This window comes from Seriola dumerili, unplaced genomic scaffold, assembly GCF_002260705.1.
Source record: "Seriola dumerili isolate Sdu_G_001 unplaced genomic scaffold, Sdu_1.0 BDQW01000025.1, whole genome shotgun sequence".
NCBI lineage: Eukaryota > Metazoa > Chordata > Actinopteri > Carangiformes > Carangidae > Seriola > Seriola dumerili.
The window spans coordinates 12752614-12815073 of record NW_019174280.1 but is presented as its reverse complement, the minus strand read 5'-3'; the positions used below and the strand labels follow the sequence as shown (position 1 = coordinate 12815073).

Here is a 62460-nt window from a genome sequence, read left to right as displayed (position 1 = left end):
CACACACGCACACACACACACACACACCAAACACATGTTGCCAACGCTTAATGAGAATCATTTACATGTCAGGATGGTACTCCCAGGGGTGGGGGAGGGGCCACAGTGTTGAGAATTGTGTCACTCACTGGTTCACAGGTTCTCATAATCGGTCTTTTCTCTCACACAGACACACACTCATATACATCCACACACACACACACACACACACACACACACACAATGCAAAGCGTACAGAAATTCCACAAAAGTCCAGACTTTTCCCAACTGAACCCAGTAAAAAAAGGGTATAAATCACTTTTTTCTGTCTGTAGTCTCTCTCTCTCTTTTTTAAACTGTTACTGTACAACATGTGCCCCCTCCATGACACTAGTCTTCTGATGACAATGAGTTCCTGTCTCTCTCCCGGGTCAAATCTAGAGCTACGTCGGTGGCAGTCTGCCCTTGTTTTTGGACGAGACCGGGTCCGCGGACTGCCAACGGGGCGCTCCGTGACATCATCATTACCCGACTGCTGCTAGCCTAATGCATTGTTCTGTCAGCAAAAATTAAAGAAACGGATGCTGGTGCAACTTCAAGGGCACTGCCGACGGGAAACAGACCCCCGTTAAAGGCATGGCAGGGAAAAAAAAAAAAAAAAAACAAAATAAAAAAACTCTCCTCTGTGTTTTTGGAAGAGTGGTTATGAGTCCAGTTGGAGAGAACGGGTCATCTCTCTTTTTTTCAGCCTTCTTTTTTTAACCACTCTCACCCTTCTCTAGCACTCTGAGTGATAATAGAAAAAAACTGTACAGCTATTCTTTGTTTCATCCTGACAGTATTTACAGCAGCAACAACAATATTTCATACTCTGAAAATGGATTCCAAGTTTATTTTTCTGATCTCAAGAAGACAGCCATTCAGCACAATACAAAAAGTTAAAGAAACCAAAAGGAAAACTGGTCACAAAACCTGCAAAAAACCTACAACTATTGCTCCTAATCTACCAACAACTCACTTATTCAGAATACAGATTTAAACAAAGCCGTCACTAAAAATACCCTCAAGATTTCTTTTATGAAACAATTGCTAACAGTGCCTTTCAAAGAACTTCCACTACAGTATATATTTTTTTCATAGATTTATATTTTACATTTCTTAAAAAAGGCTATATATGTATTTCAATAATGTTATCCTAAAAATCAAATGACGCCAGTAAAGGAAAACTTGACAAAAATATTTTCGACGTGGTATTAAGGTCTTGCTAATCCTTTTTATTTTTGCACATAAGTCTTCATTATCCTGAAGTAATCTTTTTAGGCGCAGGAACTCTTTAACTTTAGGGTGGGGTTGCAGGAAGGGGGAGGATGGGGAGCGATAATAATCTGTGCATCAGATAAAAGTGTCCTTTCCCTTCTCCTTTGTTTGTGGCGCTTTAGAGCCCTTGGCTGGTGCTTTGAGACTCTGAGACATGAAGGGCCTAGCCCATCCTTCAGTGAGAAAAGTGTCCGGCTCGCTCTCTCAGGGCTCCGGATCTTAAGAAGAACACTGTCTGGGGAGGAGGAGAGGGGATGATATAATGGAGGGAGTAGCTCTCTGTCTTTCTCTGCCTCCTTTTGTCAGGCGCTTTGTCTCCCTCAGACAAGTCAGCAGGTTAAGCAACCTGCCCCTTTTGATCTTTTGATCACACACACAGACACACTATAAGCTAATGTCGCCAAGGTGAGATCAACAGCTAGCTCGCACGCACTTTAGAAAGTATTCAAGTCCTCTCATTGCTTCAAACTTACCTCATCAAAAGGCCAGCTAACACTAACTGCTTCTTAAAAAATCTTAAAAGCCTGAGAGGGTGGATGAAAGTAATAAAACACTAGATTTACATGTACAAGTCAAGTGGAAAATCTGGGATTAGTATCTCAGGTAAAAGTGAAAGGAATGGTGTTTAACAAACTGGGCACAGTGGCTTCAACAGAATCATACTTTGGGTCTTAAAAGCTGCCAGCATAGGACGGCGGGACAGAGCGGAGGGTTTCAGGTGCGTGTCGCTCCTCGCTCTGTGCCTTTGTCCGCACTCTTTGTAGTGCTGAGAGCTTCTCCATCTACCCCTGGGGTGAGTGCTCACCTTCGACCTAGCATTGTTGCATTGAGAGAAGAGCTAGATCACTCAAAGGCAGGTGAACACGGAGGGAAGGAGCAGTGTGTGTGTGTGTGTGTGTGTGTGTGTGTGTGTGTGTGTGTGTGCGCGTGTGCATGTGTTTTGTGTGTGGGTAAGTTCCACTTGAAGCAGAATTAATGAACGTCTGTGTTTCAGCTTATATTCACCTCTCTCTGCTCTCCTTGAATTATCCTCCTTGTCTATGATGCTCCTATTTGTATATATTCAATAATTTATTGTTTCAGCAACACTGTACTTTAGATTGCCACAGTATTGTGATATATTCAAGTATCAACGGCTATTCAAATAACTTCATAATGTAATTTACACCTTGTATAGGCTAATCACATTAAAAGCCTGCCATATAAACAGGCTGACTTCATCTCGCACATGAGCTAATTAATGAACTGTTATATAAAAAGGCAAAAAACTACACAGTCATTACTGTGAATGTTCACCGATATTGAACAGATAATTAGATGAATAAGATTTATTTCATAGCGGAACAAATGGCTCATTTAGTGGGAGCAGTGTAGTTATCAAAGCTGGAGTGGCTATGGAAATTTAGCCTTTTCAAAGACACCAAAAGGCCACTTCTGCACTGTTAACTTCATGCATTTCTGCAGCGTAACGCCTTCACCGGCATCGTTGGCAGACTGGTCCTGTGCAGGATAGGCTAGTGGCTACAGACATATAGAGAAGCCCACTCTTATGGCCTTCCATTAAAGCCCAAATTGAAACACTTTCCAAGCAAGTCGCCCCCAGACCCCCGACCACCAAATATGAAATAAAAAAATTTTAAAAAAAAAGTCCACCTCCGAGATGGACAAACTGAAACAAGAGTAAAGAGAAGGATAGGAAATGGGGGCAAAATATTTCAGAATCTAAACTCTTGTGGAATAATATTAATAGCAATAATTTATTTTTTTCTGCAATGGCATCAAGGGACAAACAAATCTCGAAGTGCCAATCTTCAGCAAGCAGTGGTGACAAATAATAATAATCATAAACATCAACAACAATAATAATAATCAAAAATAATAATGTACACCCAATAAACACAATGCCCTACTTGCGGGGAAAACACACTTCAAAACATGGTAGAGCTCAGTAGCTATTTGAAACCAGTCCAAGTCCCACAGACCAGTACAGACCAGTACCACGAGTCCAGTCTTAGTCCAGTCAATAACCTCACTAGGCCTTGTTTTTGTGTGTGTGTGTGTGTGTGTGTGTGTGTGGGTGTGTGTGTGTGTGTGTGGGTGTGTGTGTGTGTGTGTGAGTGACTGTCCTGTTAGGGACATCTTCAGTAGCACAGTCTGTTGGGCACCCACTTTGCTCTTTGCAGGGACAGTTCGTGTGGACACCCACAGGATTGGAGGGACACCCTTGGGTGCAGTTGAATAAAGTCTTTAAGGAACCCAGCCTATGTTCTTAGTAGTGTAAATGGGAACTCAGGAAATCCTTCCACACACTGAGGACTTAGTTAGTGTTGATCAGGCCAAAACAGATGAGGGATCACACAGTCCAGAAAACACCCAGTAAGATTAGAGTCTCTTCAGTTAATCAGAATCTTAGAAAAACAAAACAAATAATAACCATCATGATAATTATCATATAAGAACAACAACACAATAGCTAGGTCATTTAGGAACTGCCACAGAGGCTTCAGATTGGGAATGCTACTTCATAACTTTCATACATTCAAAAAATAAAAAAATAAAAAACAGGAAATCAAACGTAGAGTTGGGGAAAATAAAAACAAAAGAGAATATCATCCTGAAATTCTATGAAATCAGAGAGAAAAAAAAAAGAAAAAGCGCAAAGCATCGTGCGAGGAGGAGGAGGAGGAGAAATTTACTCATGTAGAAGCTCTTGCAGACAGTTGGGGGACTTGAAGATCTCGGGGACCTCGCTGTCCAGTTTGCAGATGACCTTGTAGATGGCCTTCTTCCAGGACGGGTCCACGTCTTTGCCGGCCACAATGGCATTGAAAAACTCTCTCAGTGTGATTTCGGCCACCTCCAGGAAGCGATCGGGGACCTTTATAGACACAGGGAGAAAGGAATTGGTTAATCATCCGGACAAGTTAAGATCACTGATCGATCATTTTTACAGGAATTGTCCAGATAATTCTTCTAGATAATTTAACAATACTAAAGGCTGACGGTCTCGATTATATTAACTACATTTCCAAATTTTTATCGGTCAGTTTGGTTTAGTGGATGGCCCAAAATGCTGCAGTACCCATGTGCTTTAGTTATAGCTGCCAGTCAAAGGAACAACTCAGATTCAGAAAGCTTTGTTGTTGTAGATATGAACAAAACACTGTTTTAAATGACAGAACATTTTATTAGGTTTCTGCAAAATGTAACTTTAGCTTCCACTGGCCATTAGCAATGCACGCAACAGAATTTTTAGCTCAGTGATTTTATATTTCCAAATGAAATGCTCCTTGGGAGTTGTAGTTGACTTATTCACCTGTGGTTTTATGCACACGGTCATGTGCCTTTGAGTTTTCATCAAACAAGCAGGCATTTTTTTATCACAGTTTCTCATCTTTTACCAATGACAGTTTCCAACTCCAACTGCCGATCACCCAACACTGTGACTTCTACTTCCTGCTACTCCACAGCTCTATTGCATTTTGCTGTCTGTGGTAGTTTCTTTGCATCATCCTCAACACTGTCAACTCCTCAGTTGTGGAATATGTTCTTGTTTTCACAGTGGATGTAAAACCATAAATCTCCCATCTCTTGAGTATCTACTTCCTTAAAAGCCAATTGAGGCGTCGGCCTGAGAAAAGCCACTTCTTGTGAATTCTCAGGTTTCTCACACCCCACACTTCCCTCCCTACAACACGGCGAGCGTGACATCTTTATGGGTCCCACTGTAAATCTGTGACCAAACAAGACAGCGGAGCTGAGTGAAGAGCGACAGAGAGGTGCTGGCGAAAGAGGAAGTACTAAATGCTTTGGGAACGGGGAGACACGCCGCCTCTTTAGTGTCCCTGACAGCAGCGCTCACCGACACCATGGAGATGATTAGTCTGGCAAAGATCTGTGACACCTTCCCCCAAGCCAACACTCTGTCACACACACATACACACACGTTCATGCAGGCGTGAGCACACACACCAGCGCACACACCTCCTTGTGCCAAGGAGATGACACATCCTGTACTGTGACAGAGCTCTACATAACGCTCGCTGTACACACACACTGGCTACCCTAGTGTGTTTGGCTGAGTCTCTTTCCTCGACTCGAAGCTCCAGGGCGATGCAGCCTTCAGGGGTCACCTGCTTGGATAATGCTGACTGTCTCCCTGCCCACCTCCCTTGATGCTCGCACACACACACACACAGTCACACACACACACATATACAGCAGCAGCAGCTTGCCCAAATGCCTGACAGTGCGCACTCCACGCCGCTCCTCTCCTCCAGTGTCCTGCAGATACTCATCAGGAGTGTCAGGACACAGCAAGGTTAGTGGCCATTGGAACACACACATACATACACACACACACACACACACACACGCAGAGACGGACATGTACACACACAGTCAAACACACACACAGGCAGGCGTCTTTACATGCACACATACACACATGGGACAGCCACACGCCCCCCCCACCCTAACCCCCCCCTCGGGGTGATGAATGGAGGCTAAGATGCCCGTGTGTGTGAGTGTGTGTGTGAGTGTGTGTGCATATCTCTGTCCACTGCTTGAGTGAAAAGGTGAGTCGTGAATAAGGAGCTTGTGCGCTCTGTGTGTGTGTGTTTGACAGAGAGAGAGAGAGAGAAAACACAAGCTAACCTGATTCCCCAAATATTGAATTCCCCTCTGGTGGGATAGAAGTGGATATAATTCACTGTTTGGGCTCCTGCTGTCTCTGAAATACTGGCACAATGACCCCAGTTTGAGGGCAACTCTGTGTATGCGTTGTACAGTAAGAGTGCATGTGGGCATGTGCACGCTTTTCCCAAAAGACCTCACTAACGGGCCAGTGCAGCGTAGCGCCCAAGCCGTTAGACGCAGGGAGTGCCGCATTACTAAGAATATTCCTGCATGGAATTTCTCCTGACGTTTTGACTATAAAAGGACAGCAAAACGCTGACTGCAAGGAGAAAGCAATGTCAAGGAGAAAAGGGTATTGGTATTTCAGATCCTCTTGACTGAGAGAGTGAGAATGGGAGGGAGGGAGAGAGATGGCGAGAGAAGGAGGGGCTGAGAAGAGTCTAAGGAGAGAGAGCCGAGCTGGAGAACAGAGGGAGTTATTCCTGTCCCACAAGCCTTTGTTTTGTGAGTACGTGTGAGTTGTGTATGTGAGCGAGCTGCCTCCTGACCAGCAGTGAGCCTTAACTGTTTGCAACCCCTCCCTTGTCCCAATCTATCCCCTCTCACTCCCCCCCTTCCCCTCTTCATCTCTCTCTCTCTCTCTCTTTCTCTCTCTCTCTCTCTCTCTAGGGTCAGCTGTTGGGCCTTTGTTCCAGAAGCATTGTGGGGGATTATCCAGTGTGGCCGTTCATTCGCTGGGCTGTCCGGTAAATGGGGCCAATCGCGTGGCTCACAATCCTTCATACATATTTCATAGGGCTTTTTAACAACTTTTCAGCAGAGCCCAAAATTAAAGGACAGATGTACAAAGAGGGGAGGGAGGGAGGGAGGGAGGGAGGGAGAGGCAGGAAAAAAAAAAAAGTATAGAGCGAGGGATGTGTGTGCGTGTGTGTGAGAGAGAGAGGGAGGAATGACACCTGGAAAAGGCAAATGAGACAACTGAGATTACATCCACAGTACGCCGGCTAAATTTGAAAATACCTTTTTCCCTTTGGCTTTTTTCTCACTTTTCTTTCTAACTTTTCCAAAACAATTTCCTGAGTTTTTCGTTATGTTTTTAGTGTGAACAAGGAAAATGGAGTCTTTGGAAAATGATGATATAAGTCTGCTTAGTCCTAAATTCCAGAAGACAACTTTCTGACGCCCTTTTATCTCTCTATCACTAATTTTAGATGTCAATATAGATGTTCACACTGTCTCCAACCTGACTTTGTTTATTTTCGTCAGACGACTTCACAATCATATTTTGTGATTGTTTCACAGCAGCGCAGCAGGAAAGACTGTTCACCTGGACAACAGCGTGCATTTCTAAGCCACAATCAAATTATCCTTTTCTGCTTGAGCGGTTAATGAAAATGGACAAATATGAAAGTAATGAATAAATCACGAGTTTGACTCTATGATGTGATGATGAAGAAGAAGCAGGGGTTGGACTGTCTCTCCTGCTCCTTAGCAGAGTTTTGTAGTTCACCGACTGATAGAGGAGGGAGGAGAGAGGAAGAGAGACTGCTGCTCTACACCTGTGTAACACAATATGAAAGGAGGAAGATAAGGAGGGAAAAAGGGAGAAAAGCATCAGCAAAGGGGATAATGCTGGTCTCGAATACAGACACACTTTTTGCCCTAAACTTTGCCTCGTGCTCTGTGTTGGGTAAATACCAATCTGGAAGAAAGAAAGAAAGAAAAGAAGGAAGAAAGAATGAGGGACTTCTGACAGCATTGAGGCAGTTAATCACTCTCATTCACTGACTCCCCCCTCTCCCCCATTCTCTCCACCTCTCTCCATCTCCCTCTCTCGTGACAGGTTGCTTTGAGACAGAAGGATAAGCTCTTTTTCAGAGAGAGGGAATCGGATTTCCTGCTTTTTGATGAGATAATAAAATATGACAGAGGACAATAGGAGCCTGTGGACGGCTTGCTGGGAGCTATTCACTCCAGCAGCGGCCCCTGTCTTAAGACTGCTTAGACAAACGTTTAAAAAGGTAGCCAGAGGCCCAAGCCCTTAAATAAAAGCTACTGTTACACACACTGCATGCAAGTGTGTGTGTGTGTGTGTGTTTCGGTGAAGCCTGAGAAATCTCTTCTCTCTCGGTGACTCAGGGTTGGCTGTTTGTTTGGCCAACGTGTTTCTCCCCCTTGCTTTTGGGAACTGTCAGGAGATGTATTGCACCTTCTATTTGCACAGCGTTGGCCAAACAAGATGAGACCCTGGAAGATAAGGCTGTGTGTGTAAGTGAGTGTGTGCGCTAGTGAGCTTTAGCCTTGAAGGATGAAATGCAGGGACACAACATTTAGCCCCCGCTGCCAGCCAGGTTAATTCCTAACCGCAACTCAGCCTGGGAATACCAGCACTTCCCATGGTTTTCGGCCACTGTATCGTTGTGTGAAAGGGGTCATTTATAGATTTCTGTAATGCACTACATTCCAGATGGGGTCATCTGACAGTGAAGTGACTGCATCTTAAGAACACTCTCACTTCTGCTGACAGTGAAACACCAGTTTAAAAACAGGAGTTGAAACAGGCCTGTGACATTTCAGTGAGTCAAGCCAGAGCTTCCCGAACCTCGGACACACACTCGCACATAGGCCCCTGTGCCTCACATATCTGCTCCGATCGATAATCTACAAAGGCCTTGATAAGCCCTTGGCCCACACTGTCACTTTGGGCAAACACAACCCATGTCCCCTGTCTTCCTACCCCTCACTGCGCTTGTCCCCAACCCCCTCTGCCACTGATAAGACTGTGCCATGGCTGAAGAGTCCAACCAACTCGGAAAAGATTTGGGCAGAGTCGCAGTGGATTCTTCGTTCAGCCGTTTTTTTAATTTTTTTTTTAAGTGCTTGATTTTCTTCATTTTCGCAACCGTGTCAGTTCCTCATGTCCGTCATTTGTGAAGTGTGGATCAGAGCTTAGGAGACCAGTGGGACAGGAAGCAGGCCTCAAAGCTGAGCAAACACCAGCCACCCTCACTCCACTGATAGCCTTGAGAACATGGAGCCTTGAGGGACTGTTGTGTATACATGCGTGTGTGTGTGTGTGTACATATGTGAGCATGAGCACTAGCGTCACATGGGCTCTTCTCAAGGTGCACCTCCGCTGGGGAGTCAAGGACAGGACAGGGTCAAAGACACTGATGAAGTCGCTCTCCTATTCCCATCTTCCTCGCTCCTCCCCCCTCCTTTAGACGGCTGAGAATTCATATCATATCGCGGCCTCTCTTGACATCTCTTTCCTCTCCTCTTGCGCTTCCCTCTCTTTCCCCTCAGAAAAAAATTCTGTACTCAGAAGAATTGCAAACTGCAGAGGAAGCCAGAAATCACAGTTCAGCCCTTGTTTAGAGACTTAAAAATTCATTGTCTGAGCTTCTATGGCAGACACAGGCTGAGTGAAAGCAATCTAAACAAGGGGGGGGTCATGCAGCGCTGTAACGGGGGCCTCTGGAGGTCAGGAAGTCAGCCCGGCTCAGAGAGACCGAGAGAGCAGGAGGCAGAAGGGAAAGAAAGGAGCAAGGGAGTCTGGAAGATAGGAACAGGACATCTGGAGAGGAGGAGAACAGAGGGAGGGAGGGAGAGGAAGAATAGAGGGGTAAGAGGAAGGAGGGTGTGGGTGGGCGGGCGAACAATAAAGGATGGAGGGCAAGGAGCTGCAGCGAAGGAGGGAGGATGGAAGATGGATGGGTGGATAGAAGGAGATAGGATGGAAGTGAGGGAACAAGATGGCAGGAGAAGAAAGAAAAATAACAAACTGCAGATTGGATTGAAGGAGGCAGAGTTTGGCATCAGCAGGGTGTGTGTGTTTTTGTGTGTGTATGTGTGTGTGTTTGTGTGTGTGAGTGTGAATGGGGGAGTTGCTTTGACACATCTGCAGCTCTGATGCACGCCCTGGTCATTTTGGCATGAGTCCCTTTGCCACGCTTCATTAGTCTCACATACACACACACACACACACACACGGAGGGAGACCAAAATGGTCCAGAAATAATGACATAATCAGCAGCTGTGCCACAGAGCAGGCTGCCCCTCACAAGGTGACCAGGGACAGAAGGAGGAGGGGAAGAAGGAGGGAGGAGAGGGGAGAAGAAGCGAGGAGGAGGAGGAGGAGGAGGAGGGGGGATAGCGGACTGGTGGAAAAGCAGGGAGGAGGGAGAATCAAGTGTTGGGAGAGCGCAGCGAGAGGATATGTTTGTGTGTGTGAGAGCAGGTGAGAAAAGGAGGGAGGGGATCATGTAGTTCTTTATGTTTAAGTGATTCCTTGCTACCCCTGGCGCCCCAGGCTTTAAACACAGCTCTGGTCATTTAATCAGTACACAGAATAAAGTGGCTTTAAACACACACACACACACACACACACACACACACACACACACACACACACACATACACACACATACACACACACACCACAGTGAAGAAAAGACCTGTCAGGCTATGTCAAACGGGGGCCCTCAATAGCCCCCGGCTATTCACCGAGAAGCAGATGATCCTGTTCTCTATTCTTTTCTTTCCCTAACTCTTCTCACTAAGAGAATTAAAAAGCCATAATACAAGTTGGAAATGACGCTTGTGACACAGTGAGGGTCCGGGGTAATATCTGAAGATTTGTTTAAATCTTTTGTAGATACATTTGCTACTGTCAGCAGATACACTGGGCAGATATACTGGGGTACCAGCCTCTCGTCCAAGGGCTTGTTGCCCCAAAAGAAGCAGATTTTCTCACCTATCTTGCAGATTGTTGTGGGTTTATTTCCCCTGGTTTTGCTCTAAGATAGTTTTCATAGGGACCACTGCTTCAGTAGAAAGTAGCTCCACTGAAAACTGTTGGTAGTGTGTATTGTGGATTATCCACATCGACAGATGTTGCTTTTGAGTTTTTAATGCTCTATTGAGATGGGATGGCAGCCGAAATCTAAGAGTCAGATATCCCCAAACCTGAGCAAATAAAGCTGACACCCAATAATAAAAAAAGTTTTTTATTTTTTTAGGCCAATTACTATCGCAAATATATACAGTATATTCTCACAGCCTCTATGCCTTAGTCTGTATCGACGATCATCCATCTAACCTGTGAATCGCTTCACGGTGAGAAAACATTTTTTAAAAAGCAGGTGGGAATAGCAGGTGCAAGCACACACACACACACACACACACACACACACACACACACACACACACACACACACACACACACACACACACACACACACACTGCCTCTATACAAGGACAGCAAGTATTCTCCTCATTATTATTTTCTGTATGTGACAGCATACAGCTGTAAGTGATAAATGATAAAGTGATAAATGCACATGTAGCCTATAGTAGGGATGTTGTTGACTGTTGGTGAGATGAGATCTTTTCTCAATGGGAGTGAATGAGATTGGAATGACAGCAGATACTGTAGATTTTAGGGGGGTGGTGAGAGGAGGTGTGTGTGTGTGTGTGTGTGTGAGTGTGTGTGTGTGTGAGTGTGTGTGTGTGTGTGGTGGTGTTGTTGACATAAACCCACTGGCAAACTGTATCGGTTGTATTTTTGGCAGCTCTGAACCTAAATCTATACAGCCAGCTTTTCATCTCTCTCCTTCTATCTTCTACCTCTTTTTTCCTTCAATCGCTCTTCAAAGAAAACCCTAGAGCCTTTCAGAGAAAACACCAGACCTGTGTGTGTTTTTAGGTACTTATGTATGTTCAAACATGTTTGAATCTGTGTCTGTGTCTTGGCCTGTGCATCCAGTGCAACAGCCGTGACCTTTTCACCTCAAATTCCCTGAGGTCGAACCCCGGTCAAAGACATAACCCACCCACACACACACTCACACACACACAGACACACCATGCCCTATCTGGCGTTGGAAAAAAAACTAAAAAAAAAAAAAAAGAAAAACACCAGGGATGAAGGAGCGCAAGACACGAAGGGGAAAAGCAGCAGGAGGAGGAGGAGAAAACAGACATTAGCCTCTCTGGGTGGAGAACAAATGGAGCCCCGAGAGGGACTGAAGAGGAGGAACGAGGGAGAGAGGGGGGAAGGAGAGGTGAAGCACACAATGCTATGGGGCACGGCGGTTGGACAGACAGCATCTGCTCTCAGCTCTCTGTGGCTCTGGTAATGGATGGAGAGTTGGGAGAGACACTGAGAGAGCGGGAAGGAGGGAGACAGAGAGAGAGAGACAGTGGGATGAAAAGCAGGAAAGAAAAGAGGGAGGAAGAGAGCATGATGAGGGGAAAAGGCAAAGGGAGGAAGAAGGGAGGACTTTGAGCGGAAAAGTTGAACTTTGGAAAGTTTTCTGTCAGTATTTGGTCACTTTTGGTGAAAAAAAACGAATAAAAGCACAGTGGGTAAGTGCGTGTCTGGGGCAGGGTGTTATCATTTCAAATAGAGGGATGACAGACAGATGGATAGACAAAAGAGGAAGAGGGACAAAAGGGGTGACACATCTTTCCAAATGGAGACAGAGCAGCTGATAAGAGAGGACACACGATACCTGCGTTGTGTGTGTGTGCGGACGAAGGCTTCTCACTGTTTTCGCTGGTACCACCCTCTCACATAGAGATCATAGGGACTTCCTCTTTTTAAATGCCGAGATGTGTGCATGTATGCATGTATGCGTGAGTGTGTGTCCTCTGTGGGAGGAGTGGCCACTGACAGAGGAAACTTGGCCTAGTCTGTCCTATGGAAATCTGAGAGTTTCCCAGAGCCATCATAAAACTGCCTCTTTATCAGAGCCCAGCTCTCGCTCCCTCTCTCCCTCGCTGTCTCTAACCCATTACCAGGTCACACACATTCCTGTCTTATGAAAGATGATGTGTGTTGTCATTGGGGGTTCAAAGACAGACAGAGGCGGCTGCGGAGTAAAAAGAAAAGGACACTAAGCGAGAATTTTCACTTGAGTCCTCACATGAAAGCGCTGCTTGCTCAAAGTCAAGGCTTTGGGAGGCCGGGTGTGTTTCGGAAGACTTTGATGGTGATGGACAGAGCGAATGAGAAGCGGAGAAGAAAGAGAAGAAGAGAGGGGATCAGGAGGGGGGCTGAGAAAAGAGGAAAGTAGAGCCAGGGTCTAGGTAATTAACGGCAAGCTCTTTAATTACCGCTGGTGTTCATTGTGCCAGAAGGAATGTGACAATTATGCCATTAAAACTTCCTAATGGGGGGGAAAAAGCGAGGGAGAGGAGGAGGAGTAGGAGGAGGGGGGATAGCGGAAGACATGCAAAAGAGGAGGATGAAAGAATGAAAGGAGAGAGGCAACAGAAGGAAGAGAGAACGACGAGAGGGAGTGAGGGAGGAGGGATATGAAAGGAAAAGGGGAAACAATCGCGACAAAAGAGGAGCTGGGAGGGAGATGGGGAGCGTATTAGGCCAGCACAGTGACAGAGCAGATTAGCATCAAACAAGAAAGGCCACAGACGTGTGTGTGTGTCTATGTATGTGTGTGTATGTGTGTGTGTGTGTGATCACTGAAACAGAGGACATATTCATTCCAAAGACGCCACCAAGGTGGATGGAACTTTGATGATGCAGAAGCTGGCAAAGGGAAAACTCAGAGTGTGTGTGTGTGTGTGTGTGTGTGTATGCGCGCTTGCTGAATCTGCGTAGGCTCCTGTTTCAAGTGGTGGTGCAGGCAGGTAGGGGAGGAAGAGGAGGAGGAGGAGGAGGAGGAGGTGGTGGAGGAGAAAGGGGAGAGATCCACAGAAAAGGGCCTTGGGGGCATCCTGATACACATCCAGTACATTTCCATCTCCACATTACCTCTATGACTCACACACACACACACACACACACACACACACACACACACACACACACACACACACACACACACACACACACACACTTATAAGACGGAAAAACATAACAAATGTGTCCGCGCACATATGTAATACACACAAACACATCATTCCCACACAAACATCAAACAGCAAAAAAACACACAACCCACGCACCCGCACTCACAAACACACACGGTCATACACACAAATAACACTCCCACACACACACACACACACCGAAAAGCCACACACAAACACTTAGGCGCAGAGTCTTCGTGCTCACCAAGGCGGTTGGTTTGTCAGGGGGGTTAGAATTTGCATGGCTGGGCAAATTTTCCTTGTGTTAAACTCTAATCAGCTCCTGTATCTCTCAGACACCTGCCCGGCAAAAAAAAAAAAAAACCTTAATATGCAAAACACCTTCCCTCCCTCCTCCACCCTCGCTCCCCCAACTACTGCAGCTCCTCGGCCAATAGAAGACTTATTCACCTGGCCTCTCTCACTCTTTTCCTCTCTGTCTGTCTTCTTGCAAATTTTCACATTTATGTATGCAAATAGGCTGTTCCCCTTAAGCCTTTTTCAACAGTAGCTTCCTGGTGCCAGGAGAAGAATGATAGTCTTGTCTGAGGTGTGACAGGAAGTGCATGCAAGAAGGGGGTTTGTCAGGGGGAAAAGATGTTGCATGTTACCACAGCTTGGGCAGTAATGGCATATTTGTTGGGTGCTGCATACAAACTTTTTGTGGGGGGGGTGGGGGTGCAATAATATAGTTTCTTGTGGCTGGTTCATTGCAAACCTGTCTACCAATCATTCAGAAATATATATTTTTAAGTTATGTACACATCCAGTTTACATTTGGCCCAACTGTTCTGCAATACAAGCTTCCGATAGTTAGATTTTTATCATTTACTTATTTTTAGGGCATGTTTTAGCTCCACTGTGCAGAATGAGGAAAGTTTCTCTGTGCTCACCTTAAGATTCACAAATAGTTCGGAGGCCAGTCATGGTCCAATATTCAACTTACACATGTGTGATGTGGAAACTTAAAGTAGGAGACGACTTGTGTCCAGGTGTTAAACTTTTGAAATGAAAAATATCTGTAGATTCACAGGTTGTGGATTTCCCAGTGAAAGAAAAAAATTGTAACTCTTTGTAAGAAAAAAAAAACAGACACAAATTATTATTCTAAGTAGAGAATTTTACAGTACATGTCTTAAAACATGTCTGATGTAAATCTTAAAATTTTGCTCTGACTAAAAACATTGTCTCCAAAACAAGGACATTGATATCACAGTCAAGTTTGTGAAGCTGTGTGTTTTTGGGAGATTATTTCCCAACAGGGACTTCCATTTCCTGTCGTGGGTGTCAGGTGATTTACCATAAGCAGAGCATAATTTGATATGAAAAAAGAAAACAAGCCTCAGGAGAAAAAAAAACAAAAAAAAAAACACTGATTCCAGGACCAGGAAAAATGAAACCTAAATGATTAGAACAGACTCAAAGAAAAAAATACTGTTATTATTCTTTAGCAATCCAATTTGCTTTTACTGTTAGTCATGTAAAAATCAAAAGTGTTACACCCGTTTAAGGTTTAAGGCTGCTCTAAATGAGCGTAAAATGTCAGTGCGAGGCTGTAGGTGAAGGGTCAATGTCCTCTTGAGTTAAAGCTATTTTCCTGTCATTAAACAAATAATTTCTGCTCTAGTCATGATGAGCAGCTGAACAGAGGGAATGGTGTCATTTTTACTTTGCGCTTTGCTCTGATGGACTTTGGGCTTATTGAGACCTCATATATACAAATGCTTCTGCCTGCCAGAGTCTTTCAAAGCCTCCCTTAAGAGGGCTGAAGATGGATGTGGGGAAGTGTGTGTGTGTGTGTGTGTGTGTGTGTGTGTGTGTGTGTGTGTGTGTGTGTGTGTGTGTGTGTGTGTGTGTGTGTGTGTGTGTGTGTTGTGTGTGTGTGTTTGGGTGCACACAGAGGAGCCCCAGTGGACAAATAACGGACAGAGAGAGATAGACGGAAACAGAGAGAAAGAGAGTGAAGCACTTTAAATGTGAGCGCTTGCAAAACTCCCACCGCTCGCAAGGGCACTTCTCTCCTGCACGTCATCTCTCTTTCCCCCCTCTCTCCTTCTACCCTTCTTTCTCCCCTTTCCATTCCCCCTTGATTCCCTTTCTCCCTCCCTTCATCGCTTTCTCCTTTGTCTCTGAGCTCTCACCTTCTATCCCCTATCTATCCATCTCCCTCTTCCCCCTCTCCCCCTCTTTCTCTCCCCTTCCTCTCACTAAAACAGTAGGACGCTTAACCTTGATAACAGTGAGATTTTTTCCCCCCTCAAAGTGACACACACACACACACACACACACACACACACACACACACACACACGCACACACTGGAGAAGTGCTTTGCCAGCATGCCAGGCCGGTCCAAGGGACGGCTGTACCCTTCGAGGTGAACAGGACACTGGGAAATGCAGCAACAACAAAACACTCACACACATACACGAACGCACATAGACTCGATCTCTCTGACAAATACACACACACACAGACATGCGCGCGCACACACACACACAGCAGCCCAGATCACTCCAGGTCCTTCTTAATACAAGCCTTTTAAAGGTCTATTGTCAGCTGACATTGAGAGAGCACTGGCGATCCTGAAACGTTTCCCTCCCTCACACACACACACACACACACGCGCGCGCGCGATAAGGTGGCAAAAGGAGAAGTAAGACAAATTAAACATATTAAAGGTGAAGTTGCCTGATGAGAAATTACGATTACAATGCACTGGAAGATATGTACACAATGCACACATAAACATCTCACCGCAGATGATAGGTAAATGAGGACAGGGAAGTGAAATGTGGTTTCTCACACACACACACACACACACACACACACACACACACACACACACACACACACACACACACACACACAGAATCACCAAGGGGAAATTAACAGTGAGGAAGAGGCAAAACGAGCGAGCTGTCAGTAAGGTTTCTTCCTCATTGGATGAGAGTTCCTCACATCCCTGTGATGTACCCTTTAGAAAACAACACTTTCTTATTATTATGTGATGATTTAGATTTTTTCCGATACACACAAAACTCTTTTACCTCTTTAAAAATCCGTAGGTGTTTCTGAGAAAACACATTGTCGCAAAGCTGAAACCTTGCGCTGTTCAGGAGATGGTTTTCACGGCAAAGCGACCGTGTACATTATAGTATAGTGCGCAGAGTGCGGCAGGATGTAGAAGAGACTTGAACTCAGCACTGAGAGCAGTTACAGCAAGGCAGTGTCAGAGAGGAAACAGTGAGACGGTGTCACACTACCCGTCTGCATCACGAGGTATCAGGTGAATTTCAACGTTTTTTTTTTTTTTTTTTTTTTTATACGATTAAGCTCTCATCACCTCTCATCCGTCTCCTTTACAATTTGGTCTGCATTCGTTCACTGAAGGTGCGGGTGTTTACCTCGAAGTCGTTGGCCTTGTTGTAGTGCATGTTTAGTGCCCGGAAGAGCTCGCAGTCGCGGCTGACGCTCAACTCCTCGGCTCCGGTGACTCCGTCGTTGATGGCCTGGCGGGCAAACTTCTCCATCTGGATGTAGTAGAACTCCCTGAAGTTGCTGAACCATTTGATCAGCTGGGAGGTTATGCAGCGGTTAAACTGGAACGAGAGACGAGGGGGGGTTAGCACTGTTTGGTGTCAGTCTGTTTGCGTTTATTCTCAATTATCACTTAAAAATCTCAGACATTCTGAGTGGAAGTACAGGGGATCTGTAAATACACTTGAGGAGGGAAGACTATCGTGTGTTAACCTTATTAAGCAACTGGATTTGAGCATGAGAGGAAGGGAAGAAGTGGAAGGGTGACAGCAAGTCAGTTCGCATCAGGAAGCTGGGACATGAGGGGTTGACTTAAAAGAGTGTGAAGAAACAGAAAGAGAAAGATGAAAGAGTAGAATAAGAAAGAACACAGGTCGCGGAGTGAGGGAAGATAATAGAGACATTAAGTAAGACAGTGAGCAAGAAGGGGGGAAGGGGGAGCAGGAGAGAGAGTGTGTGTGTGTGGTTCATCTTTCCCACTGGGAGCAAACCCCCCCCCCCCCTATCATAACCCTGAGAGTGGAGGGAGAGGTGGAAGGCGGGTGGGGGGTAAGACCGCAAACACATAATTGACCAGAAAAACGATTAAGTCATCATCTGAAGCGCCCTGGCCCGCAGGGGGCTCAAACATGTACTTAACCCCGTTCACCAATTACACCCTGATTCTCCTCCCCTGTCCGCACCTCCCAGGCAGGAAGAAAGGAGAAGAAAAAGCAAAAAAAGAACAACAAAAAAAAAAAGACAAGAAAGAGAGAGCGAGAGAGAGAGCGAGAGAAAGACAGAGACGATAAGCGCCGCAGAGAAGGCTGTGGCTATCTGATCTGTGCCGCTCGGCTGGATTCAATAGGGCGAGGTAAACCTATTAAGACCCTCGGCTGGTCCCGGCTCTTTTTTTCCGCCTGGTCTCAGCAGTGAAAACACACTGTCTAAACATCCAAACCACTAGATAAGGACCTCAGGGGCTCAGGATCCTTCCTAGCCAAGTCAGCTCAGATCAAACCCCTAAACGCATTAATATAACAACTTTACTTCACTTCAGCGACTCCTCGTAATTCCATCTCACAATTTCAAAATTCTGGCCTCCGAAAAGTTGATACCCCTAACCATCACCCACGCCCTTCGTTCAAACACACACACACACACACAAAAAAAACACACACACACACACACACACACACACACACACACACACACACACACACACACACACACAGGCCTTCACTCCTCCCTCCCCTCTGCTCTTTTTGTGGTGCTGGAAGAATGGGGGGACAAAACGCTACTAAACGCTGAGCGGACTGCTCGCTGGGGAGGCAGAGCGGTTTTGACATGGAGATTAGGCTCTGGCTATTGTTCGACAACACACAGACACACACACAAACATGCACGCACACTCTTCGCGATCTGGGATGGCAGTCAAACGCACGCAAGCACATGAGGATGGGAGGGCGAGGCAACAGAACAGAAAAGACAGGCAGAAGCGTTGGCGAATCAGAAGAGGCGAGATAGTTGGACCAAGGTGGGACGGGGCTAAAGGAGAGGGCCGTGCCTTTCTGGAATGATGACATAATGGCGGAGTGGAAAAGAATAAGTCCGCTTGACATTGTTTGGCAGGGGTTTGGGAGGGTGTGTGCAGGGGGAGAGGAGGGGGTAGCATGGTGGCTGTCCTAAAGTGCAGGGTGAGCATAAATGGGGAAATGAGGGAGGGAGGAGAGGAGGACGGGTGCAGGTCAGCGCTGTCGGACAATGGCGTTTTGCTTGTGTGTGGGGGGGGGGCAGAGGGTCGGAACGTGAGCAGTCAGCAAGCTGGGGTCGTGACATCGGAGTGTCAAACAAACAAACTACTGACACTTACAAATACATCGGCTGCACGGGGCTATTCTTAAACACACACAATGTAGCAGACAGTCGGAGGGTGACAGAGCACAAACACACTGTTACACTCAAGCCGCCAGCGTGGTATCAACCTTTCCTCGCGCGTAAGATCGGAACAAGTCTTACTGGGGAGACACAAGTGAATTGGTGTTGATCTGTGCAAGCATGTGTGCATACATGCATCTGAGCGCAAGTGAGACTGAGTGCTACATACCGAGATTAAAGTCAGTGAAAGAGTTACCATCGCTCATGCAGGGGACCTTTGGTGTCACTGCAGCCGAGTGATGGATAGATTTGTCACTTTGGACAAGGATTACTTTATTATACCGACAGCTCAGGAGAAGACGTATTAGGGCCCGTGCAACTGAAGTGAACTGTGGCTCAATCACAGCACAGCGCGCACAAAAGATACAATATTTACAGTACATGCAGGTAAATACACCAAATTACATTATATCCCCATCTACTGCACTCAACACATTCAGGGACTCAATTTTGGCAAGTCACCCTACAGCTTCCAGCAGTCTTGGTTCATTAAGTTGCTGGTGGGGGGACAGAGACCCCCTGATAGCAGCTAAGGACGAGTGTGTTCAGTGTAAAAGGAGGGAATCGGTTCAAAGAAGCACATCACTGCAGCTCCTTAATCAGAGCTGGCAGGGGTCAGCCAGCACAGACATGAGATGCAGTGAGGAAAATGTGTGTCTGTGTGTGTGTGTTTGAGTCAACGCACTGCATTTGAGCATAGTGTGTAAGGGAGCGTGTGTGTGTGTGTGTGTGTGTGTGTGTGTGTGTGCGCCTGGCTGAGAGGCAGATGAGAGAGAGACAGCGAGAGCGTGTTTCTCACACTCACACTCAAGAGCCTGTGAAAGGTCAGCGCTTAGTGCTAACAGCACAAGATAGAAAGTGGCGCACGCACACACACACACACACACACACACACACACACACACACACACGCACACATATGTCCTGCTCATGCACAGACACATACTTAAGTCCAGAATAGGAAAACACTCAAGTATCCTTGGTCTAAACTATATCAGTCACCTGCCAGAAACATTCAGGCGCTGTGCCAAACTTCCACACACATATCAGCTAATGTATTAATATGTATAGTAAAACTGATTTTACAGTTTTGTATTTTGGTTTGTTTAGGATAAAAAATGTTTAGCCGAGAAGCATTTGGTTAAAAAGCCAAAGTGTGTCTCTAGCTAATACTTTCTGTGACACAGTGGTCAACAATGGAGCAGAAAGCACACAGATGACCTCAGAATGCTAAGCTACATCCAGAACAACCGGAGAGGAGAGCAGAAAGACAGAGAAGCCTGTACGGGCCTCCCTCTCTCCCTCTCTCTCTCTCTCTTTCTCTTTCTCCCTCTCTCTCTCGTAAGCCCCTTCACAGTCATCAGGGCTTTCCAACGTTTCCTGTTTTCGCAGGGGTGAATTGTGGGAGATAATCTCCGGCTGCCTATTGGCTGACTGCACACAAAAAGCGGCCCTGGAAAGCGGGCTTTTGTTACTGCGGCGACTCAAAATCCAGCCGCTGGCTTTTCTTTCTCCCCGGCACCGCCGAGGCACACATACCATGCCACACCATCAGCAAAAAAAAAAGAAAAGAAAAGAGAAGGAATGACATATAGAAAAGGGAAAACCCTCCTGACCCCCGCTACTCCACAGCACATGACTGGCCCATATACTGAGGCTTGTTGCGAAAAGAGCCACAGAGAGATGAATGCAGGATGGGGTGGGTGTGTGTGTGTGTGTGTGTGTGTGTGTGTGTGTGTGTGTGTGTGTGTGTGTGTGTGTGTGAGTGTGTGTGTTTACTTAAAAATGAAAGACATTTGTGCATCAAGGTGCAAACATGCTATAATGATATGCAGCACATCTATAAACATCCCTGTTTACAAAGGCAATAACTTCAGTTGACTTTATCAACTGACCGAATATATTTATTTAATCCGTTCATTAATGTGTTATAATTATTCATCCTTCATCAAAACACTATCTGCAATAATAATGAGACGTCTTAAAGCTGCTGGGATGATACCGTAGGCCGTCATCGGCATCACCAACAATGGTATTATGACACATCTGTCAAAACATTTCAAAAACACCAAAAGTCAGAAAAAAGTCACAATTGTCTTGAAAGGAGCTTAATCAAGGGGAAAAACGGCTACAGCATCCCCCAGTCGTTAGGGCAACCTACTTCCCACGTTCATTAGGTTCTCGACACTCAAAACCTGATTAGTCGAGACCTGATTAGCCTTCAAGACTTTTGTCTGAAGACAGCCACTCGCTAAGAGGCTGCGCCGGCTGAATCTAATTAGATAGTCAGTCTCATTCCCATACATGTCTACTAACTTACAGCTTGACTCCATTGTTCTCTACTGAAAACAAAAACCCTTAACTAGCTTGACCTTGTTTAAGTATCTGTTGAAGCCATTCATCAGGAGGCCACCTCCTTGGGACAATGGTAAGTCAGTGAAATAAAGTGGGTGAGGCCTTTAATAGTAATTGCTGCTGCAAGTTTTAACAACAAAAAAATGTCAAATCGGTGGGTTGCTGGGGGGTGGTGGGGGCTTTGTAATGAATCAACATTTACAGGTGCCTTCCAGCTTTGCTCACACGTGTCCCGTTTTCAACCAGACCAATGAAAAATCTCAGAAAGCCATGTGTGTCGCGAGTCACGATTGGCGGTGATGGCATCCAAGAGGGGGCAGCTGGGAGAAAAGGGAACCTTTATCTTCTGATTTGAATAAGATGGCCTGGATCTGTCACCGTGTTTACCCCTCCGTATGGTCCGAGAGGGGCACACACACAAAACAACAACAACACCAACAACCACGGTCATGCACACTACAACGGCCATTGTGTTGTTGTTCTTGTTTTTTTTTGTGTGCACAGCTTACATATTGTGCTTTGTTTTCCAAATTTCCTTCATTAAACTCCCAGTGGAGCTAACGCTCATCCTTGCCATGTTCCCTAAACCGACTCTTTCTCCTCTCCCTCCCTCTATAAAACCATCCTCCCTACACCTGCTCAGATAACCACTCCTCCGTCTCTAGGCTCCATCCTCCTCCCTGCCCTCTCCACCCCTCCATTACTCATGCCGCTCTTTATCTTTAGAATACTCATAGGCTCTCCAGCTCCCTCATATAAACCCATTCAACTTCCTCTTCTTTCATCTTTTGCATAAAACCATAACTTACTGAGGGAAAGGGCCTCATTTTGAGACAGACAAGCACACACTGTTCACGGCAACTGAAGCCGGCAAATCACAATTAATAAATCAAACTTCCTCTTTTAAAGCCGGGGCTTTCACAAATGTACAAGGAAGAAATGGGACAAAAGACAGGAAAGAGCGCTATCTGTCTTCACACTTAAACAAATTGCAAAAGCAGTCACCATTTCAGGAAAATAACCGGTACCACTAATAAGTTTGAAAATAGAAAACCAGAGAGAGCCACAGAAAGGTCTTCCCAATTTAGAAAGGGGAGCATCGCAGGAGATTTGGCAAAATGTTTGGCAAAGTTTGTAAAGTAAAAGAAACACTAAAGTGCAAGACCATGTTCAGACTCACCTTGACATCAGAGAAGAACATCTTGAGCATGTTAGAGCTCGGGTAGCGGGTGTAGAAAAACATGAGCTTGGCCTTCTTCAGATGATTTGGGGAGAGACCCTCCTGGATCTGCAAACAGCTGCCATTAAGGACATTAACGATTGTTTGGAGGGAAAACAACTGATGGTAGATGAGGCAAATGTGGCGACTGATGTTATCAGAAATACAATATGTACTTGCTAATAATTGGCAGTAAGTTTGGCAAGAAATCATTTGGATGATGGTTAAACCAAATTTCCTTTCAGGCATGGATGCAGGGTTGCTGGGAGAGAGAGGGAGGGAGGCTGTGTGTGTGTGTGTGTGTGTGTGTGTGTGTGTGTGTGTGTGTGTGTGTGTGTGTGTGTGTGTGTGTGTGTGTGTGTGTGTGGGGGGGCTGTTGAAGACGGTGCACGAAAGCAAAACCATTTGCTTGCAATTAGCATCGTCCGTATCAGGTGTGAGAGCGTCACGGTAAATAAAACGCTGGCCAGCATTACAGCCGATGCTTTTACATAAGGAGACTCATTTCACAGTCAAAGTAAGCAAACGCCTTTGCCTACACCCTGCTCTAACCTCCACCCAAAAAAAGGAAGAAGAAAAAAGGAGACATTTGCATATCACAGACAAAGACAGCAGTTAACGCCAGTGACGGGCAAGAAGGCCTAATGGCTTGGCGACAACACATGCCAAGCCTGAATATGACTGTCTGATGCTGGCTTCATATCAGTGACAAAACAAGGTCTAGGAGATAGTCCCAAACACTGGCCCAAGCAACATGAAAAACCTTCTCACACTCGCCTAGGCCATATTCAAATACATGTCAGAGGCCTTGTCCTCCTAATGGATCGCCTGGATTGAACAGCAGAGAGGATGGAGATGGGCTGGTGGGGGCACCTTGAGGGATAGCATGGTTCCAACCTTCAATTACATCCCCCTCCTCCTCCCTCTGCTCCACCCCTGCCCCCCAGCCTCTCTGCCGCTGCCAAACCCTTGGAGGAGCAAAAGAAGGAGGAGGAGAAGGAGAAGAGGGGCTCTGAGGCTTTGGACTCAGCCAGTGATGGGGGGACTGAAACACATCTGCGCCACCGAACGGCCCAAGCCATTTCCATGGTGAATTAACGGCCGTATAATGCATCTGATAATATCAATCTGGAGGATAAGACATTGAAAAGGGAACGGGGATGGGGATGGGGGTGGGCCGCATGTTAAAACCTCAGGCTGTTTCAACAAGGGTTTTTCATCAAGCACAAGCAAGACAGGGCTTTCAATTACAAAGAAGACACAGCCCCAAGTTTTCATGAAGACTATTTACACTTGAGTGGACAAAATACATTGCTTGACATTATTTATGATCTACAGGGGTGGCTGTGATCGTTAAAATCAGTCAAGTGTCCAGATGTAGCTGTAACTATAGAGTGGGAAGAAGGCATCAGCTGCTAGATTGGATTGCCCTTGGCCTCAGGGTTAAACAGCAAAGCCAGCAAATGCTGAACCACGCTGGGTTGGCTCCTTAAAGACCCTGTCTACTTTGTCTGATTCAGTGAGGGAGAGGGAGAGGGAGAGAGTTAGTTGTATACGCAGCGAGGGTCTTGTGGGGGAAACCCTGGCAGACTGGTGTTACTCTGTCAGGCCTGGCCAAAAGAGCAGCACTTCACTCTCCACACCAGACCATCTGCTCCAAGTGGAGGGGATACAATGGATCCTCAGACAGAGAGAAGGAGAGACAGAGAAAAAGAAAGCTCTTTTTCAGTAGGGCAAGGTGGGATTTGTTTGCTGTGAAAGCTGCGCACTTACACTTAGATTAATTTGTTTTTGCTTTTTCAATTAGGATTAACATCGCTTTCCTCTTATCATTGAAATTAAAAATAATTTTAAAACAAAGACGCCGAGGTTTTACCTCTCCAGCCATAAACGCAATATCACCTCCCTTCAGATGACAATTAAGAAGCTTCATATCTCCTGATGAGGCATTTTCATCTCCAATTCACTCACAGCTTGCAAATGTAATTGTGATTGGACTTAGGGGTGGCGTGCAAGGCTATTATTTTGTCATGATGGTGCACTCATACCAGCTGGCCCACTGTTTGCCTGCCACATCTGACAAGACATCATCATTCTCACAACACTTCCCCAAAGCCCAAAGTCATGAGAGGGAAATAGCTGCTGCACTCCCTAATTCCAGGTGTAAGGACAAGAAAATTTGGAGTCGGACTGAGAACAAATGAGGAAATTGATAGCAGCCATCTGCTCCGCAACGCTGCCGAGAGCTGGTGAACTTGAACACACCTCGCAAAATGTCTGACAAGCTGTTTCTGACTTCAGAAGCTCGAGAGAAAAAAAAAAAAAAAAGCGACAGAAATATCAAAAATATCTACATCAATAAAAACAGCTATGAACAGAGAGAGAACAAATACAAATAAACTGATTCATAAATGTCATAGTAATTACAAGAGCAAATGTACAAAACAATATCTTGTAAATGCCAAACTTTGTTCCTAAACCTGTGGAATAAACTCTGAGAATCAAAAATAAAAGATGGAAAAAAAAGAAAAGAAAAACAACACATGTGGACATGTTGTTCTTCCTATTCTTTCCATTTAGGGGTGTACATCTGTTAATGCCCTGAATTTATAAATGTTACAATGAAAGCCACAGCATCTGGCATATGTGGTTATTGTTTGATTGTTTTCTACTTTCTCTCAGTCTCTGTATGTCTCTCTCTCCCTTTTCTCTTTTCATCCCTCCATCGGGAGCCCACAGAAGCAAAGGATTATGGATCTCTGGAAAGCGTTCACCCTTGGGTCAGAAGACAAGACAAGGCGAGGTAATGAAAGATAAACAGCTCGCTGCAAACACCTGTTAACGTCCGCTTCAAAGAAAAGACAGGGAGGAGGGGGGTTTGCAGGGAGGGAAAACAAAAAAAGAAGTATTTGGCTGCCAAGCAACAGCCGAAGGGCCCCCCGGGCTGTTGACAGATCTTTATGAAATGAAAAAAAGAGAAAAGAAACGACAATGATTGTGGGCTTTTTACAACAGCGATGGATGATAAGAGGAACACAAGAGAAAACACAAGCAATCATAAATATACATCTTTACTGAGTCCTCAGGCGAACCTTTTGTGACACGCACACACAAAAAGACACACACACACATGAAAAAGCCTAGGCTCTCAGGTGCACACAATAGTAAAAACAAGGGGATCCAAAGTGTTAAATATACATAGTCTCTTAACTAATGTGTCCACCACAGGTAAAAAGCTCTAGGATTATTTTCTTAAGCATGTAATGAATGTTAATGACTTGAAGACAAGGTTTTCTAAGGACAGCCGGTGTGACACGAATCAAACTTTCATAAGGGTTAAGGGTGTTGAATACTTAGGAACTAAAGAGGTATAGTGGAAACAGAGAAGGGACTGAATGTATCTGTTTAAGCTATTAGTCCGGAGCCCCCCGGGGATTCAATTGAGCCTCCCATAGGGGATAGGCTCTTTATCTGCAGGGCATGATTGGGGCACACTGGGGTTAAACTATAAGGGAGGCTATATAACACCATTGTATGCCAAGTTTCAGGATGCTATCGGCCTCCTTGGCCTTTCCAGCCATTTTTTTTATTAAAGGAACTGGGGCAGTAAATGTCGTGGGGACCTAATCTTCCTGAGTAAGTGATGTGTGACAAGAGAGCTTTTAAAGCACTCAGGATTGAAGATGGAAGAAAAGGTGGTATAGTGCTGTGAGAAGGAAGAGGTATGAGTATAAAAATAAATACAACAATGCAGTAAATGGAGAAGAGAACAGCAGTGGGAGGAAAAGTGATTCATCAACAATTTCTCACTTTCTTAGGCTAGTTTCAAACAGGCTCAAAAAGATTTGATTTTTAACTCTATGTAGTTCAGATGAACCGGTCTCTGCAGGGAACTACCACCTGAAATCAGATTTTTTTCTGGCTTACACAGGCATGAGCTGGTCTGAACTGGACCATGTAGGGTTAAAACATCTGCCACACACACACATTCACTTATTATTGCCTGTCAACCCCCTCAAAACGCACACTCTCTCCTACACATGCACACACACACGCACACACACGCACACCCCACTGCCATTCAGGTTATTTTAAAGGATACATTGCTGCCTGAGTAAGGTGAGATGTCAGCCATGTCCTGGAGATCACTGCACTCAGACTTGATGAGGGACAGGGAGAGACCCTCGGCTGTGCTGCCAGGGTGCGCTGGTGAACAAGAGCGATGGTGGTGCCCCAGGTGGTGACCTGATGCCATCTTGGTCCTCAGGCTGGTGGTCTCCCGGGACAGGTCCATGGAGTCTGGAGAGGAACGGTCCTTGCCCGTGTAGCTACCTGTGGGTGCACCGAGGGGACTCTGGAAAGGGTAGCCCATGAGAGGCAGCGGGAAGGGGTGTCTAAAGGATGGGGGGCTGAAGCCCATGGAGGCAGAGAGCGAGGAGGGGTGAAGAGCAGGGTGGTGGTGCCCGCCATGGGCTCCCACAGCTGAGGACTGGTGGTGGTGCTCGCTGGGTGTCTTCCTCACGACTAAGGGCAGGGCCTCGGTTTGGTCATTGGTGGCGCCTGGCATCCCGGGCATGCTGGCGAAGGAGTCTAGTGGATTGGGAATGATGACATCACCGAAGCACTGCAGCCTCTGGTTGGCAGTGTGGAAATTAGGGTTATCTCCATTGACAGCAGTGGGAAATCTTTCAGGAGGTATGGAAAGCGGGGGGAAGGCCTGTTGAGGTGTAGGGCGTGGAGGTTTGGCAAACACCTTAACCACTGTGTCCACCACCTGGGTCATGGCTGAATTGAGCTCCTGCTTCAGTGTTTCTGCCAGCTGTTTACCTTCAGCATGCATTGAGGAGCCTGGACCTCCCTGTCCTTTGCTCCGGCCGAGCCCCTCTCTTCTTGGCTTCTCTCCGTCAGCCAGCAGGGCCTGCTCCTGAAGCAATGCCCGCGCCCTGTCCAGGAAATGGCCCGGGTCCAGGTCAGACATCTCATTGTCAGAGCGCAAGTCATCTCCACCTCGGTCATCGCCACCTGTGTCAGACCTGGCTGGGCTGTCCTCTGACATGTTTCCTATGTCATTGTGGAGGTCATTGTGGAGGTCGTTGTGTTCTGAGTCGTCAGTTGAGTCATAGATCTGAAAGAACTTCTCCTGCAGCTGGCGGAGCTGTTTCTGCATGTCCTCCAGCTGCAGCTTCAGTTGCCGTCGCTCCTCCTGCTTCTGCTCCTTCCTCTGGCACACCAGCTGGGTGAAGCTCTGCTGTTGCTGCTGAGGCAGACGCTGCTTACGCTTGTTCTCTCGGCTGCTGCTACTACTGCTGCACACCTCGCCTCCCCGTGGGCTGCTGGGGGCCTGCTGCTGAGACTGAGGAGGTGGGCAGTCTAGCTCCATGTCCCGATCTCCATCCATCTCGTGGTCACGTTCGTGACGGGAAGCAGCAGGTACCACCACACTGGGTGAGTGGCTCATACCACGTATAATGTTCTCTACACGGGCTCGCTTGGCACGCAGGTGTTCATCATTGAGACGTTCGATGTCAAAGGTAGCCAGGCCAGGAGGACGGCCAAATGGTGACAAGCACTCTTGAGGCGTGCTGTCCTGGGAGGAGTTACTGCAGGCATCCTCCTGGGGAGCATCTGAGCTTGCATTGGAGAGCCCTGATCCAGGGAAGCCTGATTCCCCTCTATCACCCCTGTCTCCTCTTTCTCCCCTCTCGGGTCCTCCTCCATTTTTAGCCATGTTATTCTTGAGAAGCTGAGAGATAATGGTGGTGCCAGGAAAGGGCATCATGGTGTCCTCGTATGAGTTGGCCCTCTTCAGAAGCTTTCGGAGTACATTGGACTTGGACTCACTGTCGCTGGCTGTAACAACGCCAGGCCCGCCATGTGGCTGCACAACAGAGCACTCCATGGAGTCGGTGTCTGATCCGTGGTGAGAGTGGGAGCTCAGAGAGTTCATGGCACTGAAAATGGCTGCTTTGGCCCGGGCAATGTTATCAGTGGTTGCTGTTGTGGCTGCTGCTGTGGAGGAGGCTGTGCTGCCTACGGTCCTCTTAACACCAATGTCCACACGTCTTCGTTTGGTCTGTCTGTTCAGGAGGGAGTCGCTGTCATGGTCCGGCATCACGGGCTGCTGCTATTGGGCCATATCCCACAAACCCAGTCCTTTTGGATCAAAGCCTCTGAGTACCTGTGGGCAAAAATTCACAGATGCGTGACTCACAAAAGTGAAAACTCACTCACTCACTCACTCACTCACTCACTCACTCACTCACTCACTCACTCACTCACTCACTCATTGTCCTTGACCACTTCAATTTCAAACCTAAATCTACATTAAAAGCTTGAAAGTTTTTGATAGACTGAGACAATCAAAATCCATCAGCCTCAACAGAACTGAATTAGCCGACATGAGTTTTGTCTCAAGTCAGCAGTCAATCACTCTTATTATGTTCCTACACGGACAGGGACATCCATGATTACATGACATTTAGGCAGTAAGAACCAATGACAGAGGGGTGAAGAGAAACAGGGGAGATGGGGTCAGAATTAGGCCTGGGCTTGACATTCCAGGGCAAAGTCCTACATTTTATCCTGTCCCCTGTTACACGCTGCGCGACACTGAACCAGTTCCCACGGAACACAAAGCTGCATAAAATTATGATAATTACTTAAGTACTTGTCCTCATTTCCATGTTTGTGTGGTGTGAGCCAACATAGGAGCTATTAACTCACAAAATGAAAAAAAAAAAAAAAAAAATAGGGAAAAGATAATCTAAAAAAAAAATATTCTACACAAGGGGAGGAAATGCACATTGAACATGTTGTGATATACCCTTTACTAAATCCTGTTCACTAAGTGAGCTATCATTTGATCGGTTCAACGAAATGTTGTAATTTTAAACCATGTTTACACACATTTTGTAATTTTAAAACGCGAGTCCTGTGTTCACATTAATCAATATGGCCATCATATCTTAAGCAATGAGGAGAGTGACACAAAAAAAGAGACGCAAAATAGGCCTATTGATTTTGGTGCCAGCGTGAGCTCACTTCTGTGTTTTTTGTTTGTCTTTTCATCTGGCAAGGGCAGTTAATTCTGCTCAAATGAATAGGTCACAAGGGTCAACTCTGGCAAGGAGCAACTTAAAGCGCTCTTACAAAAACCCTAATGCCCCTCTGAAAGCAAAACGTTTTGTCAGTACAGGCCTGCATCAATAATGCTACGTAAGCAGCGCTGGCAGTGTCTTAGTCAGAGACATATCAGACGCATCCAATCTCAAATGTAGTGATATTATCAGAAACTATTGAATCTGTATTCCTCTCTTAAACAAATTTAAATATATCTGAGGTTAGTGAATTTATAAATTTGACAATGTTTTTTTTTAACAGTATAAAAGTGGCAAAAGTGGTGCAACAATTTACATTTTTCTTTTTTACACTCTTCAGGAAAACACCAGCCCTTTTTAAGACTCACAGACGCTCGGTAAAAAATAATAAAATATATATTTTTTAAAAACAAATACAACGCAAAACTTTGCTTAAATTTTAAAGGTTATATTTATACTCAAATGTTGCTCTGATTCAAGTTGACTTTTAGATAGAACTGCAACGTAGCTATAAAAATTTTTAATTTTAAATGCAAAAATGTGACATGACTGATTCGGATCTATTTTGAAGATATTATATGATATTCTAAGAGAAGACATTTATTTTATAGGCTCGGTTTCAGTTTGGGGGAAACAGCAGGGAGAATTCACCTGAACAACATTCTCCATAAGTGATTATTTGCTTGCTCTAACTGAAAGAAATTGTACCGTGTAAGCATTATCACTACATGTACGTAGTCTTTTTTTTTTTTTTTTTTAAATAAAAAGGCTTTCTTGTCTTTTTTGTCACTGAGTCTCACCACACACATCCACACTGTACACACACACACACACACACACACACACAGGCGCGCACACACAACTTTGCTGTTGGCTTTGTTAGAAACTGAAGTGTGATGCACCACACAAGTGACACGGACTGGCAGGTTTGTCACTCTGACAGAAAACATTTTGTAAATTCACATTTTGTAGCATGACAATTAAAAACTTGGATTAAATGTTTTTCCTACTGAAGTAACACCAGGACTCTTAAATAAAACCCTCTGATAAATGGCTTTGGCCCAAGTCTTGACAGCCATATCCAGCAGTTCAGACAGGAGGTGATACAGCTCCAAGGAAAAAATAAAAACAAACCTTGACTTGATTGCCTCAGGATCTTAACAATGAGCTTGAAATAGTCACCAGCACCTGTCTTTTCCAACCGCGCACCTGTCTCCTATTGCCCATGCGCACTCTCACTCTCTCTCTCTCTCCCCTAAAAGAAAAACCTTTCAACAATTTAAGCAACTATGAACTACACACATGACCACCGAGCTATAGATCTCCACTCCAAGTCTTACACCTCATCATTTTCACCCATCTCTTCCTCTTATTTCAAACCTTTCACCAAGTATTCAGCTGATAAGAAACAAACAGTAAAAAAAATGAATTAATTAATAAATAAACAAACATGAAACTTTTCCTGACTCACACAGTTGCTGTAACAACATTTTCACAATAAGACAGTCTAGTAAAAGTGAGTGTAACTGACTGTTTGTTTGTACATCTGGTTGCCAGTGGCCAGACTTAAGATATCAAAACCTAAGAGAGACAGATTTGCGTGCACAACAATACACCGGCAGCGTTTTATCACAGTTCTCCAAAAGTAGTGCCGCAGAAGACACTCACCGTATTCACAAAGCAGGACAGGATCTGACGACATCTGTCAGAGCAAAAGGATTTTTGCGTAAAAAAAAAAAAAAAAAAAAAAAGCAGGTGTGAGGTGTTAAAATCAGATTTTAGCCAAAGGATAGAGACTGTGTGAGGTGATGGCAAACTCGCGGTTTCCAACGCTCACACGAGAGCAAATACAAGTAAATACAAGTTTCCGTGAAATACCAACTCATGTTTTAAATCACGTTTCTCGTTGTAAAAGAGAAAGAAAGAACACACATACACACACACACACATATACACACACACACGCACACACATATACACACAAACACACACACACACACGTTTCCCCAAAAACTTACTTCACAAAGTTGCAAATCAACTTGATCTCCGCTTTGATGAGGAAGGCTGGGCTACAACCGTCCGCAAATCATCCTCGCCAAAACACACGGGCTACTGCTCACGCAACTCTCAGCACAGACCAAGACGAAGAGGACGAAACTGATCAAATAATGTCGCATAGATACGATTAGCTGTTGATCACCAGAATAATTCTCCCCGTTAATGATGTTTGATTTGTTTGTTGTTGTTTATTCTTCTTTCTTTTTTCTTTTTTTTCTTTTTTTTTGTCCGCCCACCGTGAGCAAGCGAGGCAGAACAAGAACAAGAGAGGGACGTATCCGAGGACAAGGTTACTTACCCTTTAGATGAAGAGGGGGACAACCTGAACTCCTACGGCATAAAAAAAAAAAAAAAATAGAGAATATACGCAGAGCTCGGCGGGTCGCTGGATGCTGGGATATAACAGTTTCTCAGAGAAGGGAGAGCTGGAGTAAAGTCAGCGACGCGAGCGAAAGGAACAAAACGGGAAAAATATAGAAGATGAAAAGAGCTCTTGCGCGTCGGTCTCTCCCTCTATCCTCTGCTGTGACTGAGAGAGCGAGAGACATAGAGAGAGTGCGAGACACAGAGAGAGAGAGAGAGAGAGAGAGAGAGAGAGAGAGTGTGTGTGTGTGCGTCTCCGAGGCGCACTGGATGCAGAGCACTGGATGCTGGAGCGCTCCTCCGCCACTAAGATTCACTTTAAGACGCGGCTGAAGGAAACAGGAAGACGTACGCGTCATGAGCGGCGTGATGTAACTGTCGCAACCTACCAATAAGAGGCGTCCGTCCGGTCCGGAGAACAACGCACTGAACTTGACCAGAGAATGGGGACTTGAGCATTGCAACTAAAGAGAGAGAGAGAGAGAGAGAGAGATAGAGAGGAAAAAAAGGAAATACCACTCTTACTAATCTCTTTCTTCTCAAATCACCGACTGCGCGAGTAAGAATCGATACGCACTTTGACATTACACCATCACAATCAGCAATAAAACACATAGACTGCATATTATTACTTTACTTATTCTTACATCCAAGTCTTAAATTGTAAAGTTTCTATAATAAATGTTAAAGTGTCACACATCTTTGAAAAGAAGTCAGAATAAGAATAATCACGGTGATGACTGCTAAGAAAATTCAAGAAACAAGTGGATTTGTAGACGTATGGTCACCTGTGACATTATATCCCTGTTGTGGATTTATTCGTTATATTAAAGGGGGGGAAAAAGAAACGTGCTTTTTAAGTTGAATGAAACATGAAATGATTTGTTAAGACAGGCAGTTTAGCGCCGCTTTAATGCAAATGTTTCCAGACATCTTCCAGTCTTTCCTTGTGGCAGTGAAATTACAAATTAACAGTCTATTTTACAACTCAAGCTGCTTCTCGACGCTTGTGTTAATGCATGTTTCGATTATGTTTTATGGGAGTCCATTAAAATGTATGAACATTCATTCAAGCCCAGTCATTTTTAATGATTACCAACTTTGTAATTTGATCCTTTTATGTCTAAATTTTACTAACTCACAGCGCACTTGTTTTTTCAAACATCAGTAGCAATTTTTTTTTCTCTGCAAAGACAACTGGTACACATTTAGACTTTTCTCAAGGGGCCTAACAGTGGTGGGTCACTTGGGTATTGGAGGTTGAATTGTGGTATGTAGGGATATTTTCCGTGCAGTTTTCTCATTGGTTGCAGCAAAGTCTGATTTATGAACAAGTTAAGCAGCACAGAGGCTCTCAGCTTTGCTTTGGAGTTCAGATTATCCAGAGAGCTAAACGTCTCTTTGTGAAATGCTCAGTTAAGAGCCCAATATCATCATGAAACGTCTGTCACTGGGATCTGCAACCTGCTGCCACTAACATATCCCCGTGCGTAAAGACTGCACTGTCATCAGAGATGATGAAAGTGAAAACTGATAGTAAATGAACACACACACAAATAAATTTTAAAAAAAATCCACGTTTATCTTTAAAAATTCAAAGATTTTTGTGGAATTATTAGATTTTCCTGCCTTTGGAAACTTCTCCACCTGTGACGCTGAAACCCTGCCGGACACTGACATCTGATCCTTTCCACATATAAACCTGTTCGACGCTTCTGATTTATGAAATGATGACGGCTGCTCGCCCTCATCCCTCCTGCGTCCGGACAAATTAGACACTTGTAATTACACTGCAGTTTTTACGCTCTGCAAACATGTCAGCCTTCCACCTCTACAACAGGTGTATAGACAATTTGTTTAGTAATATTGTTAGGAAATAATTGAATTTTTTTCGTGCCACTGAAATTAATCTTTGCGCAGGAGAATTATTTTTCCATCGGGTGTAACCATATTTTTGGATAATCGAGGTCACGTTCATCTATATTTCCACTCAGCCTGCGTTCAAGAGAAACCGTTCAACTGGGATTAAGCGCATGCAAAACATTACTTATAAATGTGCTTTATAAAAACATTTATTATTATTACTATTATTATTGCTGTTATCGGTGAATGGAGTTTCGTTTATTCGTGTGAATCAGTTTAGTGAATCCAGTTGAGAAAAAGTTTTTCATGCTGTGGAAATCAGATGGGTGTGTTTTTGCGTTTTTTCCCCCCCTCCAGCTTTTCACTTTGGATTCATCTGTTTCTCACAGAATCTTCTTTTTTTATGCTCTACGCAAACAGGATCCTAAAGCACTTAGCGAGAAATCTTATTTTCCATATGCCCCTCTGTCAGGTGCCAAAAAGGAAAAGGCGAGTCTCTTTTCCATGTCGCAAGCAAGTGTTTTTTAGGACGAACGAATTGCAACGAAGTCAGCAAAGTTTAGTGTCTAGAGTGTCTTTTCCAAAGCAGGTGTCCCGGCCCCTTGCTCCCCCTCGCTGGCCTGTGGCTGATTTGGCCTCGACTCCCCAGGGTGCCGTCGGTGCGCACACAGGCTGGAAAAACAGGCCGGGACATTAAAGAAACGCGTGTTTGGAAAAGGAAGACTCGGGTGAGGTGTAGAGGAAACGTGCTGGTTAACACTGGCTGCTCTTATCGCGGCCCATTCCAGGTGGATCAACGCGTGTATTTATTTCCCCCCCCCCCCCCGTCTCTCTTTTGGGTCGAGTGCGACACACCTCGATGCCCAAGACTGATAACGCGCGCTGGCACTGCGCGCCGATGGCTGAATTTATTGACATATTTATTAGAGTTGGGCCCAAATGCAAAAGGAGGGAGGCAGTGAAAACAATATTTCTCCCAGAGGTGTTATAAAGGTACGTTTTTAATCACATTCTGACCACAAGTAAGCACGCGCTGATGATGGCATGTGGAGTGGAGAAGGGCCAGTGCTTGGCCTATTTTTCCTCAGAATTAATTTGGATCAGGGGCGGTTCATCTGTGTTTCTATTATTATTATTATTATTATTATTATTATTATTATTATTGTTATTATTATTATTATTATTATTATTACTGTTATTATCATTATTATTATCATTATTATCATTATTAATATTATTATTAAAGCATTAGAAGGTTGTTGTCTACGTCTCGTTTTAGGTGCAAAGTGAAAGCAGAAATCAACAAACAGAATCCGAGCTGAGTTTTCCTGAATTTAAGTTGCTTGAATTATTATTGAAAGAATGACTATTATCTCTTGAGCAGCAGCGGTTATAAAAATGGCCTTAATCAGATAATGACTTGATGAGCTCCTACAACAGCTCCATTTCTTTTCACAGACAGTTTTTAAGAGAATTGAGAGAGAGAGACAGAGAGAGACAGAGAGAGAGAGAGAGACAGAGAGAGAGAGAGAGAGAGCTATTTGCGAAAACACAAGCAGAGAGAGATGGTAGCGCTAAAAGCTGTTTTGTTCCGGAGAGGTCTCCGGGTCCCTGAATAAAAAGGTTTAGGAGACAGGACAGAGGAGAGGAGAGGAGAGGGGAGGAGAGGAGGATGCAGGATTTGCCCGAGTGTAATAAGTGAGTAGGCGTCTGACTCTCATATCCTCTAAGTCCTTGTTGGGCCCCGTGTGCAGGACTTGATGTATTCAGCTTTCAACCGTGACAAAGATGAGGATGCAGCAGAAAAATATGCACTTGTTTCTGTTGTCAAGGCAAAACCCATTTCAGAAAAGGAGCCTGTGTGTGTCTGTGACCTGAACATGAAATAAGACGTACTGGAGTAAAATAACAGCAATTTGCATGGATGTGATTATTAGTGATATTATACTTCTTGGTTGCCAGGGCTGTGATAGCTGGCACAGCGATGCCCCCGATGACCCACATCCCTCTTTCTAGGCTACAAGTAGTGGTGATTATGGAGGGGATCGTGTGTGTCCGTGTGTGTGTGGTGTGTGTGAGTGTGCGACAGAGAGAGAGAAGTTGGTCATCCTCTGTGGCCTGCGAGCCATTCGATGAGACAACAACGTACTATACAAACACACACTCGCACTCAAATTAAAATATGCTGCATTTGCATGGATGGGTATTGGTCATTGTTGCAGAAGCAAATGTATGACGCAATATAGAGACAAGGTAACAGTGAAACATGAACCAAGCACCGAGTAACCTAATGATGAAAAATCCATAATAAAAACACGTGAAATGGAAAACAACTGTGCCTTTATACACGGACGCTATAGCCTATTTCTATACTCTCATATATAAGAATTTACATTTATACACACACTGTCTCTAGACCATATTTACTTTTCCTCACACACACACACACACACACACACACACACACACACACACACACACACAGTCCTTCACACATATCCGAGTGATAAAATGCAGTGTTGCAATATCCTTCTAGAAATTAACAGACCCTGTTTTCAGCATTTGGATAAAAAACAGATTGGTCGAACATTATAACCCCCCACCCCTCATGTTCGACCTATGCAGAGGTAATAGGCAATTAAAAGAATGCTGCTCAGTGATGCTGATGGGAATATGGCTGCAGTCAAACTCATTAAAACCACATATTCTAAACGTCTGAATTAGTCTCAGCCGTGTGTAAAATCCTCGAAATTGTGTATGTATTTGATATTTCTTTGGCAGAAAATAACGCAGTAACTTCCGCTAAGTCTGAGTTAATTCGATATGTCTTACGAACAACCTTGAAAGTCTACAAATGTTTAAAAATCACTGTCTATGACAGGAGTTAGGCTAAAGTCAACTGGAATGAAGGGCGCGCGCACACACGGGAACGCGCACGGGCAGTCTCCCTCGCACGCGCGCGCACACACACAAACACACACACACACAGCGCCTTGGAGGTGCTTGGGCGGACGGACATGCTGGGAAATCGCCTGGAACTGTATTAAGCCTGACGTCCTTAAAACAAACAATGGCACCATGAAATAAGGGCTTATGTGCTCAAAGTCAAAGAGCCCCCTCAGCAACTCTCCCTGTTTATCTCTCCCTCTGTCTGACACACACACACACACACACACACACACACACACACACACACACACACACACACACACACACACACACACACACACACTCACCATTTCTTGGGGGTTACACACTCAGGCTCGCAGCTCCATTGGTAGGGGACCAACTTTGCTCCTATGAACTCTCACCTGTCAACATGGAGCAGAGGACTTTACTTGGTAAACACGAAAGGACTTTAGCTGTTTACTTCTGGCGGTGACTTAGCCTGTTTTATTCTCTGCAAGCTGCAAGGCCGCAGACACAGCTGGTTCTCCGGGTGCTTTGATTGCGTTTCAAGGCGAGGTGAAATCCACGCCAAACTACATTCAGTAATATGACTATTTTAACGCGGCCGCTCTTAGACTGCATATTTTCCAGAACATGACTTGGGTTATTTTCTAGGATTGTGTGCCCAACTGATAGGCTGCATCCGGTTCATCCAACACGGCTTGATTTCATTTTTTTTTTTTTGGTCCACGCTGCTCTCTACCGCCCCACGGTGAGGGGTATTTTGATGTGCGCCTGAGGGAATGAGGGGTTAATAGTTACAAAAAGTTGTCATTTATTTAAAAGGCGCGTTAATTCGTACATTGAATGAGTGCCGAATCAAAAAAGTGGCTTTCGATGATTCATGTAATGTCTTACTTTTTTTTCTGATACATGTATTTCGTGTTAATAAACAAGACCTAATGAATTTGCACACTTTTCAATGAAGTATCGCACATGATATCATAATATGCGCTTTTCTTTTTTAGATTTCCACAGCCATTATCCTCCACTGCAGCTGCTTCAAAAAAAAAAAAAAAAAAAACACGGGCCGTGGCAGATAAGCGGCGGTCTGTTTTCGCTCCTCTGATCAGCGGTAATTATATTTGTTGGCGTGGAGGTAAGTGGTCCTCCCCGGGGGGCGTATTGTACTCGACTCTCTCCATGTCATAAAATAAAATTACAAGGAAAGGAGAAGATATCCTACAATAACAGAGGCGAGTCGTAAAATCAAAGAGTAGCTAAATTAAATCTGAAGGAAAAAAAACCCTCACGGAAAATACATTAGGGCTATGATGGACGGGGGGCAGGGGGCTTCAAATAAAACGCAGGTTAATGACTTTTTAATAGCTTCTACGACTGTACGGTTGGTTAACAGGCGCACACACACACACATACACATACACACACTCTCTCATAGACTACACAAAGCTTTCTGTATCTGACTGAGGCAATTAAGAGTAGGCTAATTAGTGATCAGTTACCTGTGCTTCAGCCTTTCTGCGCTTCCCCAAATACCATAAAGAGAGGCGTCTATAGGGTATGAAGTGACATGTACAAGGCTTAAGTAGCTTTAAAGTGCCTCTCTCACCACACACATTAGTCTCCGGTTATAAGTTTAGCTCTCTGCAACAGTCTGCTCTCCTGTTACAGCAGTGGACATTCACACGTCTTGTACCTGTTGGCACCCTCTTGTCAGGTTTATGTATCAGTGTAACCTTTGACCCCGAGTGTGGAAGTTTGGCCTGGCACACAGCAGGCAGTCCTCAGCACAGTGGCCTTTCGCTGGCGACCTCTCTTGACCTCTCACCGACCTTTAACAGCTGCCTTAGGGGGAGGTCAGGGGGAGGGTGATGCTGTTATAATTGGCCTGTAAACACAAACACACACACACACACACACACACACACAGACACAGACACACAGACAAACACACACACAGATTGAGGAGAGTGATGTTTTCTGGTTTACTTGTTGATTGAAAATTGAATCTCCAGCTCAATCAAACTCAAGAAGAGTCAACATATTTTCCGCCTTATACATTTACTCACACTGCACATGTACTTTACTTGAGAATTCAGATTTTATACTACTTTATACTTATAGCCCCATACAACTTTCAGAGGGAAAGTTTGTACTTGTTACTCCACTACATCTATCAGACAGTAGTTACTTCACAGATGAAGATTTCACTTAAAAACCAGATGAATTGTTTATAAATTATGATGCCTTGCTACAGATGAAACTAATCAACAGTATAAAACGTCACCCAGCTGCAACATTAAAATGATGCTTGTACATTAATTCATGAGTAATAATACTATAACCCTGATTGGGGCCATTCTGCATAATACTTGGCTTTCTGTACTTTTTTAAATGCAGGAGTTTTATTCTTTATTTCACAATGCGATTTTGCATCTGGATACTTCTTCCATCAGAGTATAATTCATTTTGAAATTAATGCCACTCTGCATTCTATTTTCATTACCATATCAATTATATTGCTGTGCTTTGCCTATAAGGTCCAGCCATTTTTATATAGCGTAACGTATGTGTGCAGCTTGTAATTAACGAGTAGCCTGACCATCTATCCTCTGCTGGGCCATGCATGGACATCCTCCAACCACAGGTTAAAAACCAGCAGCCAATGACGTGCGGAATGAACACATAGAAATACTACACACAGTCGAGAGCATAGACCCTCAAGTACGTACTATGCATATACACATGCCTACATTTATGCAAAAACACACACACACTCACACACACTCCCCGCATTTTCAAAGACTTCCCCGTGGACAGAGGTGTCTGCCAGCGCTGCTATAAATCACGCTGCGGCTGGTGCTGAGGGCAAGGCACACCTTGTTCACGTCGCCCCCACTCCTGGGCTGAATAAACCATAACATCCTGCCTCTCGTGCTGCCCGACGCCCTCCGAGCACGACCCTAGAGAAGACCCCCCCACCACCACCACCACCGTGCCCCATTCCCCCTCATCCACCCTCCACCTCCTCCTCCCTTCCTCCAGCTCATCTCTCACTCCATCCCTGCCATTGTTCCTCCTCCTCTTCTGTCCAACTTATCTATCTTTGGAATTTTTCAGCTGCTGCAGTGGACAGGTTGGGCAGGGCTCTGCTTGTTTGGAACAACACACAACCCCCCCTCCGCCCCCCCCCCCCCCACCCCCCTCCCCCCCCCCCCCGCCCCCCTTTTTTTTAACACCTTTTTCCCATTCCAATGACTTCCTGTTTGGGAGAATAGGAAGGAGAGAACAGAGGACAGAGAGACAGAGAGAGAGAGAAAAGGGGAGAAAGAGAAAGAGGGAACAGCAAAACAGCAGGAAGCAAACGTTTAACAGGAGGATGCCGACACCCTCATCCTGTCGTGTGCCAGCTTGGTTCAGGTGCTTGGGGCCAATCAGCTCCCTCCGCTCCATTTACCTCAGGGTGTGCCGCATTTGGCTGAGAAGGTGCACCTTTCCTTCATGACCCCCTCTGGAGGAAGTATAATGTTTCTGGAAAGAAAAGGAGATGATTTTACTTCCTGACCATGAGGAGCCAAGTGCACAGGCTCATAATAGACCACTAAACCCTTCACCGCCCAACAGAGACATAAAAGTGAACAAAGAATAAAGAATGCGTGAAGCGTTGGGTTATCTGCTGATTATTTCCCTTGATTTTTTACTGCTGCAGAGGGAGAAGCTAAGCAAACAGTCCACACAGCGGTTGGTTCTTGGCATTCCACTTGAGGGTCTTATTATAGACAACACCAGACAAAACCCACATTGGAAAAGAAAAACTGTGTTGTATGTTGTTTGGCATGCAGCCTCACAAATGATTACTTCCCCTAAAATGTAATTTCTAAGTAAAAGGCTCAGAATTGCCAATAAATTCACTGGTATGCAACAGTGTGTTTTAATTTGAAAAGACATTCTGTTAGACAGAGGAGACGCATGTTTTAGATGTTGGAAATATGATTTTGGAACAAGACTGCTCCTTTAGTCACCTAAAAAACACATGTACACACATGCATGAGCACACACACACAGGTTTTGCGTGTGGGTGTGCACAAGTATACACACACACACACACACACAGTCCAAATCTCTCCCTAACCCCTTGTATGTGTGGGTATATCCACCAGAACACCAGAGGAGCCTTGAGAGGACAAGAATAGCGAGGCATGTGTCTATTTGTGGCATCATTGTCATCGAGATAAAAGATCTCACTGTTACGCTCATTCACACACACACACGCAAACACGCACACACACAAACACACACACGCACACACACACACACGCACACACAATCACACTTACACAGACATACACATGCATGAGCAATCATGCACTTCATTCATTACCATAACATACAGTCAAAGGGAAATATTTACTGATCCACACTGATCAGGACCATGAGGTACAACCACTAAAAACTCAAATATCCACCCATGCATGCACAAATACACACACAGACACACACACACACACGCACACACATTGTGCAGGTATTAGACTTACAGACGCACTGGGCAGTTCCTAGAAGAGACAGTAATCTCCTCTTTATACACACATAAGCAGCTTCTTTCACTCAGCTGCATGCAGTGCGTGAACAGTATGAGTGTGTGTGTGTGCGTGTGTGTGTGTGAATGTCACACCACAGCTCCATGCCTTAACCATGGGCTAACCTGACTATAAATGAGCAGCAGTGGCACCTGTGACGGTACAGATCCAGCGTTAGGACAGAGGAGAGTCCCATAATAGGACGCTGTCTCTTTTGTTCTGATGGTATGAATAGCGGCTCTAAGAATAATGTCCCCTCCTCCATCCTGTAAAGGTTCTGAGATGGACTGTTTATGTCTCCAGGTGCAGCTTGTGTTTTACACAGCAGGGAAAGTACCTGTGGGACTGGTATGATGAAGGAAAAATGTGGTAAAAATGCAGCAGAGTTCTGTCTTGCAAAATAAGAAGTTCATTATCTTGAAAATATACTGTGGAGGTTTAAGTATGTTATTTGGTTTTGGTTTGGTAATCTGCACCATCTTAAAAAGTGCTAAAACACATATCATGACAGAATCTATTCAATTCTCACGCAAATTGTTAAATAATACATAGTTTCAAAGCATGAGGCCTCACCTCTGTGTGAACCATTTTTCTTTTTAGTCAACCGCTTTGGTCCAGAATGAAACACCTCAAACCCAATGGATTGTCATGGATTGCACCGTCATCAGGTCAAAATGTCCCTTTGTTCAATCCTTCGACTTATGACTCAATACCTGCCAAAGTAGTAACATTCCTGTTTAAGCTAATTACCAAATCTTAGCATGCTCGTCAAACCAAGGTAATGAAAGCAATAAACATCCATCTAACCATCAGCATGTTAACATTGTCACTGTTAGCATGCTGATGTTAGCGTTTAGCTCAAAGCCTAAACACAATCTCAAAGAGCTATCTTATTACAATGTTTGTGCCTCTGTAAATTTGGTGCAGTATCACTCAGACTAATTATCTAGACGTTAACTCAAATGTTGCAGAGAAGATCGAGACCATGGATGTAATGAAGAAGGTTAAAGAACAGTAACCATTTTATTTTGAGGCCTGTGTGCAAAAATGTTATTAAACCAAGGTACATAACTTTCTTCTTCTTTACCACTTTATATTTCATTTATCCTGTTTATTTGGCTTAATGACAGTTGATGGTTTACCCACCCCCGATCCCAGCTTCTCTCTCACACACACACACACACACACACACACTCACACACACTAGTACACACACTCTGCTGTTCTGAGTGTCTTTAGCTAAGCCAGAGGACAAGTGATGCCTGGGGCCGTTCCTGATCCTCCTGGCCTTTTCCTTGCAGGAATCTCCTCTTCCTGTACGGAAGTTTATCGTGGTCAGCCTGCCTGTCAGTGACGCCTCCCAGAGGAAAGTGACAGCGGCTTTATTCACCCGCTGACCCGTAAAGAGGACAGAGGAAGAAAAAAAAAAAAAAAAAAAAAAAAAACAGACAAGTGTGTGTGTGTGCGTGTGTGTAAACTGACTAAGGGTTTCTTTTCTCTCCAGAAAGGAGCCACGGTGAATCTTGTGCATTCAGCACAACCTCTGAATATGTGTGTGTGTCATGTGTGTTTGCATCCAGTGTAATGTCCTTTAACCGACCCACGCCAACATAAGTGCATCTTCCTTTTCTTCTTTTCGGCCTCTGTTGTGTGTCCAGATAGAAAAAAAACCCACAACAAATCCCCATATCAGCCAAGTGATGAGCTTTTGTCTGAGCTCTAAACAAACAGATAAATTCTTTGTTTTTATTCTGTTGTCTTTTCATCTCAAAGTCGAGACCGTGCAGCCTTGGAGAGATAGAGAGAGCAAGACAGATAGAAGGATAGAGAGATGATGTCCATCTGTTCTGATGATCTCTCTCCAACTTTGTCTGGCATCAGCCTTTTCTCCATCCCACTCTGATCCAATCCGACCCAGAGGACCCAGGCACTGGCCTTGTCTTGACCCAGTTTAGGGCTTCCATTCTAGGCTCCCTGATCTGTCCACTCTCCCCCTCTGTGCGGGGGTTCAACCGAGAGTCCTGAGATTATCGTATGGTCACTTAAGAGGGAACGAGAGAGAGCGAAGTGCTGTCCACTTAGCTGAAGATTATCCTTTAAAAGGAAGGGATGGCGGTGGAGATGGAGGAGAGAAGGAGAAAAAAGGATGTGCTTAAGAGATGAATAGAGGGGGTGGATGGAGGGAGAGATTGCGAGGACAGTCAGGGAGATGGAGAGAGGGCAAATGAATCATATGGAGATAAAGTGTGTGTGGGAGAGGGTTAACAAAAAAGCGAGGAGAGAAATACGGCATCAAGGGAAACATCTAAATGAAAAGCTGAGATGGAGGTGAGGTGACAGAGCGAGAGAGAGAGAGAGAGAGAGAGAGAGAGAGCGGAGGAAGGTCGGCAGAGATAGAGAGATAAAGAGAGGAGGAAGCAGGAAGGATGAGGACAAGAGCTGGATTAAGCCGTAAAAACAGTGATTATGAAGTGTTCACTACCCAAACTGAGGACCTTTTCCAGTGCTTTTTTGGGATAATGGGGTGTATATACTAACTCGTATTTATCAAACATTAACAGTGCCTGCGGAACCTGGAGCATTAGGAGAATATTTATTCTTCTTTTTAATTTCATGATGTGCAGAGTTTGTGGTCGATGATATGTACTTTAGAGCTTTTAAGGTTTGTCATGTCCAGTATAATAACGGTTAATTGTAACTTGAGTCTTGTTTTCACAGTTTTGTAATTCCATGTCATTTCTATCAGTTTTGGTAACATTTAACATGTTTAGCCAATTCTTCTAAGCCCCTGTATGACAACAACAAATGGTTGGTTCAAAGATGAACCTGGAAGTCAGTCTGGTAACTGATATGGATTTACAACAGACACTGTGGGTAAGGAGTTTACTAATCGTCTTCATTTGTGCCGAATAAGCTCAACTAACCTGGTGATAGGATCCTCCATGAACACACTATTTTCTGAAATTAGAACAATTTCAGTTCATTCATGTGAGACATTTCGACAAGTCGAACTAGGCAACACTGATTGTTGCCTGTTTTGTCATTAATTTGTCGGAGTGTGTCCTGCCCCCTTGACTTGCCCTCAGTTATGTTGCCATGTTGTTAACATGGGGAGCACAATGATATTAGTTTCAATAGGAACGATGACACCACCTACCAAAATAAGATCCGTGTTGTATGTTGAGGATTCTTTCAGATAGATATTGTATAGACTATATTTCAGTCCACGCAAAAGTCCCTGCAACGGTGATTTAGTTTTTTTCAGGTGGTGGTTGGAAGTTGGTCGCTTATTTTATCAGGTGTTACTAAGAGCGTTAACAATGTCTCTGTTCTGTTCTATTTACGTGTCCCAGTATGACAGTGTGACAGTGAGCCAGCATTAAATACCAGGGTCCTGAAACTGTAGCAGCTAAATTGAATTCAGCCATCACTCATTTTATTATTGACACCTGTGCTTTTTCCTACTGTGACTTGCCAAAATGTCTTCCATGAAGAAGGTGTCTGTAGAGGTTAAAATGCATCTCCAGCTCTCATCTTTACAGTCCTCACTGTCCAGGTTTCTCTATCTATCATTTGATCTTATTTGGGCCGTTTGCCTCGGTTTCTTTCTTTCCACTAAATTGATGTCCATCTCTGTTGTGTCATGTAAGAATTCATGAACTGGCAGGATTACTCACACAACTCTAATCACAGTGTACTAGTGTGTGTTGTCCGCTCTACATAGAAATGACTATGAAAAAAAAAAAAAAATGGTGTAGCTTAGCGGAAATAATTGTTTGTGCTGTGTTGTTTGTTGTGATGGGGTAGAAAAGCATGGGTTTCAGTATGAATGCAAAATGCTTTTAGACCCCGACACATTCAGACTCCACCCATTCATGAATTCATGTGTGTGAATGAACTGGGAGAGAGTGAGCGTATTTGAGTTTTTATTAGGAGGGATGACTGGGCGATAGAGAGAAAGAGAGAGATCATTCCCCATCATTTGATTGGATCAGTGGTCCTGCCAGTGTCCAATTTTTGTATTCCCCTGGTAGACAGAAGTGTGTGCAAGTGAACAAAACTACACACACACATTCCAGCAGACATTTTCTAAAATGCCCCCCCCCCTCCCAAAAAAAAAAACTGGAGACCAAAAGATCGTCAGTTTTTTATCCCTGCCATAAACTCTATATCGCTCTCTCTCTCTCTCTCACCCCGAGCAGAGGACAATCTCAGTGGAGGAAGTAATAGGGGTGCAAGGATGGGAGAGAGAGACAGAGAGAGGGGTGTGCCCCCCCCCCTCTCCCCATGTTAATCTCCTCATTTTCATTTCTCTTACCATGTGGGATTAGAATGATTTTATTTAAAGTGTCAGCTTGAGCTACCGGATTGAGAAATCTGGATTTCATAGGGATTATTATTACAGAAAAAATGCACACGCACACACACACACATGTTTTGGTCCTACTATCGTTGTGAAGACATAATGCATTCCCTGGCCCCCTACCCTAACCTTCACCATCACAAATAAATGCCTTACCCCTAACACCAACCTAATTCTAACCTGCACCTGAAAACCAAATCTCAACTCACTAACAGCCCTTTGAATAGTCCTCGCAGAGATGGTTTAAAACTAAAATACACAAACACACACACATACACACACACACGCACGCACACACACAGATTTTTCTCACTAATGACCTGCTTGACCAACAAATGGCATTTATCCTCAAATTCAGTGCAGGGGAGATGAACAGACATTGTGATACAGTGAAGAGTGTGTCTGTGTACGTCACATGCGCACTATGTCTTTTACATCCAAGTTTTTCTTTTGAACCGGTCTCAGGAAATGACACAAAGGCACACTTTTTGGAAGCCATACAGAAATAAGAAGAATATAAGTTTAGAGTCACATTGCGAACGCATGATTCTTTCTTTCTGTCTTTTTCTTTTTATGTTTATCAGAACAATCTCATACAATCTCCCGTCACCCTTGGCCAGGCCAAGTGAAATGAGGTGAACAGACTCTAACTAAAGCTTCAACCTTCTGTGTGTCAGATTTAACATCTAATCTACATTAGGATAAGGCTTTCACCGCTCAGGGAAAAAAAGAAGAATAAAAAATGCCATCACCTTTTCATCCTAGGGCCAAGCCTTTTATTCCTCCTCTTCTCATTACATTAAAGGATGAGGGAGGCCGTACAGTGGGGCTGAGCGGTATTTAAAGACACCATCCCCTTCATCTGTTTAATTTCTCTTTATTTAAGAGACTCCCTCCTCCCGTCGCCGCTCCCTCCCTCCGTTTAATTTCTCTTTATCTAAAGACTCCCTCCCTTCATCTGACTGATTGATCCTTGTCTCACTGCAAATGACATGGAAGAGTTAGTTACTGCAAGGTCCCTAATCCAACCTTTGTGGCGGGGACGCTGTGTCTGAGCAGAGACGGGGCAACTTCGGCTTTACAGACCTAAGCTCTGAACAAAAAAATGGTTTCACATGGCGTGATCTGATCTACTGCTGTCAAGACTTTACATTAATTATTCTTCAATGATCCTTAATGATTTTTTTTCTTAGTTTTGTATTCTATATATAGCAGAGCGCAGGAGGGTTTATCCACACATCTAAACTGAATTTCCCACTGTCCACTCCTCAGTGTCAGTTTATGACAGTATCTGTCTTAGTAAATACTCCACTGATATAAATCATAGAAAGAATCTTAAGGAAAATAACATTTTGCATGTATCAAATCGGTATAATTTATATTTATTCATCTGGAAGAAGTTATGACTTTTAAAACATTTTTTCTGCTTGTTTGAACTATTGAAATAATTCTAACATCTAACTTCAAATACTCCTCAGATAGCACTGATCATCTCCCTTTTTTTTTTTAATCTCACAACATCTACTGTAACTATTATTTTCATTCCCACTCATTCTGATTATTTTACTCGTTTAATCGATTAATCGTTCTGTCTATAAAATACCATAAAATAGTTCAATAGGACCATCAAACTTTCCTGACCCTCGATGTGACCTCTTCAAAATGCTTGTTTGGTCTAACCAACACAGCCTAAAACACAAACACATTGCATTTATTGTCACACAAGACAAGGAAAAGCATCAAATCCTCACAATTAAGGACCTGGAACCAGGAAGCTTTTAGTGATTATTCAGTCATCAAAGATGTTCATTTTCTGTCAGTTGAATCAAATAATTGGCTAATTGTTTCAGCTCTAAACGTGATCCTCATCTGATAATTCCACCAGTAAATAAACTCGTGATGCACTGTGAATCCTCAGGGTGACAAACCCAGATGTAAGGCACCATGTAGCCAATAGCAAACCTCTGTTTCTTTTACTTTGTTTACTCACACAATAAAGACTGACATGCAGGAGAAGGATTTGCAGGCACAGATACAGGCCTCCAGACAAGTACTGAGAGTTTATCCTAATGAATAAACTCACATATACGTGCGCACACACACACACACACACAACACACACACACACACACCAACGACACACCACACACACACACACACACACACACACAGCACACACTCACACACACACACACACAACACCCCACACACACACCCCTATTTAAAGGCAACGGTCGTTGGAAGTAAGGTTAAGCAGGCCGGGATCAACCATCTTGCTGCTCTCCTCCCAGCTTATAAGAAGCACAGAGAGAGCTTGGGAGGGGCCGGGCAGGGGACGGGAGGTGTGAGAGGCCGAGGAGATGGGTGGGGCTGGGGGGTGGGGGGTGTAATGTGGGGTGGGGGTGGGAGGTACGTGGGGAATCGCAGGTTCGTAGCATCGGTACGTGGCGATACGGAAGGAGGTGCAGCGACGGATAGTACTCGGCTCGGCCGCTGTTAGAAAAGGGCGCAGCGATCGCACACGAGTCGTTGAGACGGAAACTATGTTATGACTCCGAGGCTAGATGTTCTGGGCATCGCGCGCTCGGGCACCTGATGCGAGTATGTGAGGGTGGCCGACACGCGAGTTCTTAGGTCGACCCCGACCAAGACGACAGAGGTGAGAGCAGGGCTATGAGCATGAGGCTGACGCTTATATGTATTCCACAAGAGCCTCCCGTGCGGTGTGAGAGCCGCTGCGTGCAGAGCGCGTCGATGTGAGTGTAGCTCGCGCGTTGCATGACCTGACGCAAGACGGAACTATGAAACAGATTTTAAAGAGGGGTCGGAATCTGGATGCGACCGACGCGTGCTGAACGGCGTGGGAGACCCTCCAAAGGGACAGCGGAACAGAACGGTTTAAGTAAAATCTCTAATCATTATGGAGCGCGACATTCGGAGGATAAGTAATGAGATTAATACTGAGTCCCTGCTCAGATGTGTTGGCACATGTATCACAGTGCTAATGTCTCAGGGATGCACCAGTAAGGAAATATTAGTACATGAGAACAAAGTACACACGACTGACACGGAAACATGTAACAACATTTCAGCTCTGTTCCTGTCCCGAAAATGCATTGAACCTAATGCCATAGCATGCAACAACTGTCGTATGCGTTTTGTCGACCTATGTGTCACGTAATCTGCAGGAATGCCGCTGTGGTGCTAGAGACTAGCAACTGGCAACCATTGCGCAAATGCTGCAGTGCAAGCAAGCAACTGGAGAAACAGCTGTTGCTGGCGTCCGTAGCCTGTCCGCATGGTGTTTAGCTGTACGAAGTAAAACAATAACGCTTTAGGTACCAGAAACACACAGTACAATAGCTCACACATCCCCGCGTCGTTGCAGGACTCATCCTGCGCAGGCGGACTGCTTGCGGCCGGCACGGACACACCGACCCGCAAGCTAAGAAGACACAAAGTGAAGAGGCTCATTTGTTGTGTTGGGCTGTTGTGTCCCGCTAGAAGGCACAGACACATCACCTTTTATAAAATCTGGGGATTATGGTAATCTGGTCCCAATCGTGAATCGCAAGAAAGAGGGAAACGGAATAGCTTTATTCTCACATGGTGAAGGAAATGTGCAAAATAGTAATCAGCTGTTAACCGCGCGACGAACCCTCAATTCTGCCCTTTAATTGTAGCAGCCCCAACCGGGATCACCACCGAGGGAGATCGCTGCCTTTAATAACGCCTCGGCTCTCTCATCTCTCTTCCTTTCATCTCATACACACATGGCATCTTTAACACAGCATATTATATGGCAGAACGTCCGCCAGTTTCCAAAGGATTGTGGCCCTCACTCCCTCCGTTTGCTTGGCGAGAACACCCTCAGCGAAGACAGGGAGGACACAAACAACACCATATAAAGCTCCTTTAGAAATGAGAATCCAAATCTGAATTTATAAATTATATTGCCAATTTTTTGACATAAAAATATTTTCTGGTGTTGTGTGTGTATGCTGTGACTTGTGTGTGTCTTTGAATGATCAAGTAAGTGCCTTTGCAGCCTTCTGAGTTGTGAGCCATGACAGCGCCGGACCAGAGAACTAATATCACCCATCAACGTATAAGCGCGACCACGCAGAGCCATGTTAGTGAAATATCCGCTGCTCCCAAGGGTTCAGGTCAGCACCGAAGTCCTGGCTGAGTGCCGCAGGCGTCTAGTTGTCTTGATCTTGGATGTATGGAATGTCAGCGGGTAATTTGGGTCGATCATTGGTTGTGTGTGAGGTGTGTGTGTTTGAATAATCCCGGCCTTGATTTAACGGATCCACTACGCAGAGCCTATTTTGCTTGCTACTCGCGTTGTGGGTCACATGCTTTCCGGAGGCCATCTGACCATGCGTGTGTGAGAGCCTATTTAAAAGTAGCTTTCGGCCTTATCCACAGCACATCTTTCAATGTAGGTCGTTCAAAGTAGGTAGCTAATAGGATGGCCTGTCTTTCTAATGGAACTAAACGAGTTTCTTCAAATCCTTGGCGCTGGAAGCCGAAAAATCCACTGACATTGTGAGTGCTATCAATTCTCCATACCAGGAACAGAAGCATTGTATAATTTAGAGAAGCGCACACTTTGATTTCTCGTTTATTGTCTTGACATGTAAAGAATCATCAAGTACCGTTTTAACTCGTTGACCGTAACAGGATGAGCGAATCAGAGCCAAGCACCATCGCTTTATTTTGAATGATCGGAGCGATCAGCGCGCGCGGCCAGTGGCACACCTCATTCCAAGCCGTGCCCGACGCGGCCGCGCTAGCTTGTGTTTTGAGAAGCGGCGAGCGAGCAGTTAGGTCGGTGCTGGGTTTGTCGCGGCCTGTTGAACTAGAGACCCTCTCTGAAATGTGGGATCTGTATTTTTTTAATGTGTGAGGGCCCAGTGACTGTCTCTAGTGTCACAGCACAACAGCAAGTCAGAAGGCACACACCCGACCCAACAGCACAACAGTGGGGCACAAAGTGAGACTACACACAGTTCTTCGGAACCTAACTCACTGATAGAACATGGTTAGAGATAATATGTCCAAAGATATCTCCAGCCACAACAACAACCAAGGAGCACAATTTACTACCAAAATTTTTAACCTTGTTTAACTCTAATGCACCTCAAAAAAAATCTTTTGCACCATTCCCAAAACCATCATTCTATACCTACCAAGATGAAGTCTCCTTTAACTCTTTACCTATTTTCCATATTTATATCTCCTGTTAGACAATATACACTACATTATGTCCTTTGCCACAAACTATAACTTAACCAGAGAAGAGTATGTTTGTGCATTCAAGGTACCACAGAATTCCAACTTCTTATCTTTGGCCTGTGCTACAGTTATGCCCCGGGCCAGATAGAGGCGCGACATCCACACAGCACACACATGCGGAGACATTGACTTTCGGAGTTCGGTGGCTGCTTAATGGTGGAACGACTGGGATTATTTTGGAACAGTTAGGTTGCACGCGGCTTCTGCACTCTTTTGTGTCTTGCACCTATTGTCGCTGGTTCTGGTGCAAGTTTGGGGTCTGATTGCGTTTGATCAGGGGGAAGCGGGGTTAGCGATGTAGGTGTTATTTTGTGTTGTTATATGTTCGTTTGTTGAACTTTTGTGTGTCTCAATTTTTCCTCATGACTAACTCACTTGTGTACGGAGTGTCTGTCACATGTTTTTGCTGGTCCTATTGTACGCGTTCGTTCTTTTAGTCAGTGATTTTTAAATGTGGGATTTAGACTATGGTAGCCTGTGTTTTTGGTGCTCGTTTTTCTTGCTATCGTGCTTTTGATTGCTGGACTCAGTTATTGAACTTTGCTGACCTGCAACTGCTGCACTGGCTGCTATGTTGGAATTTCTTGGCTTGAATTTATTGGTACAGGGAGTGGGTAGAGTGCTGCTATGTGCAGATCCTGGTATTAACTGATGGGATAGAAGACACAGTTTGGCATAATATATTGACTCGACGTTGTCTCATAGTGTTGTCTTAATTCGTGTAGTTTTGGTGTGATGTTTTTGGGTTGTTTTGGAGTTGGTTTGGACAAGAGTCAGGTGTTGGGTGGGCTTGTGGGATGGCGGGGGGGGCCGGCTGTCATCTCGTTCTTTTCTCGGCTTTTGTGTCTCCGTCTATTTATTTTACATTTCTTGTGTGTTTTGTATAGTCTTTCTTCAAGGGTTTTTACTGTTTTGTCTTTTCCTGGATGAGTGGCGGCGTTAGGTGTTTTTGAGTTGTTGGGTCCGTTATCTGTGGTTAGCGGTTCGCCGGTGACGTTCGGTTTGTTTATGGCTGTTGTCTAACTGACCGTGTTATGTTGAGGCGTTTTTTGATCGTTTTTCTTCCCGCGTATCCTTCTTCTTTTTTCATCTGTGTATTTGTTTGGTTTTTAGTCGCTTTCTTGTTTCTACTTTCTTTTTTTTTTGTAGTGGCTCTTTTTTGTTTGTGGTTTTTTTATTGTTTATTGTCATTTTTATGTAATCTTAATTAGTTTGCTTGTTTCTCATTTCCACTGTTTTGTTTTGTGTCTGGTGGTTTGTGTTGCCCTTGAGCAATTCGGCCGCACCATGTTTAACTTTGGTTTTTATGGGGTATTATTGTCTGTTGTATCTTTTCGTTAGCACCTATTGGCATTTGTGCTTTTGTTTTTTTGTGTTTTTTTGCGATCCGGAACCTGTTTGAGCCTGGTTATCTATTCAGCTGTAGGTACTGCTCAACTTCTTTTCACATCCGTTTTTGTGTTCTGTTTTGTTGTCGATTATGACATTGGTGTTTACATCAACGTGTACCTAATCAAGTCGATTCTTTGCTTACGTCTTAGTTTTCGATATTCCGACCGTCGTAGATATGTTGACCATTTTATTACCATATGAACATGTATGTATTCTTATTATTCACCTTTGCATTTATGTCTTCACATTGCCATTTGAGCTGTTTCGGTATTGTAGTGACTTTGTGAGATTGACCCCCGAATTTCATCCTTTCGTGTCAAGTGACCACAGTGATTGTCTGAGTAATAACGGCTTTATTCTTTACATTTGTACATTTTTTTTTTTTTTTTTCCTTTTGTGCGAAGTTGTTTTTGTCTAAGAGGCGGAGTATGTAGGTACCGAGTCGCATGGCAATGTTGACCCATTTACTGAATATTTGTGCGGGGTTTTATCAGCTGTTTAGGGGTTGTTTCATGGGGCATTGCAGATCTTACTGGTATTACTCGGCCGGGGGTTTAGATAACTGGGAGGCAGAGTGGTGGGGGTACATCGCGGGGGGGAAGTGGAGTGATGGAAGGAGGGGGTCTTATTGTTATCGTATCTGTTTTGTGTCTGGGTGCGCGGGGGTTGTGGTGGGGGTTGGCGGGTCATTTTTTGTCGAGGTCACTAAATTATGGTGGATTGTTCTTTTTGCTTTGTATGGTGTTGGGTCTTGATTGGTGTAATGCTGATGTGTCCGTTGTGTGTGTTCAAGATGGGGCTTACCCTTGAGCACGGTGGTGGCTGGCGGTGCTAGAGGCCTGGTTATTTGCCTGTGCCGGCCGATTTGCGGTTAAGAGGGACGTTCCCTGGCGCCGTCCCTAGGAGAGCGATCAGCCGACCCGCGTTGAAGGCGGAGAGAACTTGTATCTGGCTGAAGGATTTTCCCTAAGTTTAGCGCATAAGAGAGTTACTCCATTCGGAGCAGTTTTGACACCATATCATACAAGGACCACAGACCCCAGTAACACTATGCACGCATCCTCTTTGTGCCTACGCCTCGAATTTCTCAACAAAAAAATTTCCCAACTCGTTTTTTTTAAAAGGAAAATGGTGAATAATGACAGCAAACAGGCAGCAATTTTATGTCAAATCCTGCAAGCACTCAAGCACCCCCGTTGAAACGCAGCTGTGATTAAAAGGAAGAATATAACTGAGCCCGTGTGGTTTGTTTCAAACCCGAGCGGCTGGAGAGTAGTGTGGACGGCGCGGAGCGGTCTTCAGATGGAACCTCATAGGTGTGTTACGTAATATTCCTGGGCCTTGTTAGAGTAGGAGAAGCTTCTCTACTGGACGCTACAGTGAAATGGGAATTGCTCGTAATACATGCAGCGGTTACACCATGAGGTGCCATTGGTGCGTGGTCTAGCGATGAATGGAGCCGAGTTTTACCAAGGAACCCATACAGTTTGGGAGTAAGAAAGTTCCCTTGATGTAAAATTTGACCAAAAGTGAGGAAAAGAACCGGAGAAATACTGCTTCTGTTTTTTTTCCACATCCAGGCAGACGTATTCATCGCCAAATTGTTGGTCAGGAAACCAAGGACGACTTTTAAATTCCTTTGGTTCCCTTCTGATTAGTTTTTCCAATCTATTTCTTTTTTTTTATGTTAGCAAACAGAGAATTCTAATTATTCTTTAACATATTTATTCAGTATGTACAATGATCGTAAAAGCCAGTTATTTAATAAATCGTCATTACTAGAACATTGGGCAGGTTTAATGTGTGTTTATTTTGAATGCTATAAAAAGTCAGGCTCGTATTGGTAAAATGAACAAGGTTGAAGTGATTCCTCTTTCTCTCTTACTTTGCATAGCAGCAACTGTCTTCAATTATATCATTATTTTTCGCTTTATGTTCCTGTTGCCAAATGCTGTGTGTGGTAGATTGACCTTTCCCAATTCTATTATTACTACTCTCTGTTATTGGTATTATAGTCAGTCTTAAAAATTCTGATATTATAAATGATGATAATGATGATGCCCATTACCTATGGGTATTACCTTTCTATTGACAACTATTATCAACAGTAGTAACAGCTGCTCCTGGGTCTCGTCCCATGATCAATTTTAATCACATTTGATTTGACCAATAGTTTCCTCTTAACTTGGGCTTGCATTTTCTGGTGACGGGCTCAACACCTGAACCTGTGACCTTGCCTTTGACCACAAGTCTAATAAGTTCATCTTTGAGTCAATTCCTTCAGATATCATCACTGAGTCCCATCTGATCTGAATAAAATACAAAACCGGAAACAACACATCCAAAATAGTTTGTTAGGGACTCTTTTGCTCTAAGACAAAGTAGTTCGCCAGTGGATCCTTGGTCGAATCGACACTCCAATAACAGCAGATACATGTGGGGGAGGTCTAGCTTTCGCTCAACTTGAAGTGGATGGCCGAGAAGTCGGCCTCCTCCCAGTACTGGTCGTGCAGAACGCCGTATGGGAAGTGGAGCTCTGCAGGAGGAACACTCTGGTGTATTCTTAGTTGTGGTGTGCCGTGTGTGTATTATACGGACACCGGGGTATGGTCTATTAAGAGACAAATCGCAGGGTTTCAAGGGAAAGGGGCTATATATAGCAAGAGACGAAAAGCCTTATATCCTCTTGCGTATTGTTTTATCTCACCCTGACCACACTTTCTGATTGTTGCTCTGTATTGAGGTGTGATGCAAGGTCATCAAGACAAGAGAAATGATAAGTGTGTAAGTGTGGGGTGGGTCGTGGTGGATTGAGGAGATTAAACCATCTTATTAGAAAGGTCAGTGGACACACAACACACCACCAGTAAACACTGCGCACACACTACCACACAAGAATATCAGAACCACCTTGGGTATTCCAGAAGAAAGAGTGTTTGTCAAGAATCAATTGGGGTGTACTCAGGAAACGCTTACGCAACAGGAAAGCGGTGATACCTTTCCATTTACTTTAAATTTCGTACGGTCGCCGGCGTACACAATCTACACACCACATAAACACACACAACTTTACGATACTTATCCTCCCAGACTTGAAAAGCAACAAGGAGACCGTTACTGAGAATAGAGCGGACTTTTATTTTCAGAGTCAGGCTGAAATAATGTGCGAGGAGTGCGTGATGTAAATGTTACATGTGCTATCAACAATTATAATAGGTGGGATTGTTGTTTGTAGAAGTTGTCAGGAAGAATCTGGCATTCACCCTAACTTCAGCCATTTTTTTTATTTATTGGATCCTTTGTTTGCAGCACGGATGAGAGGAGCTTCAACAAACAACGACCTTTATTTTGTGCACAGTAAATCCTGGTGAAGAGCAAATATGAGAGGAGAGAAAATAGGAACCCAAGTGTCACATTCACTCAAGTCACGACAAGTTGGAGAATGATGCTTCAGATGGAGAGTCACGTCCAAAGCTCTGTGTTCAGTTCCAGTGATGACTCGCAACCCCCACCCCCATACAAACCTTCAGCCTAGTCTGTTTGTAGCGCAATCTGCACGGATTCACTCCTACCAGTTTCCAGTAAGCTGCATTCAGTTTCAGCAGATTATCCTGTGATGGATGCACACACACACACACACGAACACACACACACATCACGAACACCACACATCATCACAGCAAAACACTACCCCACACCACACACACACCAAACAACAACACACACACAAAGCCTTTTGGGATAAAAAAAGGGATGGGTGGGTAAGATGTTGATATTTCATAGGCTTCATTGCAGGTGTAACTTGGAAACGTATCTGCTGCTGTCTCGCAATGTACTGTCGGCATTCTGCCGGTTTGAATCACACACACGCAAAAACCACACAACGGTGCCTCAAATTTGAATTAGAACACGAGCGACACGATAAACTAGTCAACAGTGGGACCGAAGTGAGGAGGAAAGGAAGGGAAAGAAGGTGGAGGAATGAGGAAGAGAGAAAACAGGAGTTGTGCAGAAGAAGACAGAAGAAGAAGAAAATAAGTCAGAAGAGAAGAGAGTGAAAGAGAAGATAAGTAATAAGAGAAAACGTTTGGTGGAGCTCTCTGTATGGGAAAGAGTGAGAGGGAGGACACGTTTTGGGAAGGGAGGAGCGAGGGAATGGGAAATATCTTTGCTGGATATTGAGCCCTCTTATTTCTCTAAGTTGCTCCTCTCACTTTATTGCGTTTATTGACCGAGTGCGGGATCACTATCCTCCTTGTATGAATGGTTCTGACTCCATTTTTCTCTGGCTGAATGTGATTTTTACTTTCAACTTTAATTTAGACATGTTTGTAACTCTGTATCACAACACAGTCACCTGTTAACTGCTAACATCATTAGGTGTCCTGACTGCCACTTTCGTTAGTCTTTCTCTCTCTCTCTACACTACACGCACACACACACACACACACAGCACACACACCACCACACACACAACACACACAACCCAACACCACACACACAATATTAATTTTTCGTTTCGGGCTGCAGATTTCTCTCGTTCAAATCTGAGGATAATATAACCGGGACATTGCTGACTCACCCGCGTCAACCTTCGCCTCCCATCGTAGGGTGAGGGGGTGGGGTCCTGTTGCCAATCGGCAACCAAAGCACGACTCTTCTCTGCAGAGAAACTAGAAATTGATTTAGAATACAGGGGAGACGGTGTGAGTTGGTAAAACATTTAGACGCCAAAGAAAGCAGCTGTGCTCATGAGAAGAGATGTTTATATTCCCTTAGAAGGAACCTGTTTCTGCCAAGTTCACATTTAAACTCGCTCAGCGCTGAGAATATGATAAAACGCATTGAATAGTGGGTTATTTACGTTTCCATTTTAACAACGTCCAGATGGTAAACTGTGACTAAGGCCCTCAGTCAGTAATCTGAGGATCAATATCTTGCTCAAGTACACTTCCACCGTGTGGACAGACGGGAGGGAGCGGGAATCGAATTCACGCAGAGGATCACACAGCTCGTACAGCCAAGTGGAGATTATTGGATGCAAAGCAGCAGGTTCAGTCTTTGGCTGCCACGTTGTTATTTCACTCTTTAAAGAAAAAGAAAAGAAAAAAGATAGATAAAATACTGCATAACACGTGACTTCAATCATAATCACCATCCCAAGGGTCACAACCTTCCTCACTGCTGCTCTGGAGGGAGCCACGTTCCTTAAAACAGGTTTTATCAGTGCCACTAGGAGACCTAAGGCTGCTGCATATAAGCTATAAATACAGAAATCAATATTAATCCGTAAACTCCTAAGGAACTCTCAACACAGTCCTAGGAGCGCCGTTGGGAGAACAGGATCCTTATAGATCCTGGGCTTCCTTTTAAAAAAGGAAGCCTTTGGGAAGAAGATGAAAAACCAGAAAACCAGCCGCCTGACCTCAGGAGACTGAAGTAACCTTGGGACTTTGTGGGACGGCTGGCCACCTCGGGGCTTTACTCAAAGACCTCAGTGACCCCTGTACACCCGAAACCGCCCCCACAAGAAGACCCAGGGAAAAGGTCAAGATCTGAAAACCCTCTGGGATCTTTTCAAAGCTTATTTTATAGTAACATTGGATATGTTGTTCTATTTTACTGCATGTTATTTTATCGGTTAATACTTACTGTAACTGTCAATACCTTTTTAAATATGTTTCCCTGACGATTTCCTTACGGTCAGGGGCATATTAAAGGGTATGGGACAGTTACAGTAGTAAACGATAAATAAACAGAAGTAGAACAACATATCACAATGTGTACTATAAAAATAAAGTCTTCTGAAAAGATCCAGGGGGTTTTCAGAGTTCCTTGAGCATTCGTGGGTTTTCCTTATTGGTGGGGGGCGGTTTTTCGGGGTGGTACGAGGGGGTACTGGAGCTCTTTGTGTAGCCCCCGAGGGTTGTTGCAGCGTATCGTAAAGAGGTCCCAGGGTTACTTCAGGGTTCTCGCCGAGGTTCAGGGTGGTATTCTGGTTTCAATCTTTCTCCAAAGGTTCCTTTTTTTAAAAGGAGCCCGAGGGATCTATAGAGGATCTTTGGTTTCTCCACGGGCTCTAGACTGTGTTTGAGAGTTTCGCGTTGAGGAGGTTTGGTGTGGGAGTTTTTGTTGTTCTTTATTATAGCTTGGATTTCAGCAGCTTAGTCCCTCTAAGTGGGCACTTGGATAAAAACCTTGTTTTTAGACTGTGTCTCCATCAGAAAGGGAGCAGGTGAGAGGTGGTGACCTGGGTGATGAGTGATAAGATGATGATAGTCTCCTTTTTACAGTATTTTATCTTTATTTTTTTTTCTTTTCTTTTCTTAGAGTGAAATGAAAACTGCAGCAGAAGACTGACCCTGCTGCTTTGCTCAAATATATCCTGCGTCTGTCAGCTGTTGATCTCTGCGTGATTTCGATCCGGGCCTCTCAGTCTGTCACACGGTGAAGTGTTTGGAAGATATTGGAAACTAGTTTACTACATAAGAGAGGCTAGTAGCAGGTTTAATTCTGACGTGTGAAATTGGAAACGGTAATACCACGAGTAATAGCGTTTTATTCGATATTGCAGCGGCTGAGTAGGTTTAAAGATGTGTAACTTGGCAGAAGACAGGGTCATTTTCTTAAGGGGAATTATAAGATCTCTTCGCTCTACTGAGCACGAGGTTTTCTTTGAGCGTCTAAATGGTTTTACAACTCAAGCACCGTGCTCCCTGACTGTTGTGGTCTAAAAAATTTACTTAGTTGTTCTCTGCGAGAAGAGTGTGAGATCTTGTGCATGTAGGAACGGCAGCTACTACAGAGGAGCGAGGTACGCGGGTGATGTCCGGAATGTCCGGTTATATATTGATCCTAAAGTATATTGACACCGGAGAGGAATCTGAGACGAAACGAAATTATATTGTGTGTGTGTGGTGGTGGTGTGTGTGTGTGTGTGTAGTGTGTGGTGTGATGATGTGGTGATGTAGTGGTGTGTGTGTGTGTGTGTGTAGTGGTGTGTGTGAGAGAGAGAGAGAGAAATAACGAGGTACAGGAGACACCAATGATGGTGCCTGTAAAGGTGTGAGGTGTGTGTTGTCAGGTGAATGTCCATGGATTAATGGAAAAGTAGAAATTAAGCACATTTGCAGCTCGAGTGTTATTGGAGCAGAAACTCAGATAATATGAGTGGATGCTGGATCTTACTTACAGTGAGCAGGAAGAATAAGTAGGAGGAGACATAGAGGAAAAAATAGAGGGGAGGGGCCTAATATGTCAGCAGACATTTCATGTATTCTCATCATTTCTCTTTCTCTTAATCCCTCTTCCACTGTGTCTCTCACCCTCTTCGTGCAAACGTCTCTCTCCTACCAGGTCAGTCATCCTGGCCAGCCTAAGAGGTAGCTCAGTCCTGGCGTCCCACTCTCCTTATCCCGTCTCCCTCTCCTTCCGATCACTTCTCCCGCTCCTCTGCGACTTACCTTTACCAGTCTACACTCTTCTATCTTCTGGCAACAGGAACCTTGCTTGTTCTGCTCTTTCTTCTTCACATCCTCTCGACTATCACTGATACGCGCTTAGCTCCTCCTGCGCTCACCGGGACGGCCAGGTAGAAAGGATAACTAGGCTGCGCGACATACCGCTACTACACTGTGTGCTGGAATCAGACCGGTTACAGACAGGTGCAAATGATATATGCGCGGCACTGTTGGATGTGTGTTGTGTGTGTGTGTGTGATAGGCTCAAACGTGCGAGTTAAGCTAAGACCGCGAGCGTTCACTCGAACTAAGTTACTATCAAGTTACAGTGAGAAAGCGGTATGTGTACTTCATAGATGGTCTAGTATGCACTGCACGATCTCTCTGAAGGTCACCATGTCACTTAATATGCTCTACCACCTTTTATAACTTTCTCACACGCTTTGGTGTGTGTTGTGTGGAAAAGATTGTGAGTGTAGGTTGGCATGTGTGTGGTGTGTGTATGTAGTTGTGGTGTGTGTTTTCTGTGTGTGTGTGTTTGATGTGTGAGTGTGTACATAGCATCCATTCACAGGAACTAATCTGTGAAACCTTGCACGCTTTCAACTGGAATACTGCTAGGAAGTTGAAACCGTGCCAGATCTGCTGTACCACTACACACGGACAAAGGGGGAGCTGGATGAAAGTAAAGCCATGGGTGGGGAGGCCGGCAGGGGGTTTGCGATGGGATCAAACTTGGATGAACAACAGAGGCTTTAGGAATGTGACGCGTACCCATTCTGAAGCTCATCTCGAGACTTGTCGTGACCTTGAAGGATGTGTCTGTAGTCAGTATATTTTCTGCTGCTCTCTTCTCTTATTTTGGCTCTGTCAGCTAGCCGGTGAGGAGGTTTATGTTGAAATAAGGGTTCGTGGTGTGGTTTATGTGTTCCAGTGTGAATGGGCGATGGTCCTCGCGTCTCCCGTGTTGGAGGTGTTGTGTTTGGTCTGGGAGAAAGTCAACCCCAGGACATTTTTGATCGAAGCTGATATAAAAGAATACCAAGGGATACAAAGAGTTTTTAATACACTAACAAATAGTAAAATATAATCAACAATGGCCTCGATTCAGGGACGTAGTAGCTTCCTTCCTTGGACACTTCCTACACAACCCCACTTGTTTATTGTGTGAAGATCCAAGTGACCATTAGTAGACATTGCCTACGTCCGGTTCACTCCACAGGCTTCCAGCAGGTTTTTATATTTTTCACGCACCTTTGTGAACTGGCACTGAAATAAGTCCTTAGGCGTAACTTCATTAGTGAATTGTCCAGGCACACAGAAAGCGTCTCCTTATTGCACCTACTTGTTTCTAAGCCTGTCTGCAAGAGAAAAGGGTACGGAAAGAGGAATTGTGTTTGGGTGTCCGTACGATGTGTGGTGTAAGTGTTGTGTCCACGGGTAGATAGTTTATGTGTCGAGAATTTGCACCAACATCAGGAGCAGACCGTGAATTTAATAGTAAGAGATTGAAGGGCAAATAATAACTTGCCTCCACCTTGGAAAACTTGTGCGTTTTCCCTTAATGAAAGACGGAACAAAAGTCCCGTCTTCCATAAGTGTACCCATGCAATTGTTTGACAAGCATCCGTTTTGGGGTACTCCATCGTGTTTTGTAATTCTTTGTTGATGTCTCGTCCTTGTGTGTCGGTGCTATTCGTCTCACTGTGTGTGTGTTGTGTGTGAGTTTGTGGTGTGGGCTAGATACCACCACTAAGTACGGCATCTACAGATCTAATAGAGGTTCGAATCCCTTACCACATCCGCACCAATCCCACCTGAACAATCTACCCAACAACACTCCGACTTCAATTTTTCCTCATCTCTGTCCTTTCAAACATAGAAAGCGCCACCAGATCCTCTACACCTTAATAACGAACCCTCCTAATTACAGCTAGCAAACTCTGTCACGATGTGTGGGTCAGGGTGTAGAGTAAAATTACGTTGTGAGCCAAGAGGGATCCAAGGCTTCTTCGTCTCTTCTAACCCTATTATCTGATTCACTTAGCCCGCTCTTTTGACTCCCTTAGGACTGAAATTTTGCGTGTCTCTAAAAGACATGCACAAATCGAATCGCCCTCATTAAAACACACAGCCACACCTCACACCACGCCGGTACACGATATCAGTGGGAGGATTATTAACCACAGTATGCATAGTTGTTTGCTTTGGGTGGTCGGTGAATCCCTGCAG

At 44.6% G+C, this 62460-nt stretch overlaps 1 protein-coding gene across 2 annotated transcripts; it reads right to left on the bottom strand.

Moving 5' to 3' along the window:
• Positions 1 to 3988: 3988 nt before the first annotated feature.
• prox1 (prospero homeobox 1) lies at positions 3989 to 32328 on the bottom strand. Of its 2 annotated transcripts, none has more exons than XM_022770480.1 (5): positions 32295 to 32328; positions 26944 to 29019; positions 22803 to 22910; positions 17218 to 17412; positions 3989 to 4174 (listed from the first exon to the last, which is right to left on the bottom strand). In XM_022770480.1, exons 2-5 carry the CDS (start codon positions 28951 to 28953, stop codon positions 3989 to 3991), a joined length of 2499 nt encoding a protein of 832 aa, XP_022626201.1. In that variant the 5' UTR covers positions 28954 to 29019; positions 32295 to 32328. The 2 variants fall into 2 exon arrangements, with proteins under 2 accessions (XP_022626201.1, XP_022626200.1); XM_022770479.1 differs by lacking the exon at positions 32295 to 32328 and adding an exon at positions 31957 to 32224.
• Between the last annotated feature and the right edge of the window lie 30132 nt (positions 32329 to 62460).

Coding starts and splice junctions, on each gene's coding strand:
- prox1 (XM_022770480.1), bottom strand. CDS start 28,953: ATGCCGGACCATGACAGCGACTCCCTCCTGAACAGACAGACCAAACGA. Junction 22,911..26,943: donor CACCTTACTCAGGCAGCAAT/GTATCCTTTAAA, acceptor AGCTGTTTGCAG/ATCCAGGAGGGTCTCTCCCC. Junction 4,175..17,217: donor ACAAGGCCAACGACTTCGAG/GTAAACACCCGC, acceptor GTGTCTATAAAG/GTCCCCGATCGCTTCCTGGA.